At 47.8% G+C, this 55,680-nt stretch overlaps 2 protein-coding genes and 1 long non-coding RNA gene across 4 annotated transcripts; 1 reads left to right on the forward strand and 2 right to left on the reverse strand.

Annotated features, from left to right (window-relative positions):
- Positions 1–275: 275 nt before the first annotated feature.
- TGFBI (transforming growth factor beta induced) lies at positions 276–22,498 on the reverse strand. Its single transcript, XM_065690605.1, has 17 exons — positions 22,164–22,498; positions 17,612–17,710; positions 11,212–11,276; positions 10,201–10,358; positions 9,236–9,400; positions 8,369–8,515; positions 7,557–7,698; positions 6,765–6,977; positions 6,482–6,619; positions 6,101–6,246; positions 5,794–5,930; positions 5,226–5,356; positions 3,219–3,343; positions 2,209–2,311; positions 1,944–2,023; positions 1,530–1,554; positions 276–1,360 (listed from the first exon to the last, which is right to left on the reverse strand). The coding sequence occupies exons 1-17, from the start codon at positions 22,481–22,483 to the stop codon at positions 1,305–1,307; spliced, it is 2,250 nt and encodes a 749-aa protein (XP_065546677.1). The 5' UTR covers positions 22,484–22,498; the 3' UTR covers positions 276–1,304.
- A 2,195-nt stretch (positions 22,499–24,693) lies between these two features.
- On the reverse strand, positions 24,694–48,775 carry LOC136020192 (uncharacterized). Of its 2 annotated transcripts, none has more exons than XR_010615239.1 (3): positions 48,726–48,775; positions 26,248–26,414; positions 24,694–24,833 (listed from the first exon to the last, which is right to left on the reverse strand). It is a non-coding gene; the product is annotated as an uncharacterized LOC136020192 (long non-coding RNA). The 2 variants fall into 2 exon arrangements; XR_010615240.1 differs by lacking the exon at positions 48,726–48,775 and adding an exon at positions 26,677–26,734 and having other exon boundaries at positions 26,248–26,411.
- A 1,216-nt stretch (positions 48,776–49,991) lies between these two features.
- Positions 49,992–52,999, forward strand: LECT2 (leukocyte cell derived chemotaxin 2). Its single transcript, XM_065690367.1, has 4 exons — positions 49,992–50,299; positions 51,630–51,726; positions 51,859–52,004; positions 52,404–52,999. Exons 1-4 carry the CDS (start codon positions 50,248–50,250, stop codon positions 52,568–52,570), a joined length of 462 nt encoding a protein of 153 aa, XP_065546439.1. The 5' UTR covers positions 49,992–50,247; the 3' UTR covers positions 52,571–52,999.
- The last annotated feature ends 2,681 nt before the right edge of the window (positions 53,000–55,680 follow it).

The following is a 55,680-nucleotide window of genomic DNA, read 5'->3' on the forward strand; positions in this document are numbered from 1 at the left end:
CTGTGCTCCTTGAAGTGTGCGGCAGTGACTGCTCCTGAAAGTACCACCATAATGATGATGGCATCATGATGGGAGGCCAGGATCAGTGAGGAGAAATGCTTTGCCTAAGTTACTATACGTTAACTATAAGTATATATAACGTATACTATAAGTTAACTATAGTTACTCTAGTAACTATTAGACCTGTTAATACAGCCAGATCTGACTCGCCTCCTTCCCAGTGCCACCAGGCAATTCAAGCCAAAAAAAACACCCCAAACGAGCATTATCATCACTTTTCATATTGATATTTTTGATTTTATTTTTAATTTTTATTAAAAAAAACCCCACCATTATTAACAATGGATCATTTACTCAGCCAGGGAGAGCTCTCATTTCAACCTCGTGAACAAAACGCAGCATGGTTAAAACCCATAGGCATAAACAAAACCCAGTTAAACAACGAAAATAAAGAGAACGGTTCAAGCTATAGCTTATAATTATGCAGTTTCCTCAATGTCAATAGAGGGGCTTTTGTTAAAAGCCTTGAAGTCAGAATTCCAGGGGAGACTTTTAAAGCACAAGGGAAGAAGGAAACACATGCTCGTTCAAAAAAGAATTAAATTAAAATAAAAGAACCCACAAAATAAACCCCCAAAACAGGAAAAAGAAATTGCTTGGGTAATGGTTAATTCATTCAGCAAATTTACTTCCTCCAAAGCAATCGCTGCTTGCCCAGCCATAGAGTTGGCCCTGGGTGATGTATCTGAACATACACAATTCCTGCCAAGTCATCCTGGCCCAAAGGTCCCAGTTCTGGCATTGGTTTGGAGGGGGTTTTCAGTGAGATTATCCCTGGCTTCCCACTCCGGGAGCCTGGAGTCTGCAGTGGCAGTAGGTACCACTGGGAGCCTGGAAAAGGGGCTTTAGTTCAGCCCCTTTCAGTCTCCCCCAGTGAGACAGCACCAAGGTGAGCTCTGCACATCAATCTGAGCTCCTGAACCAGGGCAGGATTAAGCACCTGCAATGCATGAATGTATCAAGCCCCAAACTGGGTATGTTAAAAACGGCAAATTAGTGACTACTTTATAAAACAAAACCAGACAAAACCTATCCTCAGTCTGGGAACTTTTTAGGTCAAACCCCAAATAAAAATGGTCTTAAAATATATACATATATATATGGCTTTTCATTTTCCCTATCCATTTCATCAGAAACACAAATAAACTTAAGGGTGATATTTGGTTTTTAAGAACGATTCTGTCCTTCTCTTCAGCCGGAGCGGATGCGATGGAGGTGCTGACTGTGGTTGCTCACAACATGGCTCAGAATCGACCTGAGTTCTCCTTCATCCTCGCTAGTAACCGGGAGTAGACGGGTGCTGCCAAGGAGAAGACTGAGTTAGGTGGGATATACACATAGCATCTCCCTCTTCCTGCCCCTCCCTGTGATGCTGCATCTTGCTTGGAGCAAGACAGCGGAATAAACCTCTCTTTAAGGGACAGGGACATAAGATGGAAATTGGGAGCAGGCTAGGGAAGTTGTTTTACCTAGTCGAGGATTCCTCTGAGAAACCTGCATAGAAAGAAAACATAAGGTTTACATTAACACAACTAATCTCTGGTGGGTATAAGAACTGTTTGCATGTCAATATATTTATCCCTAGTCTCCAAAAACTATGGATGGATGACTCTGTTACTGGAAGCTGACACAGATAGTACAATGCCAAGGTTACATTCAGAGTGCACTGCAAACTGTAGGCTTCCTATTGCAAAATGTATTATCTTTTATATAATAAAATCATGCAAGAAGAGAGGATTGATTGTTCCATGAATGTGGAATTCCACGAATTCCGTACGTATGCTCACTCTCAGCCAAAGTCTGAATGTGCCATTATCTTCCAATCATTATCACCAGAATGTCATTTCAGTAGCTCTACAATGAAAGATTTATTTGCCTTTTACCTTGGATAATGCAGATGCTTGTTTGAAGATTTCTAATGCGGGATCTGCAGGCTCATCACCTCTTTCTTGTGGCCTGGAAGCTAAGGGTGGAACATAGACAGCACTGAAATACTCTTCAAAGCACACAGGCTGCTTCCTTCCATCATTTTGTATTGAAAATCTCATAACAGACTAATATACTCACTATAGTGAGGCAATCACCGCCCTCCCAAAGCAGCTCTGCTGCAGTGGTGTGGCTCTAGATAACTTCTACCCATGGACCTACCCTGTGGCTGTAAGACAGAGTTCACGGCATAAATCACACCATTCGTGGCCATGATATCACTTTCAGCAACGGGCTCCTTGTTGATGTGTATGACATTGTTTTTCTGGTCAGGAAAAGAAAAACATTTAAAAAGTAGAAAATAAGGAACTTTTGCCATCAGTTTTACTAAGAAAGCCCTTTCTTTCTATCCATTCATTTACTGGGTAGCTGCAGGCATTTTCCTCTTCCCATTAAGAAGAATATAAAACCAAATTATAGCCTGAGCAGTTTGTCCTGGAGGTGCTGGCAGGCTTTGGAGCATGGACTTTCTCTGTGTACTGGCTGCGAATGCTGTCCTATGGCAGCAGAGCACATCCACCAGCTCCCTTACCACACTAAGAGGGACGGCTGTGGAGATGGCATCAGGAGAGGGCAGAATAGGACTGGGCATAGAACGAGTTTAGCATGCAAGCTGGCCAACTCAATGCACGTGGCAACACTGCCCTTTCCATTTCATCCCGTGTTTTCTTCCTTATGCACAGCATGGGGCACGGTTATTTATTTTCTGAAGCACATTTTTCAGCTCAGTCGAGGACCCCACACTCTCTTAACGCAGTGCAGAGTTTGTGAAATGAAATTACATATCTAAATAAACCCTGCCGCGCTAAGGGAGCCCATGCAGAGCTCATTCTTGTTACACTAAAAAGGACGTGCGAGCTGAACAAGCTATTTGTTTAATTTATTTAGGCTTTTTCCCCCATGACTCAGGGTTCAATTTATAACAGCTCCTGGAAATCATTTACAGTTGGTCTTCTGGGGAGAGAGATGAAGCAAACCACATTTCAAGACTGCCAGCTCGCTGAATAGAACACATGGCAATGGTCCCTGAGCTACAGAAAGCACTGTTTGGTGGCTCTGCATGCACTAGGAGAGGCTCCCACACCATCCAAATGAGCATAGACATACTTTGGTCCCTGACATGGACAGACCACAGCCCTGCTGACCACAAAACCCCATCCAAGGTGACTCACCATGCTGACTTCTAGTTTATCTCCCTGCATGGATTTGAGCCTCACGAGGGCACTGACTGCACCGCTCACCAGGATCTCATCAGCCACATGGAACTTGAGGATGTTGGCGAGCTCCTTGGCATTACCTGGAGGGAGAAAACATTTACATTCGCAAAACAGCATCAGGGCTGGGTTCCCATATTCCGTGTGCTGGAATGAGATTTCATGGAAAATATCATAATTTCCTGAAAAGTGCAAGGAAACAATATGAAATTGAAAAGAGCAGGAAGAAGGACTTTGATTAGAGCTGGGTAGAACATTGAGGCCATTCCTGCCTGGGCAGGTTAAGGATCCCAGCAAGTCTTGTGTCCAACCTTGATTCGTACTGAACCTCACACATGAAGTTCCTATCTCTTGGTTTTTCAGTCCCTCATTCTCTCACTATGCACAGCATGAACCTGCTTCTGTTGCTGCTTTCACTTCCCAAAGAAGTCTGCAGAGGGGAAAAGACCCATGTGAAATAAGGAAGCAGATAGAGCACTCTGGTATTTGGAAATGTCGATGCTTTCGCCAGCACCAGCGTCACTTGGCAATAGTCTCCATGGCTGAAACTGCAGGATTCCTGGGTAGGAAGTGGAAAAGTGCAAGAGAAATGTCACCAGTGGCTCACAGATTGCTGGCCTGACCCCCACCCCACTGAGTCTCTACTCATCTGGCCACGCTTTGAAACAGATTTTAGGAGGATAAGATGCTTCACCTTCACTATCCATATTCCATAAGAGGCAATGATGTGCACAGCCCAGGCCAGCAGCTCTCCTCCATCTTCTCCTTTAGTGGATGCAGCATCAGTGACAAACCCCATATATCAGTGATGGGGAACATCTAGTGCAAAAAGACAGCCTCCAACTACAAAACCAGAGCAGCTCCTTCAGCAAAGAGGACGCTTTCTTTCAATGCTCGTATCTGAACACACTCTGAGCTTTTTTCTCCATTAGTTTCTCTGGGGTGGCCGCAGTGCACACTGCACCTCCTCACCACCATGATTCACTTCATCAGGAACATAAGCTAAAGGTTTGGGTGAAAAAGAAGCACATCTGAAGTGTCTGCATCTGGGATACCTCAGTCCTGCAGCCATTTACACTAGTTGTGAAGTATTTATGTATTAAGCACTAGACTGGCTGTGCAGGGTGGAATCACCAGTTCCCCATCCCTGCACTTAAAAGGATAACCAGCTACCACGGGCAGATGCTTCCCAAATTATGATGTCAATGTTTGGTTGGGCTTTGATGACAAGAAGACATTACACTCACATACCTCACATTGTTTCCAACCACAGCTGGCTTTCAACATGAGCAAAATAAAAGATCATGCTGCTTATCCAGAAGAGCATTCCTAAACATTCCCATGCTTTTTTCCACACCCAGCCTGCACACCTGTGCTTTTCAGGATATTGGTCTTCATCTGTTCTAGACTGGGATATTTGTTGTTTTCTCAGGATCAGACTGGACTTCCTGCTTTGTCCATATGGACAGAGCAACAGCTCCATCCTTTTCCAGCTTACATTTCATTCAGTGTAACTGGGGGCTGAATGGGGACCACGTTACCATGTTTCCTATTTGCAAAACTCAGTTTTGACACCCTGATGATCCCTGACAGCCTCATTGTCACCTCTTTTATCCCTGAGAGAGGCAGGCACCTCATCAGTTCCTCTAGAAACACCTTAGAGTTACCTTGCTTACACCAGCTAGCACAGCCAAGTTAAAGTCATAGTAGGTTTGTAGCACACACTACAGACATGACTCCCAAGCACAAGGAAAGTATAAACCTGTGTTCACACTTTGTGTGCTCTCCTGCGCATCCTCACCTTTCTGCTGGGTATGGCTTATCCAAACCGCCTGCGTAGGAAGCCCATGCTTCCAACAGACAGGGTTAAAGAATGAGATAAGGCAGAGAAACTTAGCCATTCCTCCCCATCTCATGCCAGTAACACACAGCAGCTCCGTACTGAAATGCCCTAAAAACACTCACCCATGAGTTTGTTCAGTTCCCCTTGGGGCATGGCTCGGAAAGCTTCGTTTGTTGGAGCAAACACGGTGAAGGTACCTGGCCTGTTCAGGTTCTCCGTTAGACCTGCAGACTGGATCGCAGCCACCAACGTGCTGCAAACCAAACATACATGAAATGCTTTGCTATAAACTACTTTTGTTGGGCTTTGAAAGTTGATTAAGCAGGAAATGAGCCTGTGAGGTCCAACCAGAACATCTGAGAAATGGCAAAGACAACCTGGGAATGCTGATTCCTTGGGGAACAAATGGTAATGAGACAGAGAGGTCTGGCCACAGTGGCTTGGATGGGCAGAGAAGGCTTCAGAGCCAGCTTCTTACTGTATTAAGGGGGACCACACACTCTTGGCTCACAACTTACTGAAGAGTTATTTGAAGTCTCACTCCCTGTAATTTAGGGATGAAACCATGGTTTTGGATGCTCTTTCTATGTTACATAAAATATATATAGTCATGACTACAACCCATAATAAATAGGAACTGCTTTGGCAGTTCTGCTCCTAACTAGCATTTAGGAAGAGCAGAAAGGTCACCTGAAGCGATGGTCTGCCTTGAGAACATCCATCACTGAGCCAGATGGTGGAGTCAGCATTTTGTCCACGCTAAAGAGGGTCCCAAACCTTCCTCGCTTGTCATGGGCAGCAATGCAGGCATTTTCAATGCAAAGGTTCTGCAAAACAAATTGCAAATAAAAACAACTTTGTTAGCATATGCTTCAAAAGAGAGATCTTTATGCTCTCCACAGTGCTCGATTACACTTTTAACATGCTGGCCGTAACATTACAGCCATCGAGCATCCTTCAGCCGTCATTCAGAGCACCGCAAAGTGCAAGGACTCACATTGCGGTACACAAAAACTCTCAGTTCCTTGTCACCCAGAGTCTGCAGCTTCTGTCCGTGGTAAAGGTATTTAGAGGAGAGCTGGTCTTTAACAATGTGGTTCAGAAGCAGGTTTTTCATGTTGCTGTCGACAACGGGGAGTCCATCTGCAGAAAAGAGCATGGGAAGAGCCAGTGATTCACTTAAAATGACCATTGAGACACTCAAGTGTTCAATACAGAGTATTACCCACAGGAGCTTTTAATTGCAAAGTGAGATGCCACTGCCTATAGCCGAGGCAATCACAAGAGGATTTGCATACTTGTGCACTGAAACTTGGCTGAAGACTGAGATTTGTGGCCCAAACTGATGGAAGAAAGGGATTTACTCCCCGCAGTTTACCTTTGAACACATCATTCACTGGGGCAAGGAGGGTCACTCGCTCGCTGCCAGTTAGATGAGAACTGAGACCAGCTTGTCTGAAGAAGTCCATGGACTTGGAAACTTCAGATTCTTGTGCCAACTCAAACAGAGTCTTAGCTGAAAAGAAAAGGAACGCATCGTAACCTTGCGTCAAAGACAATCCACACATCACTGCGAATTATCTACACCCTCCAGATCCAGTATTTCCTTGGCAAAATAGATGAAAGAAAGGCAACAGAAAGATTCAGAGAGGCACCAGTACCTGAGTCTGGGATCAGCAGCTCATTAACAAAATGTACAACGCCGTTGGTTGCCAGGATATCCTTGTTGGCAATGATGGGCTTCCCGTTGAGGGTCAGCTCCTCCCCACTGCAGCCCACGTCCAAGGTGGTTCCTTCCAGAGTCTCCATCGTCAGGCCAGCGATGATGGCCTCAGCACACATGGCTGACTTCAGGATGTGATGGTTCAGCAGGTCTATAAGAGAGGCAAGTGTCTCAGTGAGCTGCGGAAATCAGCTGTGAAATAATGGCACCTTTTAGGGATCCTGTTCCGTACTGTACTGTATGGGGTTCCACTCCAAGAGATGCACAATCATTTTAGATTGTCCTGACTTTAGTTTGGCAGCCTGTGAAATGAAGTGCCTAAAAAGAGTAATTTTCATACATCTTTGCCAGCTTCAAAAGGTTTTGTGTGGTTATTCATGTGGTCATTTGCCAGATTAGATTTCAGTTAGATACCAGTATTCTTGCGTCTTGCTGGATTGATAGAAATGACCATCACATACAGGAGTGCTAAAGGAAAACTTGGAAAAGGGACTGCTTCAGCCCCCTCCTCCATAGCTGGATGCCACTCTTGCTGTCACATCTACACATCTACCATATCTACATCCAAAGCGGTCTGGGCTGTCCGGTTTAAAAAGCTGGAGCCTGCCGAACCAGTTTCCTGCAGTTGTTGTCAGAATGCATCAAGGAGCCACTGAAATGTCCTTGAGAGGGAATGCAGAACCAAACCCTACCCGTCGGTCTCTCACTGGGCTCAGTAACAAGCACTCACCCCTCAGGGCTTCTGGGTCCCCCAGGATCCTGTTCAGTGTTTCTCGTGGGATCTTCTCAAAGGCTTCGTTGGTTGGAGCCAGGAGCGTGTACTGGCCTTTGCTTTCCAGCAAGCTGTTGAGGTCAGAAGCAGCCACAGCAGCCTGCAGAGAAATGAGGAGAGGGTAAAACACATTCAGCCAGAACAAAAAGGTCAGCAACTTTGTCCAGGGCCAGATTTATTCAGGCTTTTATAATTTCAGAAGTCTTATAAAAAATCCTGAATAGTTTCTTTCAGCACTTTGGTCCCTTTATAAATTTGACCTGGCCCATGGTTCTCTTGTGTTCCAGAAATTTGAGTACAAGAGCCCTATTTTGGCAAGACTGAGAGCTAATTCAAATACCCTGATAGGCCTGGAAAGGGTCACAATAAATTCCAGTGAATAATTCAGAGCAGAACCCACAACTGGCTAACCACAAAACCGCTGTGTTTTTAAGTTATCCCTAACTTGGAGAATACCAAGGCACATAAATTGGCACTCATCAAATCTAGCAGTTAATATTCCCTATATTCCCACAGAAGAGCGAGGAGATAGACTCAGCCTACGTCACTTTACTGACAGCAATAGCAGGGTGACAATTACTCTCATAAAGCCCTACTTGTGCTGATATCAAACACTTCCTAAAGCAAAATAAGGTATATTGGCACAAAGGTTCCACCAGCAGCTTTAGAATCACAGCACATAGACACTGGCAAGCTCTTCACAACAATTCACCGGGGTGGGATGACTGAACACCTTTAAGGAGCCTGGAACATGTGTGGGATGGACTCACCCGAAGAGTTTCCAGGCTTTCCTCGGTCTCAATGATGTGCTGAATGCTGTTTGTAGTGGTAGCAATGACTTTGTCGATGACATGGACCACTCCGTTGGTGGCATGGTGGTCAGCTTTCAACAGCCTGGCACAGTTCACAGTCACAATCTGCAGAGGGGGAGAACCACGGGGTGTTAACGTTCACTGAAACAAGAAGGTAAAGCAAGCACTGCTGGTTTTCTATTTCAAACACAGCGAGTGCTTTAATATTGAATCGGCAGGAGCACAAATGTGGTTTCCCCCCAAAAATACACACGAAGAATGAGAACGCACTGTCAAGAATGTTTGGAACATTTGATGTTTAAAGAGCTTTGAAAATAATCAGTGGTTTTGTCACCCCTGAATGATCAAGACTAAGAAAATATGCAAGAACCAACACTTAGGTAACATGGGCAACTTCCCTGCAATAGCACTGATGAAACTATTGACTATATATATATTTGAACATATATAGATAAATATAGAATCATAGAAACATAGAATAGTTAGGGTAGGAAAGGACTGCAAGATCATCTAGTTCCAACCTCCCTGCCATGGGCAGGGACACCTCACGCTAAACCATCCCATCCAAGGCTTCATCCAACCTGGCCTTGAACACTGCCAGGGATGGAGCACTCACAACTTCCCTGGGCAACCCAATATACTTATATTTATATATATATATTATATATATATAAATATTCTTTTCAAGCTCCTTCTAAAGATGGATCCTAAATTAAGAGCTGCCAACCTGAGCGTTACAGAGTCCTGGAGGTCCAAGGACAGCATAGGAGGTACAAAGCAGCAGAAACGCAAGTCTGCTGTGGGTAGGTTTAATGCACGTCTTACCCCATTGGGATAGTGGTGAATCTGGATAGGCAGGTCCTGGTACATCGAGTTAAGCGTTGTCCCATGTTTCAGATCATCCGTGAGGACTCGTTTGTTCACCATGTGGTAGCGGAGGGCGTTGAGCAGCTCAATGTTAACGTTACTCACTAAGGAATCCAGAGTTTCCTGAAAATGAGAAGAATTAGGGTTTTAGTGCTGGGTGGAATTAAGGCAGTTGTTAGAGAGAGCCAGAAGCCTGGCTGCATCCAGGGTGCTCCCAAGGTGTGTCTGTGTGTGTATATTGAGTGATGTGTTCACCATCTGTGCACATTAAGAGCTCTGACTTTTGTAGATCTTTTGCCTTACAACAGCAGCTCTGGCACCCTCCTCTTTGGCAGAAAAAGGGGATGATGGCAGCAAGCTCCAGTGTGGGATTACTGCATTGAAATGAGCAGTGAGGCAACAAAAGGCATCGCTCAGGGCCAAGGACAAATACACCAGAAGATGTTCCCAACAGCAGCATCCCTACAAGAGGCTCCACTGGTGCAAGTTTGGGTAAAGGCTTGTTGGAGGGGGTAGCCAAAAAGATGCCCCCTCCCTGCCTCAGTAGCTGTTCTTACATATCTTGTATAAATTACTAAGAACAACCAGAGGGGTAAAGTAAGGGTCAACAAGAAAAACATAAAAGGGATGGAAAGTCTCTTACCATAATCTCTAATGGTAAAGGGCAGGGAAAGCTAAATGAGGTGATTTCTACATCCACCTGCTGGAGAGCATCCACATCTACCTAGTGCTGGGCTATTTCAGAAACACAGCTCTGGAGCTGATGGACCCATCAGTGATTCCCATCTTGGAAATTCATAGTCCTTCCTGTATCAGGACTGTGTCTATTCTGCCAGATGGGGCTGGATGCAGGCCCTTGCAAAGCTGGATCTCCACTAGAGAAAGGCAGAGGGAGAGGAGGAAGAAGAGGAATTGTATCTTACAGCAGGCAAGGATGCCCAGGCCTCATTACTTGGGGCAAAAATCGTAAAGCTTCCAGGTCCTTCGATTTCTGGCCTTAGGTTGGAGCGGTCGGAGTAGAGCTGCGTGGTGGCAGACCCAACAACTCCCAGGGTTTCATAGATGTTGGAAAGCGGCAGCGCTGAAAGAAGAGAAGGTTATATTCCCAGCACATCATTCATCCCTCCTGCTCTGTGCTGAACTAAGGGAGAGCTAGCTGCTGGTGAGAACACCTGGGGAAATGAAGCCCGTCAGGGAACTCGTATCTCTTCATCAATTAGATAATAAATAATCCTAGCCTGACAGCTCCAGCCTCAGTTACAGCAGAGTAATCCACGATCTACTGCATCTCTGCAGGTTTAAATGGAGTTAGTCTGGGTTTACATGGATGTGAATTGAGGCAAGCAATGACATTCATTGCTTTCACCTAATCCTTGTTTGTACACTGGAGCTGGCAGCTCGCTGCCGCTCTCAGTCTCCACTGGCCCATCCACACCAGCCCATGTGGTTAAAGGGGCAGCATCAAGGAAGTGTTCAGAAAGCAAAGGCAGAATATGTCTTTCTTCAATAAACCCAGCGAATTCACCAGTGGTTGAACTGTATTTCCTCCTGAAGGCAATTTTGCTAACCTCATGCTTGCCAAAATAACAATGAGCAGAGATTGGCAGAGCTGCCGGCTACTCCATCATTCCTTAGGACTGCAGTTCCAATACAGCTATATAACTTGTTGGACTAAGTGGTTCCCTACAGCCCTCCCATGCTTGATTAAGCTTAATTACATCCAAGGTTTTAAGTTGTCTGGAACATTTTGCATGCTATGGAGTTGATCTAGCCCTTGGCTGGTGCTCTGCCGAGTCCATTTCTGACTTGTCCGTGGCAATATTGTGCACAAATGGCAAAGATCAAATCCACTTTGAGCAATTTCCTAACATTTCCCCTTACCAGGCAGCTGTATCAGCTTTAGGAGTCTAAAAAAACATCAAACATGCTTTTACCAGCTGGGCAGCCTTTCTCTCCAGGAACTTTTTCATATCCAGGACAGCACTCGTAACTGATGACCCTGGAATAAGAGATGGATACAGCAGATTAATGGATGGCGTCTCACTGCTGTTTCTCTATTTGCTATAGTTCTGCATCCACCCATATTTGGTGATGTTTCTAGGCAAACTCTTCATTAGAAATACAGACTTGGAACAACTGCAAACCATGATTTTTATCTCCTTCAGGGCTGCGTGCTGCCAGTTTCACCACAGAAAAAAGCACACACAATTTCTTTTCAATACCACACTTTCCAGGAGAATTCGTACAAACAGGGGATGGAAACTGATGCCTTGGTTCCAACAGATAACCTATGCAAGGCACTGCAAGTACTGGTTCATTTGGGCACATTTCCCATGGGATTTGGGGATTTCCCTGGCTGACAAATACAGAAAAGGGCCAAGAAGATGCTCTAAGGGCTGGAGCAGCTCTGCTTTGGAGCCAGGCTGAGAGAGCTGGGCTGGGGCAGCCTGGAGAAGAGAAGGCTCCTGAAGGGGAGACCTGAGAGCAGCTCCAGTGCCTAAAGGGGCTGCAGGAAACCTGGAGAGGGGCTTGGGACAAGGGCCTGTAGGGACAGGCCAAGGGGAATGGCTTTAACCTGCCCGAGGGGAGACTGAGCTGAGCTCTGAGGCAGAAGCTCTTCCCTGTGAGGGTGCTGAGGCGCTGCCACAGGGTGCCCAGAGAAGCTGTGGCTGCCCCATCCCTGGCAGTGTTCCAGGCCAGGTTGGTTGGAACTGGACGGTCTTTATGGTCCTTTCCAACCCAAACCCTTCTGTGATTCTATATTAACAGGGGAATAAAAAACCAGCAAGGAAAGAAATAAATCCAGAAGTTGTCCATTTATTTTCCACAGGGGATTCTTTCTCCTATTGCTCTTACGCTTGGTGTGCAAGGAGCAAGGCCATCTGATTGATGGGCTAAGCCTGCGAGGGAATAGGTGCTCCTCCCAAAGACAAGTGTTTCCTCTGTGCTCCCGCTTGGATTCGAGACAAGTAGGATGCTGCATCGCCGAGCCTCGGCGCACTCACTCACAGAGAAAGGAAAATCCTCAGGCTTCAGATATTTGTCATCATTTTAACACTGTTAACAAACCCTGGAAATGCCTGGGGCTTAAGAGGGAATTCTTCAGGGTAATTAAGAGCCAGTAAGTGAAACAAATACCTGCTTTTCTGTGACAGAAGCAAATAAATTCCGTGTCACGGTTTCCTAAGAGAATTACAAAGCAAACCCAGACTGATTGTCTAGACATTATATATTCCATGTGGGAAAGAGTTTGCCTAAAGCAATCCCTTCCTTTGACTACCGGAGATCTTAACACCCTGCTGCTTTGCTCTCCCCAGCCCCCTGTCTCGTGTTCATTAGAAACACACACTTTCTCCCCCCACCACTTCCCTCCCCTACCTCCACTTTTTCTCCCTAGAAACTAACTCCAGTCTAGACAGTTCCCTTGGTTCAGACCTGTAATCAAAGCTGAAGAGCTGATTAAAGAGAAATCATTCCAAAGTTCAGCATAAATAATTCCTGAGTGCTGATGTAGGCTTTAAAAGGCTTATTTATAGATCGATCGGAGATTAATGAGCTGTGACGAAGGGGCAGGATGCTGATGCACACAGCGTGGGGCTCGCTGGCTCAGGGCTGCCCCAGCAGCCAGGCTCCTGCCAGGGAGGGATGGAAGGACCACGTGCTCATAGAACCCCAGCCTGCTGTGTGTTGGAAGGGACCTTAAAGCTCATCCAGTCCCAACCCCTGCCACACGCAGGGACCCCTTCCACTGGAGCAGCTTGCTCCAAGCCCCTGTGTCCAACCTGGCCTTGAGCACTGCCAGGGATGGGGCAGCCACAGCTTCTCTGGGCACCCTGTGCCAGCACCTCAGCACCCTCACAGGGGAGAACTCAGTGGGTTCATGGGCATCTCCAGCACCACCCCACAAGGGAAGCTAATGGCAAGAAACCCTGAGGCTGGGCATGGGGCCAGCTCCATGCGTGCAGGGGTTCCCTCAAGCCCCCAGTCCCCTTCACCCACTGAAGGTGGCCTGCTAGCATCACCTGGTATGCATTTTGCATGCCAGCATTTTGAGCTGAGTACCAGAAAGCTTCTGCAAGGGGCTGGGTGAACACAGAGGTGCTCAGCCAAGTGTCTGCACCTACAAGGAGCCAGAGATGTGGGTTGCAAAAGAGAGCTTCAGCTTCAGCCGTTTGCTGTTCCATGGCTGGGGGCTTTGATGGAAGCACAAGACCACTCAAAGGCACGTGAGCACCATTCAAGGGGTAGCTTGGGGCTGGGCACAGGGCACCCTCACAGATGGTTCCGCAGCCCCTCCAGCCCTGGAGAGCAGCAGCACAGCCATGGTGGACTCTGCATCTTGATGCTACTGGACCCTATACATCCATATGGGAGGAAGGCTGCTCCTTTGACATGTTCTCTTCCAGTCTGCTGCCCAGGAGGAGTATTTCTCTTACATGGCCAGAGGCAAACAGCCCATGGGAGAAAACACTGAACCCCTCCCCTGCACCTCACCATGAGTTCTGCACAAAAGCCTTTGGAGTGCCAAGTCCATCCCTGTTTCTGATGTCTGCTCAGCGCTGCAGAGCACTACCCTGGGACATGGCAGACGCCACTGATGCAGGTTAAACAAGCAGTTCCCTCACACAAAGAGGATTTGCCATCCACTCTGCAACACCTCTGGCCACACCTTCCTGGCCTCCCCATTGAGTAATTTCAAGTCAAATCTGTAGTTTTTCAGCTTCTGAGTTTGAAACATTCTATTTGTTGAATGTCTATCAGTGTCTGGGTGCAGAAGCGAGCTCCCTGGCTTTATTGGTCTTTGTGTCACTGCTGTTGCATTCTTAGGATCTGAAATTAAATCTTAAGCGCATTTTTCAAGGCAATAAAAATAAGCTTAGGCATCTATTAGTGAATAAAGATCCATTTGTAATCATTTCCTGTAATAAAATCCATATGTTTTGGTTTTGCAAAGTAAGTGCCAGAGAGTCATTTTTTCTCCGGCAGGAAAGTGCATCAGACAAGAAAAGGGAAGTTAAATTAAAAGTTAAAGAAGAAATGTATTAAGGGGTAACTGACTGCCACCAGTTACTCCTCGAAAAATAATCAAACCTGAAGTGTATCTAAGCTGTCTTTTCATTCCCAAGACAAAAAAGTGTGTGGGGACGTGTTCAATTGCAAGCCCAACCCTGGAAGAATGAGCCCAGTGCATACGGGAGTATGGAAAGCACAGGCGCAATGATGAGGATATACTCTAAATAAACCATTTCTTTGGCTTTGAAATAACCAAGAGTGGAAAATTACCTAATTACCAAAACAATCTTGTTTCAGTGCTCGTTAAAATCAAAGCAGTGTCAGGCTTCTTGCCAACTGTCTTATCTCCTCGCCTCATCAGCAATGATAAAAAATGTACAGAACTCCTCTATCTAGCTTCTCCTCACCCGTGCGAGCCAACACTTCAAAATGAGGCAGATAAAGAGGGAAGAGCCCTCTTCTGAGGCATGAGTGGGAATTTCCATCGTGCACATCCAGCCCCTGTCGAGCGCTCCACCCTTGAGGACCTGAAGATGCTGCAGGAGCTCAGCTTTGCTTCCCTGCAGCACCTGGTCTCCCACTGACCTCCTTCCACACAACCTGACTGAAACAGTGCTCGGAGGAGGAAAAGGAACCAAAGCAGTCACAACTGTCTTCCTAGAGCCATGTATCTGCACCTGCACCACACGTCCAACCTGGGGCACCATCGACCCTTTAAGCAAGTAAGGAGGATAACAGCCAGGTCAAATGTGAAGTAGCGGAGATGGGTCAAGTGTCTCCTATCCCAGGACTGCTCTTCTCACAGGTGGGATAAACCTCTCAACAGGAGGAGAGAAATGACCATGCTTATCCAGCTCCACCATTTTCCCTGGGCTGATGGAGTGGATGCCCCTGCCAACAGGAGCATTGAGCACACAGGAGAGGACTTCTGTCTATAGATCCCAAGCATGGATCCACCCAGTTATGCAGAGGAACATGCCAAATCCTGACTCTTTCTGGGATTTAAAGGCATCTGGTATTCCCAAAACCTCTCCCAGACCAGCTCAGTCCCACACAATAGGCCAGCTTTAAGGGTTTCTGCTGAGCACCATTAACTGTGTCCACATAGCACTGAGCACAGCACAGCATCAGACCCCTTACACTGGTTTAAGAACCTCACTGCCGTAGCATGAGGCACCATGTCCTTTATGGCCCAAATGACTCCTGATTGCTTCCATATGCCAGGAACACCACGTCCAGTGGGAGCCATCACCAGCAAAGGTTTGTAATCAGACCTGTCCCGGGGTCCTCTGGAAAATCTGAGTCAAGGCACGTGCCTTTTGTTCTGCACAAGCACTGCTAAAGGGCAAAGGAGGGCCAGGCTCAAAAGTGACTAGGAAGAGAGAAGAAGACAATAACACCCATTGTGGAGATGATGCAAAGCGAAGAATAGTGAGCAAATTCCATGTATAATGGGAACATTATCTCATAGGTTAACAGGCAGGTTAATGCTCTGTGCACTTTTCTCTCAACGATGCATCACTGCATTGGACACTTGGGTAAAAGCAGAGTAAATGAGGTTAGAAGAGATCACCTCATCTCCTCAAATGAAATCATGACATACTGCCAGATGCCATTTGTTCCACCTCTTCCTGGAGATAAGCAGATGAGTTTGTCTCTGCCAAATTCAGCTGCACACTTGGGTTACGTGAGGTTAGGTTTTCATATGCTTTGGAGCTGAAGAAATCCATGGCTGGATCGCTTTGCCTTGCAGGGACTACAGCAGCAAAGCTATCCCACATCCACAGCTGAGTCATGTTTTCTTTGGAGACCTTCTAAGCTACTCTGTTATCAGAAGAGGCAATGATGATACCATATTGCCAGGCCATAATCTTGCCCATTTTACGTCAAAAAAGCCACTATTCAGCCAAGATGAGAACTTGAACTCTAATCCCCAAAATCAGGTCTTCCAAGATTCGGTGGGTTTGAAGAATTAAGGGAAGGGAGTTGGCCTTTTTTTACAATACTCTCTCTCCTTTTTTTTCCTTTGGTAAAGACTATTGGACATAAGGGAAACCACTACACATCCTCACTATATGGTCACCCTGCGGTGCATCCTCCTGAAGTATAGAACTGTCCTCTTTTAGATGAATTCATGGGTAGCACGATGGAAGGCTGAAAGCTGTGCACAGTGTTAACTCCTGTTTTGCCTTCCTCCTCTCTTTACCAACACCAGACCCGCAGAATGAATCCCAATGGCCAGACATCACAACTAAACCAGTGAAGGCAACCAAAATAAAAGCAATATATCTCACCACAGTTCAAATCACAAGGTCTGCTGCTGACTACAGAAACAGAGTTTATCCAATCTACATAAAGAACTGCATATTTCTATAGCTATATCTACAATTTACATTGGACCATATTGGCAACACATGAGATGATTTTATGCTCTTTGTTCTTGACCCTGCAGATCCAGGACCAACCTGCCTCACAGCTCTGATGCCCACATCCGGCACCGTTCTGAGCATCTTTGCACTGATACTGGGTGATGCGGTGGTGTTGAAGTGCGGGATAGCAAACGGGTCTGAAAGCCCAGCTTGGCCTCCACTGAGGGGAAAGATTCTCTGCTCCTGACCTATACAGCCTGGCACAGAGTCAGGCATGCACAGCCTTAATTACCTGCTGACTACATCTTTCAAATGAATGTCCCGAGGCTGCTTACACAGATACTTGATGCAGCAGCTACTTGGATATTATTGTTTGCCATTTCAGACATGGAATTGGCCTGCGAGTCTAATTCATTTTCCTGGTGGAGTCGTCAGAGAGTGTTGGCTAAAAGTGACACCTCTTTCCCCTTATTTCTGTTTCCCCTTCCAAAGCAAACACACATAGATGAATTTTATGTTCTCTCCAATATCCATCAGCTCTGGGTTGCTTTTCCTCCCCCTCTTTTTTTTTTTTTGTTTTAAATCTAGGCAGCATTGAGTATGGAGACAGAGCTAAATACTAGAAAACATCTGGCACACACTTCATTACAGCACGGAGAGCGATATAAGTATATATAGAAAAGCAATTAGAATAAACCATCAGGGTTTGTATTTACACAGTACTTTCCATTCTTAACATCTAAGTGCTTTAGGATGATGATTGCCATTTGAGGAAAACACTAAGATTGCTTAGGGAGTAAAAGGCTAAACCAATTCCTACCACATACACACACTAAACCCACGCCGTGGGCTGTGGCATCCCATGTCTGTCACACCATCTGCTTCTCCCACCCAGCACCCAGCTCCACAACGGGCTCTTGTGGGAGACCCCGGCCACCACTCGGGTACTTACGTTGACTTCCCGCAGATCTTCCTCTGGTACCACTGCTTGCAGTTGGTGAAGTATTTCCTGTTGGTGCCGATCAGCTTCTGCACCGCGCACACGTTGGGGCTAAAGGTAAAGACAAAGCAGAAGAGGGTCCTGTAAGCCTCCCTCCTTCCAGTGCTGAGCCCCAGCATGGAGCCAGACCCCACTTGACAGTGCCCAACAAGCCCTGCTGGGGCTGCAAGGGAAGAAACAGAGTGCTGCAAGTCGACTTGCTCAGTTTAAGTGTGTAATGACTATCACGAGGTGGATGGAGGAAGCAGGGAAGGAGATCTTCACTCTGCCAGGGCATCTTTATCTTCAGTGAATCCCAAGTTATTCCCATGTTCCACCTCTCACCAAAATATAAAGAAATTAAGTCAAAAATAATACTTTGGTTAGTATTCCCATGGTGAACTGCACTCACAGTTTGGGATCTTAGAATCCCAGGCTGGTTTGTGTTGGAAGGGACCATAAAGCTCATCCAGCTCCAACCCCTGCCACGGGCAGGGACCCCTTCCCCTGGAGCAGCTTGCTCCAATCCCCTGTGTCCAACCTGGCCTTGAGCACTGCCAGGGATGGGGCAGCCACAGCTTCTCTGGGCACCCTGTGCCAGCGCCTCAGCACCCTCATAGTAAAAAGTTATGAAATAATTCAAATCTTTCCAAACCCCCCTATTATTTTATTGCTTAGGACGTGAAAATAGACATTTATCAAACTAGGGACCAACTTGCACCAAAACCAGAATGGGTGCTTTTGCTCTAGGATAGACTCAGCTAATTCTGGCCATGGATGCTGAGCTGCTGATGGGAAAATGAGCAGTGGCACTGCCCACTCCTGTTTCAACACACCAGCTATGACAGCACAGCTTGAGAGTGACTCTACCAGCCCATAAAGTACCGAGAGCTCCTTCTCTACCAGCAGAGCAGCCGGTTGGCGTTACGTGTGTAACTAACCCCACTGGGAGCTAACTCAGCCTTTCAGCTTTCTAAGAAGTGATATCACTGCGAGCAAAGATGTGGTCAAACAGGAGTTGGGAGTTTTCTTGCTGCTGGTCTGGCCAGCACAGCGTTTCCCTGCTCAGCCTGGCTTTGTGGTTTATGGCCAGCAGCCCTGGCCATGGATGTAGGCAATGCACAATCAGTGCATGAGATATGATTTATGGATCTGGGTTGTGAGGGCACTGCCTGCCTCTGTGCTTGAGCCAGGGATGTAGCAAACATCCAAGCAAGCTGAGGATGCTCAGCCCAGTTGAGGCTGGATTCCTAACACCAACACAATGCCCCAGTTGAGGCAGTGGCTCCAAAAGTATGCGCAGTGTTGGCTGCCAGGCAGATGGAGGGAAAACAAACAATTAAGCAAAATCCATAAATCATCACTTCAGCCCATCAGAAGCGCTCAACAACTTCAAGGCAGAGTTTTCGTGTGCACAAATGAAACTCTGGATGGGCCTGGAGTAAAGGTCTTGTTGAGCTGTTCAGGACAGCAGCCTGTTTCACCCCGAGTTTGACTGGGATGCTGCCCGCCTGCCTACCGGAGTTAACAAAAGCAGAGCTTGCAGCCTGACCACCAAGTCTTCCCGCGACCGTGCTTGCTTTTCACCAGCGTCCCACATTCAGCTCTCTCCAAAGCAGCCCAGCCTGCCCATCATTAGCATGAATTAACGTGAGGGTCTCCTATATGTTGGCTAAGTCCAGCGCCAGTCTCAGCAGGAGCTTGGCTTGCCTTCAATGAGCCTTTGTTGACGTGGCTGCCACAGGGCCCTCTGAGGCAGGATCCGACCCTGTACGGCCCTGGCACCTCCGTCCTGCCCTGAGGGGAAAGGGGAGGCCTGTGGGACCTGGAAGAATTGGGTTCACCACTCCCTTTGCTACTGCCATATCCAGTTAATGGTAGTTTAGTTCCCTTTCTATATATAAGGCAAGGGACTAGGAGTAAGACAGTACTAAAGTTGGAAGTCACGAAGTTATAAGTTGGAAATCACAAAGCCAAACTTCCAGCTGGTCAAATGGGCCCAGGCTCAGTAATTTCCACACCAAATCCTCTCTTAGAGAGCCGTCTGTGCTCCCTGACTCAGCCCACCTCGGCTCCCCAGCCCCGCCGCGCCGCAATATGGTTCCAATTACATCCAAATTCCAAGCCTTGCCTTGATTTCAGCGTCTGGCTGACGGCAGTGGACAATCCATCTAATATTCATCTTGACAAGCCTGGCTACTGAAGGACTTGTTTGATCACTTCCCCTGCATCCCTGGCAGCAGCCCGCCAAGAAAACCCTTGTGTCTTCAGGACAGCATCAAACCCAGCGCTGCCTTGCTCCCTCCTCCCTGCCTGGGACTGCAGCTCTGTGGGGTTGCTGCTCTCTCCATGACTTATGGGGGGAAACTGCTTCCCACCAGCGTGGCAAATCCCCCTCCAGGGCCGTGTTATCAATGATTCCCGCAGGCAGGCTGTAGTAGCGGCTCCCTGCGGTGCGTGTTCTGGTCTTTTGCCCGGTCTGGCTTAAAATGAATTTGTCAACACTCTCCCCTCTCCTCGTTGGAGTTCATCACCTCTGCCATGCCGTTCCCAGCCAGCCACGCTGACTCGAGGATAAAACTGCCTATTGTTCCCTTTCAGCTGAAGCCTTCCACTTGGCAGGAGTAGCTGGGAGCTGCTGGAGCCGCGGCTGCCCTTTGGAAGTGGCAGAGAAGGGCAGGATTTACCATGTGGCCCAAGCTACCTGCCATGACTATGCATGCCCATGAAGCTCCCCAGCATCACATAGTACCCACGAAGCCAGGTGGGTGCTCCTAGGTTTTCATCTTCGAATGTTAATGCTCCTGACACACTTCTCAGCTCCTCCACTGGACTTGAGCTGATTCACTTTAAAGGTTCATTAAGATGTACAAGTTCTGCTGCAGAGCCAAGCTCTGCCACCCAACTCGCTCTCAGCTCAATAGGGGCATTGATAGTGTGGGGGGATGCTCGCAGCAGAAAGGGTGGCAATCCTGGTCGCACATCCCTCCTAAGCTCCTTCCTGTAAGCAAAACAACATGCCTCACATCCCAGGCCTTCTTGGCTGGTTTTGTGCTGCTGTATCTCTTTGGCACGTCATTAATCACTGTTGAACATTCAACTTGGTCTAAACTGCTCTCTCCATCAAAGGAACCAGTGAGCGCAGTGCTGTGGTCAGCTACGCTGGGTTTATCTCAGCGTAACTTCACTTCATCTGGAAACTCTGGAATACTAATTCCTTGTGTATTCCAAATACCTCAGGCACCAGCACTCACATCTTACCCTGCGACTATTGATTGGACAGGGATTAACAGGCTTCTCTCTGCAGAGATGAGTGCACTGATTTACACCAGAACTTCCTGAGTCTGAGCAAACTTCCATGTCGGGGCTATCAGCAGATACGGGTATTTACTGAGTTTCGGATCACACAGGGACGAAGACTCACAGTGTGTGTAAGTCACCATCATCCCTTCATTATGGAGATCTTACAAAGAGGCATCAGCTCAGCACTTACTGCATTCTGTACCTCATCAGACACGCAAACAGCACACCCCTGTTCATAACCACTGAGCTGGACCCCTGCCAGAGAACGTGTCAAACTGCTATAGTTAAGTCTTGGGGGGGCTTTTAAAAAGCATTTTATGACCTTGCCTTCAGCAAAGCATTTAAATGGAAGCTGCAGTTCAATCAATGTCACCCTCCTGCACAACGGAAGCCAGCTGAAAAGTCTGTCATCCCTGCACCTCCCTAATTCCCAATACATTTTAAACACAGTGAGAATGACTGTTAACATTGGGTTAGTTTTCTGCCTGTCCATGAAGAGCCAAGCTACTCGGTCCATACGACACTGCCCATCTAGCAAGAGAGGTCTACACACATTTTTGGATCTCCCTTATCTTGGAAGCTTTAGGAGTGAAAAGTGATCACTTTCATCCAGAAAACTTCCAAGACTTTTCAAGACATCCATAAAACTTCCCAGAGTTTGAGTGGGGGTTCCCCTCAAAGAGGAAGTTGGTGCCTAACTCCACAGAGACGCTCCGCTGCCGTTGAACCAATTCTTTTGCTATAAATTCATGAAAATGAGAATTCCTGAATCCCTTCCACAAAACGTTTGACCTTCCAAACTCTGGGGATTTTTTCCCCCCTTTTCCCTTAGCAGGGATATACTGATAAGGAATCACTGCCGGCTCTAAAATGACATCTGCAACGTTAAGCATCCCGAGAGAAGAGAGGAAAGCTATCCACAGAAGAAAGAAGTCGCTCAAGGATGACAGAAGTAATTATCAGAGGAATAAGGAAAGAAAAAGCCGTTCTCAGGGCCGAAAGCACCGAGGCTGCCTCCCCGGGGACCGGGCCGACCTGCTGCTGTCCCGCTCCGGCGCCGGGCTCCGCGACTCCTCCGCACCGGCGCAAAGAGCGGACGGCGGCACCGGGATGGGCGAGACGGCACCCGGGCCGCTTCCACCGCCCACCGGGGTCTGTGCAACCGTGGGGAGAAACCATTCCCCCCGCACTGACCCCTGCTTCCCCCCGGGGATGCGCTTACCCGTGCTGCCGGCCGCGGAGCCGGCTGTGCTGCAGGACCTGCTGGTACGGGGACTTGGCGGCGGCGGCGAGACCCAGGGCCAGCGCCAGCAGCAGCGGCAGCGGCGGACGCGCCATGGCCGGGAGGCGGAGGGACGGGAACGGGACGGGCCGGGACGGGCCGGCGGCGGCCGCTCGCCCCGTTAAATGCGGCGGCGGCCGGGGGCGGGGAGCGGCGGCGCGGGGGGAGCGGAGCCACCGCCCGGCCCGGCGGGAGGGGAGGGGAAGGGAGAGGAGAGGGGGCCGCCCCCCGGGATGGCGCCCGTCCGTCCGTCCGTCCATCCGGTCCCCCCATCCGGTCCCCCCATTCCGGGCTCAGACTCGGGCGGTTGCGCTTACACGCTCCGAGGTCCCCTGGATCTCAGCACCAGGGTGGGCTCTTGGCTGCCACCCGGCCCTGCCCCAGCTCTGGTTTGGATGCGACCCCATGCTGGGACCCTCAGTGCGCACTGGGATCACCCCTCACTCCCAGCATCTTCCAGTGCTGGCAGGGATCGCACGTGTTGAGAGGTTGCCGGTTGCTTTTAACCCAAGCAAGAGCTGTAAAGGTGCCATCGGCTCATCCTCTTGGCCATATCGCTGTTGTTACGGCTCTGGGGTGAAGCCTAAGAGGGACAAGCAACCCCGCTGCTCTGAAAGGTCACAAAGGTGCTTGTGGCTGGTGGGACAGGCACCCAAGGGCCAGCCCCAGCACCGCAGCCATCCTAAGAGCTCACATGGAAACCTCATTTCCAGCCAAAGGCAGAGAGCGGTGTTGGTGCTTGTAAAGGTGATGGTAGCAGAGAAGTCAGACCCTCACTTGAGGCTCCCACTGTGCTCATCACCATGGGCTTAGAGGAGAGAGCCCTTGCACAAGGGCTGAAGGGGTCAAACTGTGGGCGAAGCACAGCGAACTGAGGTTCCTCATGCAATGCCACGCACAAAGGGGCAGGGGAGATTCCAGGCACCCAGCCCCCAATCTGTCTAGCTTGACTCACCGCCACATCCCAGTGTTTGCAATGGATTTGCTCTGAGCAGACTGACACCAAAACTGAAGGGCTCCTTCCTCCCTAAATCCTCCTGGGAAGCAGAAGGGGTCCTTTGTGGCCACTTACCCTTGGGACAGACTCCTGCACAAGCCTCATGTGGCTTCGCAGGCTGGGCAGTGGCCAGAAAGGGCAGCTGCTCTGCAAGGGATGGGAATTAAAACGCATCCAGTGAGCAGCCACTGAGCCAAACCGGCGAAGTCTTCAGCAAGAATAAACACTGGATTTACAAAGATTTCATTCCCCCCGCAGTAAATAAATCTGACCGTTGTAAACAGCGTCAGTGCTTCGTGGGTAGAATACACAAACCCGTTGCTCAGTTGGGTTTCCCCTCCCGGGGAGTGCCTCATTGCTGCCTCCATCTAAGTAGGTGAATCATGAAGTCCTTACCTGCACAGGCTCAATGGCTCCAGCCTAAAAGACAAGAAATAGAGGGTTTAGGTCTTCCCAAGGAAAAGGCAGAGTTTAGAACCCTCTTGGGTATTGCCTAACCCAACCCTTTACCATCTGCACCCCTGTAAAATAGAGGTATTTTAGGAGTGCCTCCGGTGCTCCATTTAAACAGAAGGGGGGAGTGACCTCTGCTCTCCCCAGAGCAGGGCGACTTCTGCTTCCCTGGCTCCGGATGAAGATTTAGAGCTGTGAAGCCTCATCCGATGGATGTGCATTTTCCCAGGCCAGAGTTAGACCCCTTTACCCCAGAAGGGAATGAGCCTTAAAATTCCCCCCTCCTCCACCAGCCGGCACATTTTTTTTGCCAGGAAAAAGCTTAAAGCTCCTAAAAAGTGAATCGAAAAGAGGAGGGAGACCACAGCAAAGCCACTGCCAACTGCCGGGTCCTCCAAACTCAATAGCCGGTTGTAATCTCTCTGTAAAGAAGAGCAGCAAAGGTCCCGCATGGTGCCATTCACACAACTGATTTATAGACCTGTGAGCTTCACCCCCAAGGAGCAGGAAGCCCAGATCCTCAGATCCTTCTCCCAGCAGCACGGAGCTGCCTGGCCTGGGATGAGCCCCCTGGGATCACCATGTTCCCGTCCTGACCTTCCAAAGCCAGGGTTCACATCCTCCAGACACCAAACCCTGCGCTGCAGTCAGCAGAAGTCTGTTGAACCCAAGATGTTGGAAATGAATCTTTGTTCTTCCCAGTGAAATGCTTTCCTGGAGACTTCCAAAGGCAAACAGCGGGTGAGGAGGGACGAGCTGCTGCGGGGGCTCAGGGCTGAAAACGGGGACACGCTGCTTTTCCTGCCCCAAAAAGCGTGGATCAGTTGTGCTGAGATACACAGAGCAAGGCAAAGGCAGGATGGGAAACCCCTCAGTGCCTGGCAGGTGGGCAGAGCTGCTGCGTTTGCCATTAGGGCAGCAGAGAGCTCAGGGAGAAAATCATCTCCCATGGAACATCATCTCCATCAAACCCCATGGGCAAATTCACTGTTTTTACCTACCATGCTGGTTTCCTTCCTCTCCATCTCTCCCTCCTGCTCCTGCTGCCCCCTCGTTCTTCTCCAGTGCATCCTTATTCATTAATCCCCTCCAGCAGGACTCTCTGTACTGACCCAGCCTTCAATTAGCTTCTGTGGATCTGCTTAAGAGCGGTTCAGCTGCTGCAAAGAAACATTCAAATACAGCAGGCTATGAGGCTGTGACAAACCTGCTTGTGAATGACCGCTGCTTTGCTTTGCACTTGTTTTACCCTCTGCTTTCAGACCAATGTTTAGTTTGAAATGGACTCTCTGCACACTCATACAAGTACTCAGGAATCAGTCACGTAGAAAATAGCACTTACACAAATAGACACATTTCAGAGTGAGCAAGAAGCAGAAATAACAGCCGCTCCACCGAAAGGGAGGCATCGCAAGATGTGCCCTAAGCCAAACGAAGAAATCTTCAGCAATAATAAACTTCTACTATGTAAAAAGCTTTTCCCCTATGAACAAATGTGGAGGCTGAAATTACTGAATCATTAAGACCAGGAATATTTATTACTTTATTCTGTGAGCTGCACTGAAAGAGCAGGAGAGATTCTAGAGAAAACCACCCTGCCACACGTCCAGGAATAGCTTCAGCAGAAATAATCAAGAGCATGGAATTAAAAGAGCTTTTGTATTTGCCTGCCATATTAAATGCCTAGTATCCTTATAATAGAATCATAGAACCATAGAACAGCCAGGGTTGGAAAGGACCTTAAGATCATCCAGTTCCAACCCCCTGCCGTGAGCAGGGACACCTCACGCTAAACCATGGCACCCAAGGCTCTGTCCAACCTGGCCTTGAACACTGCCAGGGATGGAGCATTCATGACTTCCTTGGGCAACCCATTCCAGTGCCTAATGGTATAAGCAATAATTCCCACTGTAAACAGTTATAGTGATGTCTGGTAAACCCCACATCCCTGCAACAGGCTGAATCTCCATTCCATTCCCAGCTGTGGTTAATGGTGAGTTCAGGTTGGATTTTTTCCCCACACCAGCCTCTATTCTCATTTTGCCAGACTGAGCAAAAGCCCTGAAAATAGCTCGTAGCATAGAAACACAGAATGGGTTGGGTTGGAAGGGACATTAAAGATCATCTGGTTCTGACCCCCTGCCATGGGCATCTTTGTTGTGCTCTTCATTTTACCCTCATGGCATTTATGAGACAGATGGCTGCTGTGTCAGGAGACACAGCCCTGCGCGGGAGCCTGAGCAGCTCCAGCACAAAAGGGGCTGAAGCAAATAAATAATCCAGATAAATGGAATCAGAATATCACAGGAAAATATTCCCTGGCAGCAGCAGCACTGACAGACAGAGGTTCATGCCTGGTTGGGATTCAGCGGAGCAGCCACTTAACTGGTGGGAAATGACCTTAACCATGAGCCGTCAATATGCTGGTATGAAATAGACCCCAACTCATCCCACATTCTCACTTTGTTCCCTGTTTTCACTATCAGTATTAATATCAAGGGAAAAGATTGCCCTTCTGTGCCATTTCAGGTCATTTTTGAACAACTTCTTCACCCCAAATGCTCCCACACTCGCCTTTTGGGTCTTCTTTCCATGTCCTATGTGTTAGCGACGTGGCAGATGCTCCTTCACACCACACTCTTGCTTTCACACATCAGCCTTGTAAAAAGATCCCGATAAAGATCACATAATCCTCTTCATTTCCCTTTGTAGACAGCTCCTTTTGATGTGTCCAGAGCCTGCTGAAAAAGGAAGAGAACTAATCCCGCTTGCCTCCGCCGCACACAGTGGGAAATTCATGGGATGTATGTTCCAGCTCTGCTCAAAACTGTGTCCAGAGTCCCTCTCTATGCGTAAAGTGTTATTATTATGTACAGTAAGATCCAGGTCAGCAATTGGAACAGAGGCAGGCAGCATGAGCTGTCTCTGAAACCTCAGAAGAGCCTGTCTGGCCATTGAGAGATGTGACACACGATGGAGATTCAGGATAAAAGGCAAGCCCACCTGAAGAAGCGTAGTATGGTTTGGGTTGGAAAGGACCTTCAGATCACTCGGTTCCAGCCCCGCTGCTGTGGGCAGGGGCATCTCACACTAGACCTCCAGTGATCCAGGGGAGCTGCCCTGAGTCAGCTCATGAGATTTAAAGGCACCGCATTATCTTGTCCTTGGGGGCCTTGGGGAGCCAAAAAAAGCAATTATACATAATATTCTCCTTCTTTTTCATATCACTGTGATGGAAGAAATATGTGCTTTATCTTCTCTGGTATAAACCAAACAACTCTCTTACCTCATCGTTTAAGCTTGTAATTATCTTGCCACAGTAGATACCTTGAGATAAATCTCTTTAAGAACACCTCTCCATTGCTGTTTCTCTCTCGTACGCTGACAGGCACACACACAAAACAACCCCACTGAAGACCATGAGCAGTGCTGTGGGGCCAAGCTGATATCCCCTCATCTGTTTCCTATTTTCCCCTCCTTCCCCCTGCCCCATATTGCAGATATATGATACAGTAAAATCAGAGAGCAGGAAGTGACACGAAGTAGCAAGTCAGCTTTCAGGGAATAATTCAGTGTCACTTAGTCATATTGTCCATACACAAGAAAGAAAAAAGACAGATAGAAAACAGCTCCCACAAGGCATTTCTAGCTCTCACATGTTCCCATTTTATTCCTTATCCTGCAATTTATCTTCTTGGTTTCAGCAAGCCAGCAGTGAAGTAGAAAACCCCTAAGAAATCTTATTCTGACATATCTTTCTGGGGAGTATTCACTTCCACGCATAGCCGCATAAGCCATGGAAAAGTCTGTGCCATCACTGGAGAGCAAAGCACTTGACAAGCAGAGCCTACAGACCTTAAAATGGATAAAAGTGAGTTTTTTCTGGCCTGCTTCATCTGATTTAAAGGTCTGATAGACGCCAAACGTCAGCGCAGTAATCTGCTGAGGTTGGCCGCAGGCCATTTTGAAATGCAGGAAGAGAGCAAACTTCGGGCTATCCCGAGCCAAATGACAACAGGCTGTTATTTTGGGATGCTAAGCTTTGAAATCTGAATTCATTTAGTTTATGATGATATATTGGAACTTCCTAGGGAAAAACAGGCAGATAGTCATTAACTGCAGTTAACCAGAACAGGCAGAAGAAACCATCGCCTGCCAAAGAGATGCACAAACTACATTATGTCAACAGACCATCTCGTAACTGGACATGCGTCGCCAGAAGGCTGCTTCTGTTAGCTCACAGACTAGGGATGGATGCAATTCAGCTCACTGAAAGCTTGACGGAACTCTGACTTAACACCAACCTCAACAAAACCCCGCTGTAGCTCAGCACAATCGTTTCTTCAGTGAGGTTTTAATCTGCTGCACCCAGCGTGACAAGGTGGTCATCACCTACGGACCGCAGCACACAGTCATCTCAATGAAGCAAAGGGAAAGAGACATTAGAGCATGGAAGTGCAAGCATGTTCCCTACAGTACATTTTCCAACACGCTGTCCGTATTTCTGGAGTAAACTCGAGGGTTTATACAAACCCTGTGGGATCTTGCAATTAGGAACGTATTAAAAGTGTTTAGAATCACAAAGTGCTGGGAAGACAAGAAACTGCTTGGAGAACAGCAGCGTATTTCTCAAGGCTGCCATGCCTTGTTGCATTCATGCCCTCATCAGCAGGAAGAGGTGCTGTATCTAAGAGGAAAAGAGAAATAGCCTCAAATTATAATTCATATTAAGAAACAATAGGAAGCTGTTTCACAGTGCATCACTTACATCCCACTTCTGTGAGGTTATACGAGTGCTGGGTGCATTTTCTGCTTAGTCCATTCATGAGACATCAGCCTCGTCAAGCACAAAGGTGAAGCAGGTACGTAAACCAGACAAAAGACCAAGCAAGCAGTAATAAAGTTTAGGAAAACTAGGTCCTAATAAGGAAAAGTCTCTGCTTTAAATGATGAAACAACAAATATCAATGACACTAGAGGGACATCTCACAACACACCCATTCATGTCTCAAGCCAGGCCACCACCAAGGAGGCACACGCCTCTCCTGCTATGCATCAGTCAAGCACTCGGACCCAGGAACCACCATCCTTGAAGCTGAGCAACCTCTCCTCATGCTTTTAGCTCAGACAGACATCTGCAGGGAGGGGAAAGCCAGCGCTGAGCCAGGGATGGGGAGATGGACTGGATGACCTGAGCTGTCAGCATGGATTAGATCCACTTGCACACTCCTGGATCACTTTCTGCTGGGTAAAGTTCAACATTATAGCTGCCTTGTTCCAAAAAGGATGCTTCTCCTTCTCCCATGTACCAGCTCTTCTACTGCCTCCACAGGCCCCAGCAGGAGAGGGGGACATGGGCACAGGCTGTGCTTGCCCCAGCTCTCCTGCACTGGCCACCTCCACACCGATACCCACAGGGCTGGACCATGATGGATACGAGAGCAAAACAACCCTATTCCACAGGCTCTCCTGCCTGGCATCACGCCGGCACCAGCAAAATACTTCCTTCGGCTTTGAGTCTCTGAGCACTGAAGGTGATTATATACCTCATCAAATCCTTCATATCTGGGTTTTACCTTTTCCTTCTGCTTCCTTGTGGCTAAAAAACTCAGAGACATCCCATTCACCACTGTCTGCTTTGGGAGGGATTCATGCCCAAGCAGAGCTTCACCCCGGCCTGTGACTCTGAAACATTTCTCTCTGCATACCTGCATACATGCAAACACAAACCCCATACAGACCCTTCTCAATAAGGTATTGCAAGGTCATCATCGCTGTGAGGAATTATAGAGGACATATGGCTTAATTTAGTTGCAGTGGTTTTCTAGTTCCAGCTGAGTAGATAACATGACAAGGCTAGTAATCGTTTATAAGAGGGAATGATTTAGTAATATAACCTACCGCCTTCCTTGATAAAGGGCCAGGCAGAGCTGGAACAGTTTGGATCCATTTCCTCGCCGCTGCTGAGAATGAATGTTGCAATATGTGTTAGGAGGGTTGAATGGAAAATAATTGCCTTCATTCTGCAAGCTCAATGTACAGACGTGTTCCTGGAGAAACCACTTCTGCAACCAGCCAGGTCCACGTAGCTGATTTTCCATAAAATAGAAGGAGCAGCATTTTCTACAGGTTTCAATCAAGTGTTTGAAACGGGCATGTGCTGTTTCATCCAGCAAAGCATATGCACATTTCTGAGGTTGTGATGCATGCAGGTTTATGGCCTTTTACAAGAGATACAGGTGTGGGAATAGGTTTAGTAGAGGATGTCTGAATATGCACCAGGACTTTGGCACGTCCAAGGCAAAGAGAAACTGGAGACAGGGATCTTTAATAGGAGACACAGCACATTGTAAAGCAAGTTATCTTGGGTCAAATCCAGGTCCTCTTGTTTAGATAAACTGACCTTTTGATTCCAGTGGCACTTCTCACTCAGGCAAGGTAAACAGAAACTCAGCTTTTATGGGAAGAATCAGGGAAGCGATTTCCTTAGTGTGATATAACAGGACTTTGTATTAGCATTAGCCCCAAGTGCCTGGAAATCTGGAATTCAAATGAAGTGAAACCCCACTACAAGTGAAGAGCTTCTTAAAACCCAACTTGTTTCCACCATTACTTTTATAAAAGCGGAGCTGCCAGCTACTGAGAAAGTGAATAAGTGATGCTGTGGCCTGGGAGGGTTCCAGCGGGATTAGTCTGGCAGTTGTAGCGCAATCAAGACGGGCTAATTTCTTCATTATTAGTTCTTAATTCTTCTGCGTCTGCTCTTCACAATGGTTTGGCACCATCCGCACCCGTCACTCTCTGACTCTGAAGCTGGCAAGCGGACACGTTTGCTCTCTTCTTTCATTCTAGCAGAGGGATGGGCTAATTCACACCAGGAGTCCTGAGACGCCGGGAGGAGCAGGAAGGCAGCGCTGCCTCGCTCCAAGTGCTGCAGGAGACATGCTTCGTCCACGAGCAGGAACAAACATTTATCAGACAGGCTTTCCAGTCATATGGTCCTAATCCCCGCGGCAATGTGAGACTCCCAGGATGAGGTCATGGCTGCTTAATCCCAAACTGTGCTTTTCTTCTAGAGGCCGGATCAGGTAGGTAGGAGATGGAGTGCGCTTCACCCTGCTTGGAGCTTGCTGAGAGCAAACCCCAGGGCTTTAGGGACATGATGTACAAATACACATCCATGAACACGCACAAAGACTTGCTCCAGAGCATGACAGGGCTGCCGGGGTACGATGTTCGATTTCCAGCACTTGTCGCGCTGAGTGTTCAGAACTTGTCAAAATGCAATTGGCAAACCCTTTCAAAGCCTCTTTAAGCGAAAACCCATCTCAAAAGTGAAGAAAAGAATAAGACAAAATGGGTTTTTAAGCTGATTACTGCTGGGAATACCTTTTTAGGTGGTTGCAGTAGCTTTGGCTTGCTCATTAGCCTTTCACTTGCTTTTGGTGATTTACACTTCAAAGTGAAGAACCAGGGAATTCCCTGGCTGTTTTCCTCCAGGGACTGTTTGGATCAGGAATTGTCCAAATTAGGAATTCTATCTGAATCCTACCAAGGTCTGAGCAAACAGATTAGCTCATGGCTCCTGGACAGACCCTTATTTTAGCCCGGATGGTACTTAAAAAAGACCATCTCAAAACCATGAGACATCCAACGGTGTATTTTAGGACTGCACATTAAATATGCAGACTGGCTGAATTCCTTCCATCTTCTCCTTACATAAAGAGAGGCATACCATGCATATGAGAATAGCACACAGTATTTGGAATATTAAGTACAACACCTTAAAATACGTTGCTCCTCAGTACACAATGTATAGGAACGAGTTCTCTGGAGCAGGGCTGAACCCAAGGAGAGAGCACAATCAATGCAGTGTGTGTTGCATTTACAGCTGGGAGGCTTCCCAAGCTTCAGACAAGATGAGATTTGGGTCACTCCCAGAAGAACCCAAGAGCCAAATAATCAAGGAGGTTGGAAAGTCAGGTTATGTCCTGAACCAGCCTTTGGCTTTGTTAATGTCAGGTTGAGTCATTTCTAAGTGCAACTAATGCGGAGCAGCCCATTTAGCTGCAGCCAAGTGATTCCTGAGAGGGGAGCTCAGGTCTCCTACAGCCCAGGTGAGCCCCAACACCAAACACTGGGTTTGGTTTTGGGAAATCTCTCTCTGAACAGTTTCTTTCCAGAAGTCTTGAGGTTTACACCACACCAGAATGAAACCAGCCAGTAAAACCTCTGTGTTTCTGGGTCTCTCCCCCATACCTGCAGCAGTGGGAGGACTCCCTCATTTGTCTCAGGTCAGTGATGCAGTCAGCTTGAGTTGTGCTGTTGAGCAGATGCACAAGGTTCTGGGGCAAAGGCAGGGTCAGAGGCTGAGCCTCAAAGGTACTGAGCAGATCTGGATGAGGGTTTGCATCGGGTGGTGGTTTAGGGTTTAGTTAAAGCTCTGCTCACCACCTCCCCAGGACGAGCATCGCTGAACCCCAGATGCTCAGTCCAACAGGGGAAGGTGGCCAGGGAGCCCCCATCACCCTGCAGGAGCCCAGACCCTGCAGGGCTCAGTGTGTTTTGCTTTCAGCACATTGCAGTCATCTCTGATAAATAAGAAGGGAAAGGCAAGAGAGAGTGGTTGATGCTGCAGAGCCGCTTGTTTTACCTTCCCTGAGCAGGTCCTTTATTTCACATGTGGCAAGAATCAGATCTTCGGTTTTCTTTCCTCCTTCTACCTCGTTCCCTTTGACTCCATCAGCCAGGGAGATTAGCGGTGTCACAGGAACTAGACCTTTCTGCTAAATCCCTTCCAGATGTCCACAGCCACAAACATGTCAGTCCTTGACATGAGCCTAATGACAAGTTGCTCCCTGTTCATTAGCGCTGGCTACTGTTTCCCAGCCGAAAGGCTTCATCTTCCCCCCTCTGAAAACAGGTTTTGCAGGGAGGGTTTCTTCTTCCTCACCCAGAATCAAGGCTGAGATCTGATGGACTATGAGGAGCTCCCCATCCCAATTGCCATCGAGAGCTGCTCTCAGCTCGTCCAGCACTAACAACAGAAAACCGGGCATAAAGCATCATATTAGGATCTGCAAAGAGACAAGCGCCAGGCCTGGATGCAGCCAGTGGGGTTGGACAAATCCCAGGCCATGAGGTTCTCCAACAGCTTGGTGGCATCAAAAAGTGCTTTTTCTGTGTTGGCTTTGCCAGCCACAAGGAGCCAGGTATGAGCTCAAGCAGATGCCAAGGTCAGGATGGCTTTGGAAAAAAGAAGCAGGTATAAGGGCTTTCTGGAAGCAGTTCAGGGTGGAAGAGATGGAAACCATCTGGCTACTTCTTTCTCCTAAGCAAGGAGAGCCAGGTGGTTACGTTCCTGTCTTGCTAATGGAGAAGGCCAGAAGCTGATGGAGAAGGTCAAGGGGCTCTCTGAAGCACAGGATGCAACAGGATTTTGGCTCCTGGAAGCCAGGTCCTTTCCTTTCTGCTTGCCCAAAGACACGGTCATGGTTTTCTCAACCTGTTGCAATACATTAAATGTTCCACCCTTCTTCAAGTGCATTTTGATCAGTCTGGGATTGCTGTGTTGGATTTGTCTTATATCCCCACATCCTCAGGAGGTACTTCTCCAAGCAAAAAGTGTCCTCAGGAAAATCCGTACTATCCACTGTGGAGGTTCCTGATGTTTCTATTTCCCCTTCATTCATCTCAGTTAATAGATAGAATTCAAGTGCAGCTGGCCAGGAAAGGCTGTTTCTTCCATGGAAAGTGCCAGTCTCCTTGCTGGGATGGGCAGCGGCAGGGACTGATGCAACATCCTTCGCCATGCTCCCAACCACACCACTGCAGGGAAATGATATTCAGCAGCTCATCCCACCTTGGCACAGAGACTGCAGTGCATCGCCAAGCCAGAACTTGTGCTGAAGTCTCTGAGAGCTGCTCTTTTAATGTAGCTGCTTATTAACATGGCCCTACTTGGGAAGATTTCTTCCTTTATCCTTTGAACTATGAAAACCATTTCAAAACTTGATCCACGGGAAGGCTGGGCATCGTGTCAGCTTTAAGAAGCTGAAAATAGTGATGGGTTCTTTGCAGTGAGCAGAAAAACCCGCTTGGAGTCTGTCATTTGAATTTATGAATGTAACATCTGCTCTTTTGACAGGATTTTCTTGATTTAAACTTGTGGTTTCTGCACACAGTTTCCATTAAAATTGATGCAAGTCATCTGGGCAAATCTCTCCCAGGTTGACAAGATGAAAGGTTCAACTCCTGGAGCCTTATTCCTTGTTTAAGGGTTCAGCACTGACCTGTGCAGCATCCATCCCACAGCCTGGGTGGAAGCCTTCCATCCCTCTCAGTGGGACCCTCTGTTAGCAGGCACAAGGTGCCTGATCTGGACACCCAAACCACTGAGGAAGGTTAGCAAGCACCTTTAGGAGCTGAGCTCCAGAGCACAGCCTCAGGACAAGCACCAGGTGTTTGCTAGATAAACCAGAAAGTCAGACCTTGCTCACCTTTCTATGCTGCAGAGCTTGTGGGTTAAGATGCCTGGTGTGAAGCCAGCAGCAGCATTGCTTCTATGGCAATGTGTCATTTATGGGTGAAGCAGAAAAGAGAGCAACTCAGCAGAACTCCCAAACAAGGAGCTTTGGTTGCAAACCAACACAAATACATGCTGTAAAAGAGCATACAGGTGTCCCCTCAGAGCCATTAGCACCTCATTTAAAGTCAAACCCACCCGTTTCACATCCCAGCCGCCTGAAATGCAGCTGGAGGCTGAATCCTGCCCAGATTCAGGTCATCCATGTGGACCCTCCATGGCCAGCCCAGGGGAGTATTGGCTGTGTGCGACAGCAGGACCACAAGCACTGGCTCAGCTCATTGCCTCTCACGCAGTTCCCAGTGATGGTTGATTTCCCTTTTCTCCCCCACTATCACATCATTGAGAGGACCACAGGCTCTCTCCAAAACAAGACCTGTCTCTCCTTTGCAGCACCCGTTAACACACATTCACTGGGCACTCGGAAGTAAGGCGCTTCATGTTTTCCCTAAGGGAATTTGGAGAAATCCAAAGAAGAGGAATAAGGCTTCCAGAGCCTTCTTCCTCTTCTCCCCCGACCGGGGAGATGGTTTGCTTCTCCAACCCACAGCCCTGCCCCGTGCTCCCTCTTCCCTTCCTCAATGCCCTGGGGGATGCTTCTCATGGAAATTGTTCCTTACAGCAAATGGACATCAAGGAAATCCCATTAAAAGCCCCTGAACTTGCAATGTTGGGATCGCCCCGGGGTAATATAACAGCACTTTTCCCTTCCCTTGAGCCTTGTGCATCCCCAAGCCTGCACCCACCCAAACCTGGCACCGAATATCCCCCAGTCTCTCTACACCTCAAGCTGCCGCCTCCTCCTCCCTTCCTGCTGATGGAGAGCAAATACCTGATTGCAACCCAGTGCTGTCCTGAGGCGCAGACAAGTGTGGTGGAAAACACGAGTGTAACCTTATTCCTTCCCCACAGAGGGGAAAAAAAACCATCCAGTTCTTTTCCAGTAAATGATACAGTCGGTCCAGAAAACACAGCACGCTCCAGGCATTGGCTTCAGTTTTGGGAGCGAGATGGGATGGAAGAACAGAAAACCAGAGTGAAAAATGAGATAGGTGAAACCAGGGAGCAGAGCTCTCAGTAAAGGCTTTGCTTTGACACTTGCAACAGTGGTTATTCATTTTCCAGTAACTTTATACTGCTCTTAACCAAAGCAGTCAGTGCAAAAGAATGGCATGCGAGCAGTTGAGGATTTATGTGACGTGTTTGTATCAGAGCACCCATGTGTGGGGAGACAGGGACTGCTCATCACCAGGAATGCCAGCCCTGGGGCAGGTCCTGACCACAGCCCCCCGGTTTGAAGCACATCTTATTACCTGCTGAGGACTGAAAACAGGGCTAAAAACCTCCACGGAGTAAATGGCTTGGAGTCCTTGGCTGTAGTAGCAGTAGCCTGATGTGCCCATATGTCCTGATGGGTGGATTAATGAATAAATCCATTACATGACTGACAATTGTTATTGTTTAAGGATGATAAATTAAATAAAAGTATTTTTTCCTTAAACTTTGGAAGGCTCTAAGTAGCCTAAAGGAAGAAATGGGGATGTGTGGCAATACTGATCTTACAAAGAGGATAGATCCAATGCCATAGAAGTGACTGAATTTAAACTAAAAATTAGAAAGGGAAGCAATGTCCATACCTACCATGGGCTATTTCATAGAACCATAGAATGGTTTGGGTTGGAAGTGACCTTAAGGCTCCTCCAGTCCCAACCCCTGCCACGGGCAGGGACCCCTTCCCCTGGAGCAGCTTGCTCCAAGCCCCTGTGTCCAACCTGGCCTTGAGCACTGCCAGGGATGGGGCAGCCATAGCTTCTCTGGGCACCCTGTGCCAGCGCCTCAGCACCCTCACAGGGAAGAGCTTCTGCCTAAGAGCTCATCTCAGTCTCCCCTCAGGCAGGTTCAAGCCATTCCCTTTGTCCCTGCAGGCCCTTGTCCAAAGCCCCTCTCCAGGTTTCTGGGGAGATTTTCTGTAGATTTCTTTCTCGCTGCTCTGGCTTCCCCGCTGTCCTTCAGCTCTCTTGCCTTTTACATAGCACACAGTGCACTATTGTCTCATAAAAGCCTTAGTTCAGCAAATGAGAAACACATTGTGGAGTCTGACATAATTGCAGGCCATGATTCATCCACATCCCGGTACCTACAGTAGGCTCCTTGCTGCTGTCGAGGGCTGCTTCTCATTCCCAGCCGCTGGAGGAGGCGAGGGGACCCGAAGCAGCAGCTCTGGGTATTACGTATGGGGGAGATGAAATCATCGTGGTTAACATGAACAGTGAGAGGAGAGAGAGGGGAAAATATCACAACTGCTCATTGCCAGGCAATATCTATAGTTAACCTATTACATCAAATTGTCACCTGCAAGCATAAGCCAAGCTGTTGATGGCAGCTGAGTACCTGGCCCAAGCGCTGCCCTAGACCCTCGGGCATCTTTACTGAGGACTTTTCATTTTCACAGTTAGGATTTAACTTTCCCGTTTTGCCTGCCCACTGGGAGAAGCCTGGCACTGACATTAGTCCCCAGTGCTATTGCCTCAGGTTCTGCTTAGGCTATAAAAAGCAGAAAAGGAGGAAGAAAAAGTCCTTTCCATGTAAAGGAAGCAAGGGAAAGAAAGGTAGAGTGAGGAGAAGCAAACCCGAAAGTGTAGAAATAGTGGAATCTGGTCTGCAAGAATATTTCCTGCTGTGTCCCAGCTCAGACTGCTCTTTCTTCCAGGGGCTATCAGGTCATTTTCAGAATAGAATAGAATAGAATAGAATAGAATAGAATAGGGTTGGAAAGGACCTCAAGATCATCCAGTTCCAAGCCCCCTGCCATGGGCAGGGACACCTCACACTAAACCATCCCACCCAAGGCTTCATCCCACCTGGCCTTGAACACCGCCAGGGATGGAGCACTCACAGCCTCCCTGGGCAACCCATTCCAGTGCCTCACCACCCTCACAGGGAAGAATTTCCTCCTTAGATCCAATCTAAACTTCCCCTGTTTCAGTTTGAACCCGTTACCCCTTGTCCCTGATGAAGAGTCCCTCCCCAGCATCCCTATAGGCCCCCTTCAGGTACTGGAAGACTGCTCTGAGGTCCCCACGCAGCCTTCTCTTCTCCAGGCTGAATACAAAGCAAACAAAGAGGCTCATGTGAGAAACTTGAGCTAATCGTGTAAATCTTGCAAGCTCTTCAATAATTGGAGACCTTCAATGGTATTACACAAAGAGAAATGATTCTATATAGTCCAAAGCTGATCCATGCTCCTGCTAAGTACCTCAGTCCCGGGTGACTTTAGGAATAAAGAAATATTGTCTATAAATTTCTCCATGAGCCTTTCATATAGAAAAAATAAGGGTATTTGGTTTTGAAGATCAAATGGGGCTGCTGTTTTCTTCTTGTTTTATTGCACCAGTAAGCTAATGGAGGAATTTGGGCAACCAGTGGTTAGTGCACTGTAAGAAATACATTTGTTGGCATTAGGGTAATAAGCAGGATTTTTGACCAGTGCTAATGTCTTATCCTTTCATATATATACACACACAGATATCCATCTGCGTTGGCGATATGTTGCTATAAATCACGTGAAAACGTCGAGCAGATGTTCCGTGGTAGCCGGGATCATCGTGCCTTGGTTGCGCTTTCAGGGGAAGCGACCCACGGCGAGCTCAGAACATGCCTCAGGTATAGAGTAACGGCGCTACTTGAAAGGAGTATTTATGCGTGAGGCCAGCCTAGTTTGCACAAACACGAGAGGTGACTTGTCTTCACAGTCTGCCTTCCGATGACTCAGACTGTGTACAGCCGCTTTCATTAGAGGAATATTTTCCAGCCACTGGGGGTTTGTAATTGGCTGTACAGCCAGGGGACAGGCTTCCCCAGCCGTTTCCCCACCCCATACACAGGGGTAGAACCATGGCTGTGTTTGTAACGCTGCTGGACCCAGAAGATAAAAGGCCAGAATAGATTGTGTTAAGAACGAGTGGTCAGAAAGTGGTTTAAAACTCTCTGCTTGCGGTGGGGAACTGCACGCTGGGCGGAAACTACTCCTATTTATCCCCACTGTGCCCAAGCCAAGAGGTTTGTGTATCTGCATCCTAAAAAGGCAGCCTGAAGATCAAAATAGCTGTTCGCTGGAAGAAATGGCTTTAAATTATGCTTGATTGCCCATATTTCTAAGGACAATACAGGGACTGCTGCAGAGATGTATCACTTTACCATCCGTGTTTCTCTACAGCAAAGGTTATAGGGGCTAAAATAAAACTCTATGTATAGCAATTTATAAGAAACTAAGGATTAATGGAGCAATATCCTCGGCAGTACCACATAAAATAGAGAAACAAATGCACCTTTCAGTAGCATCAGAGAGAATGCAGCACAAAACCATTTCAGAAACACCAATAGCTCTTATAAGCAGCATTTCTTAGATTGTTCCAGTCTAGACACAATCTACCACCACAGCTCCCACGTTTGAAAAACGACCAAAACGCCACAACTGGGTGTTAGTGAGGAACAGAGCACAACAGGAGAGCAACAGAGAGAGGAACAGGGCACAACAGGAGAGCAACACAGAGAGGAACAGGGCACAACAGGAGAGCAACGGAGAGAGGAACAGGGCACAACAGGAGAGCAACACAGAGAGGAACAGGGCACAACAGGAGAGCAACGGAGAGCTCAAATACAAAGATTTATGTAGAGAAAGGGTTGTTCCAGCTGTGATGGGCAAAGGGGTCACACACACACACACACCCCCAGTCCCCTGCATGATGATTTGCCCCTTGACAGCACTTCCAGCAACTTTTCCCCTGTATTTGGGTGCCTTCCCTCAGAGCATGTGAATATGGGGATGCCAAGAGCACACTCATGTCAGTTGGGGAGGGGTAGAGGGATGCCCATCACGCTGGTACCCACAGAGCAAGAAGAGGCCATTGCCCTGCAGCAGGACCACAAACGCCACGTGGGAGACAGTGCAACACCCTGCAAATACTTTCCACGTTTCGGAGCAGACAGTCAGCGATGAATGAAAGACTGGAGAGTTCACCATGTGTACATGCTTTATAAAGAAATAAATACAACCCCACTAGTTTCTATGCCGCGCTTGCCAAGGGGCAGCTCTAATTCATCCCCCTTGGCCACCTCTGTTGAATTTTCCTCCCTACAATTTGCTAAACAGCTGGATTTCCATGGTTACCACCGCTCGCTACTGATAGGTCTCAAGCACACTGCACATTCTTGCTGGGGAGACGCAGACACAGGGTCATTCCTGCACGACTGCTTGGAAGAGCACGCTGCAGCCGAGCGTGTGCTGGTCCCTGCTGAGGGCACAAAGGTGAGCATAGGGACTAACCCGGGTGAGAGGTGATGGATGCTTCATCCTGGCTTCTCCTCGTTCTGGGGCAAAGACATCACATAGCCACTCCCCACGGCTTTAAATGTTTCTTACATTCATATAATTCCAGACTGGTTTGGGTCAGAAGAGACCTCAAAGCAAATCCAGTTCCAACCCCTGCCATGCGCAGGGACACCTTCCACTAGAGCAGCTTGCTCCAAGCCCCGTCCAACCTGGCCTTGAGCACTGCCAGGGATGGGGCAGGGATTTGGCATGTACCGCAGGATTGGGCCATGGAAGCCCCTGGATCCCTTCTTCTGTCCCTGCCCCTTGTACATGCACCAGCCAAGGAATCCGCATGGCTTGGTGTGGCCAACCCCCAACATCCAAATCTTTCCTCCACACACTCCCCTTTTTATTTGGCACACGTAGGCATAAACATGCACACACATATAACACTGGGGATGGGTTAATAGAAGGGAATTGCCATGTTAAACTTAGACTTCAAGAAACCCCAACAATGCAATTAATTTCCACCAAGAAATCATATATTTTCCTACTTTTGATGTTTAACAAACTAATTTCAATCAAGAGGTGGTATAATTTCCTGCTTTTGAAGTCTAATGAGTAAATTGCACGGAAACCTCCATAAGGCACAGAACTCATTAATAAATGTATAGTCCCTTTGTCCAAGACTTCCAACTTTAAATCAAACGCACAACAACCAGATGTTTTTCACATTACTGCATTTCCAGCTTTTACTGGAAGTGATCTCATCATACATACTTAACGTAGGTGTCCAACTGTGCATGTTATTCGTATCACGAATCAGACCTCGAAGCTGTAGGACACTGTGTGGTAACCACAGCTATAGTTTAAAGTGGATAAAATCTATGCTCGGCTTGCCATGGGGATACAAAGGAGACCAAAGTGGATGCAATATGCTGCTTTTGACGAGTGTCAGAAGTGAGGAAATTATATCATTCAACCATTTGAACTTATTGTTAGGAAACACTGAGCCACTGCTGCTGGGAAAGATCTTGGATTTAGCCAATCTAGTAAATCAAAGAGTTTCTCTGTTTCGCTTTGAAGTAGGAAATGAACTGCAAATGCAAAAGATTGAGACCAGGACAGAGGTAGAGCTGAAATGAGATGTACGTTTTCCTCAGAGAACCCAAATGAAGGTTTACTTGCAGGGAGAGGTGGAGTAATATTTCAATAGGAAAACATTGCTTCATCGTACCTGAAGAATACACATACAGTTAGGTTAGGATCTGAACCTCCTGCTAGGAAGCACGGAGAGAAACTTCCTTCCCCAGAGGGATGGTGCGCACAGGATGCAGCGCTTGCACATCACCACTTCAGCTTGCTTTGGTCATTAAGGAAATACCCACTACGGACTCTAACCTATGAGTACTAATTAGTCACCTATTAATTACCAGCAAGAGCTGCCTGAAGCTTACTCAGGACTGCTGACCATCAGAGCTGAGCAGTGGGCAGCCTTTTGGCCAGAGCAAGCTCACACCTGCAGTTCATTGCAGAAGAGCTCTAGCAACTCCCTCCTCTTCCCCCCCCCCCTCCATGGCTGCATAAGGTTTTGAGTTTACTCATGGCTGTAACAAACCTCACAGGAAGGTTTCTCAGCGGCTTTCGTAGTCTTTTTGGTTCCTTCTTCCATTGGAAATACTGTAGGAGCTCAAATCACAGAGAGCATCTCATGGTCATTTGCTGAAACAGAGATGCTGGGACCCTCACCCACCGCAGCTCTGCTCTGAACCAAGGGGTCAGGGGAGGTGAAAAAGAAGGGATAAGTGTTTGAGAAATGGGTGAAATGATCTCGTCTTGCCCTCTGCATCAGTTCATCCCAACCTGCCCTGACACCATCCTCCTACAGGGATCACAGCACAAGTAGTGGGAAGCAGCAATACTGACCAGCATCTGGCTGGTTTCCTCTTTCAGAGATATGGGAAGTTCACCACCCAGTTTCTCATCCCATTCATTGGGAAGGAAAGGAGGAAGCAGAAATGAAAAAAGCCTCATTTTCTCTTTCTATGAGGAGGACAAGGAGCTGCTGAATTTGTGCCTCTTGCTTATTGTCTGAACCCTATTGTCTGAACCCAACACATCTGGGCAGGTTCAGTGGAAGCCAAGCCCTGGTGTAACAACAAGGCAGGCAGTAACACAAAGAAGTGTCACAATTCAGTGAGGGAATTCTCTCCTTCTAGAGAAATAATGGGCTTTCCAAACAGATGATCATACCCTTTAGTGATGTCTAGAGACAGCTCAAATTAAATAGATAAATCAGACAGCCAAGAGCAGGACAGTGCATACACCCAGGCCTGAGCTGATGTCCTTGGCATAGCCTTAAGTGGGAGCAGGAGGTCTGAATATGGGAGCTGAATTGCTCAGTGCAGATCCCGCAGGAATTAGATCACTTTTTGGCCCTCATTGGATAAGTGCACATGGCTGTTAGAGCCGCCGAGGCGATGAGGGGTGCTCAGCCTGGGTGCAGCCAGCACGCAGCATCACCAAGGTCTTGGCTCTCTCTCCCTTTGCAAAAGGAATAAATCTGGTGCATTGCTCAACACAGTCACTGATATCCCATCAATAATCTTTGCAAGACCTGCAGCTCATTAAAAAGAGAATATAGACTTGACTTGGGAGGCTGAATCCAATTAGGCTGCACTGAGTTGCGATGTTCCAGGTCTTAAAAAGACCGTGAAAGCCCGATCGCATTTGAGATATACAGTTGACATTGCTGGATGCTTGCAAAGAGCAGGGTTTGCAAAGCCTTAGATCATTTTTGCAGCAGCCTTCATTATCCTCATGCCAATTCCTGTCAATCATAACTGGCACTATAAAATGAATAAATCCCCATACCTCTGCAAAGAGATCGGGAACCTTATGGAGACTTGGCACTTGTGTCGTGCTGCTCACCAGCGGGTGAACTTGGCACAACAGCTCATTGCTATGGGAATAACAAGGCCTTGATCAACTCAGCCTTCAGCATCAAGCCCTGGGCTGTAATCTAGTGAAATTATCCTCTCCTCTCCTCGCTGGGTGTCAGCATATAAAGGTGCATTGAGGCTGCCCAACTCACACCAGTGCTGCTCCTGCCTGCTGGCTTTTTGCAGGACCAGTGCTGGGTTTGTTGTTGGGTTTTGCTTAAAATAACCCCCCAAACCCAGACTTTGCTGGCCAAAGCGACTGCTTGGGCCCTGGCAACTCTCCATCACTGCTTGGCTGACCTCTGTGGCAGAGAAATTGTTCACAACTGGTTGATATAAGGATCATAACCAAGTGACTTCTGAACCCAGTCCTACAAAGGAGGGCTTTGTAACTGTGGTGTCAGGTTCCTCCTGCCCAACTATTGTTATTCCAGGGGAAAAAGCTCATGTCAGTCAATACAAAGGAAGCAGCCACTGAGCAGTGGGAGAAGTTTTGTACTTGATTTCAAGGAGAGCTCATTTTGCACAGTGCAAAGAACCTAAAGATTGAGGTGATCCACCAGGGTTATGTTCTCCAATGGCATCTGTGATACCAAGCACTTGTAACATGGGGAAAGCAGCATCCTGCCCTTGCTACAAACACTGGGAAGAGGACACCCCAAAAACCGTTACCAAATGTTAACAAACAGCACATATAAAATTCAATATAAAAAGACACTTATAAACCACCCATTCGTTGCACATTGACAACTTTTCATGCAGTTGCTTATCAGAGTGTTTTCTGAAGGAGCTCTAATTCTGCTCTATTTTTCTCCAAAACTGAGTAGTTTTTGATGGCGGCATTAAACAATTTCAGTTTTCAGGCAGCAAAAGGGCCCTGCGATCCCTTTTTCCCTTCAAAACCAAAGAGAAGAGAGGGATGAGGGCATCCTTTCCCCAAAAGCCAGCTCTGCAGATGTAAAAGTCCACTGCACCCTCTGCCGGCCACTGCCGAAGGACTCATTTAGACAAGCTGTTCCCATTACATTGTCTTATGCAGGAGAAATCAGTTTTTCCTGAAGGTGTCTTGCCAATTGTACAGCACAGGTGAAACCACAGCAAGGCTCAAAGCAGCTCTCACCCCCCAGTTAGAGATGAGCGGTGGTGCAAATTGTGCTCTGGGTACCAAGAATGACAAATCTGGCATCAGCCTCAACTAGGAGTGAGTGCGCAGCCGAATTCGCTCCCAGCAATAATTAAACGTTGTTTAGCCTAGGCATCCAAAGCAGCTCAGGGACAGCCTTGCAGCAGCATCCAGGAGCAAAAAGGGGAGATGGATGCAATATGCTGGTACGGGTCAGAAAGGCCAGAGAGCGGCCAAGCACCTCTTGCTGCTCTATGTGCAGCCACCAGTCAGCCCAAATGGGCATCCTCCCCCCGCACCAGGTTTTGGGGATCCACAGGCCTGTGTGAGCTGGACTCAGCCCCCATCTCTTGGTGGGACATGTTGTACTTCTGAAGGGCAATGGGGCGAAACAGAGAGGCATCATCCAGCTCCTGAGCTGGACAACCACGGCCTGAGATTAAGCGGCTTTCCATAACAAACCATTAGCCCGTGAAGCTCTGCAGAAGCACATGTCCCCCATTTCACAATGCAACCGACTATGCAAAGCTGTGTGTCTAAAAAGGACCTTGCAAACAAGTAGGAATTCCTCCACCAGAGCTGCAGGAGCGGGCAGGCTACCTGCAGACACTTGATTGCTTCTTAAAAGGCAAAAGAAAGCTTCCCTCGTTGCAAAGCAACAAATCCGAGGGAGGATTTAATTAACCCCATGCACCAACGGAAGGAAATGCTTAGCAGGAAAGGCTGTTTTCCAAGAGAAGCCATACAGGAAAGTTATCAGCAACCAGGCAATAAAATATAAGGGCAGGGATTTAATGGTGCAAAGAGGAGTTATTTACAAGCCCTCTCTCAATAGCGCAGTGCGGTTATCAAACCTGAGCTACGTGCCCAGCAGCAGGGGGGCTGATGCTGCGGGAAGTGGGATTTAAGGTATCACACCTCAAAAAGGGGCACCCTGGCTGTGCTCATCTCAACTCTGAGGGTTGGGTTTGGGCAGAGGAAGGGCAGAGAGGCTGCTTCACCTCGTTTAAGCACATGGTTAATTTCCCGAATCAGGACCGTAGGCTTCAGGAGGGGTTTTACTTGACCCAGAGTCAGCAACTTTTTCCACCAACACTAAAAATACCTCTGAATGAGCCGTGGAAATACGATAGCTCGAACACTGAGCAGTACTTTGGGCTAGACAGTGGTTTATAATTATATGGTTTCCGTTCAGAGACCTGCCAAGAGACCATTCCCACACAGTCTTTATTTTGGTGAGGGCAGGGTAAGGGGGAGAGGTGGCATCTCCTTTGCCTATCAGCAAAACTGGCCTCAAGCCTCCACCGCAGTTTCTGCCTGCAGTGCTATAAAACGCAACAACAGCTCTTCTTACAGGGTAAAAGAAGATCCGCTGGACACAAAGGAGTAACAATCACCGCTACATCTGTACCACTTATCTTGTAGTCATCTTTATGTGCTTTCATACTTAAAGATCCACTGCACTGCAGTTCTCCCTGCTGGTAATGCCAAAGTACTGAGGAGCTGTCTGTGGGTTGATCCTGGGTACCTGCACACACCAGTTTATCCCACTTGTGAGTGCTCCATCCCTGGCAGTGCTCAAGGCCAGGTTGGATGAAGCCTTGGGTCGCTGACATGGACAGTGGGATTGAGTGCGCCCTCAGCAAGTTTGCCAATGACACCAAGCTGTGTGGTCCGGTTGATACGCTGGAAGGAAGGGATGCCATCCAGAGGGACCTTGACACGCTTGTGAGGTGGCTGATGCCAACCTTATGAAGTTCAACCACGACAAGTGCAAGGTCCTACACCTGGGTCGGAGCAACCCCAGGCACAGCTACAGACTGGGCAAAGAAGAGATTCAGAGCGGCCCTGCAGAGAAGGACTTGGGGGTGCTGGTCGATGAGAAAATGAACATGAGCCAGCTTCAGTGTGCGCTCGCAGCCCAGAAACCAACCGGATCCTGGGCTGCATCAAAAGGAGCGTGACCAGCAGGGTGAAGGAGGTGATCCTGCCCCTCTACTCTGCTCTTGTGAGACCTCACCTGGAGCATTGTGTGCAGTTCTGGTGTCCTCAACATAAAAAGGACATGGAACTGCTGGAACAAGTCCAGAGGAGGCCACGAGGATGATCAGGGGACTGGAGCACCTCCCGTATGAAGACAGGCTGAGGAAGTTGGGGCTGTTCAGCCTGGAGAAGAGAAGGCTGCGTGGAGACCTCAGAGCAGCCTTCCAGTACCTGAAGGGGGCCTATAGGGATGCTGGGGAGGGACTCTTCATCAGGGACTGCAGTGACAGGACAAGGGGTAACGGGTTCAAACTGGAACAGGGGAAGTTTAGATTGGATCTAAGGAGGAAATTCTTTCCTGTGAGGGTGGTGAGGCACTGGAATGGGTTGCCCAGGGAGGTTGTGAGTGCTCCATCCCTGGCAGTGTTCAAGGCCAGGTTGGATGAAGCCTTGGGTGGGATGGTTTAGTGTGAGGTGTCCCTGCCCATGGCAGGGGGGTTGGAACTGGATGATCTTAAGGTCCTTTCCAACCCTAACTATTCTATGATTCTATGATTCTATGAGCATCCCCATGAAACCCACCGCAGGGCTGGGCTTCCCTTCATGACAGAAGGAGCAGTACAGGTGGTAAATATACACACACGGAGACATTTTATCTCTATCTATATACACAGATATAAAGACGCAGGGAGATAAGGACAGGCTGCTTGGTAGGACCATATTCACCTGCTTTCCATCAGAGAGCAGTGGCATTTTCACCATCCCCTGCACAGTCCAGTTCATCTTGCGAACACCTTTATGCTCTGGAGGGTGATCACTGCCCTCCCCTGGTTCTCAGGTGTTCGAAGCCAAAACCCGGCTGGCACCAGGTTTCCATGGGTTTCTCCACGATGATTCCAGCTGTGCCAAGATGAGCTCTTGTTCAATGGGGTTTCTTTTGGAAGAAAAAACATCCCAAAATACTCCCAAGCCCAGCAAAAGGACAGAAGCAGAGACAACTGTTAGAGAATACAGAGAGTGACCACTGCCCTGGAGCATGAGGAGCATCCTGGGGGCAACACACTGCATCAGGAAGGAAGGGACATGGGGCTGTGCGGTTCATCCCGACGCTGACAGGGACCTAGGAATCCAAAGGAATTCCTTTCTGCACAAGCAAACAGGCAGCTTTGCCCAGTAAACCGCAGGGTTTCAGGCTAAAAATGGGCTAAATTAAAGGCTGGGTGCAGAGTGACACAGAGGAGCACCTTGCGGGACAGCTCTCCATCAGCTCGGGAAGCGCTGGGAGACGAGTGTGTGCTCATGATTGCACGCAGCATCTTCAGTTGCTCACGTTGGCTAATAAAAGTCCGCTACGTGTTTCCACAGATTGAAGCAAGGCTTTCTGAGGAACCGCAAAACCCTGCTTTTCCACAGCCTGAATGTTTCTAAACTTTCCCCCCCCATGAAACTCTGCAATGAAGTCTCTAAATTACACTCATTACTTACAGTGGGTTTCATTACCAGCCGTTCCCCCAGTGCCCATTACACCAGCTGGGTGCTGCACTTCAGGAATCCATTACATGCTAACAACAAAAACGTTTCCTCTTAAAATAAATAGAAAGAATAATGTAAAAAAGGAACTTTTGGTGATAAACTGGTTCCTATTTCTTTAAAAGTCTGGGATGTTATCGGAGAAGGGGATGGAGATGGAAAAGCTGCTTTTGGGGTCTAGAATGCCCTGTTCTTCCAATGTATTTGTTCTTGATAAGCATAATGAACAGAAGCAATAAGTTGTCATCCACACAAACAGCTTTTTAACTAATTCAAGCCCTGGTTTATGCACTCAGCAGTCTCTGTGGGTACAGTCAAAGCAAGCCAGCATAGCAAGAGGAAAGCGTGCTGGCACATGGGGTTACAGTTCATCCCCTCCTCGAATGGCTCATGTGTGGCATTTGCTACCATCAACAACAAAAGAGAAGAAAACCAAGATGCTTGCAGTCAACATCTGCAGTACCGTGCCTCAGGGCTCACTTCCTTGAATTTCATGTTAGAAATTTAAGTAGGATCTTGCAAAAGCTGGATGCTTCCAAAACCTGACATTTCAGTACCCCAACTGCACTCTCTTCTTCACTGCAACCTACCTGTACCCAGGGATTTCACTCTATTTGAATCTGAAGGCTTTTAAAGCATATTTAGGTGTCTCAGGTTGTAGTAACTGGTTTGTAGAATCCCAGGCTGGTTTGTGTTGAAAGGGACCTTAAAGCTCATCCAGTTCCAACCCCGTGCTATGGGCAGGGACCCCTTGCACTGGAGCAGCTTGCTCCATGCCCCTGTGTCCAACCTGGCCTTGAGCACTGCCAGGGATGGGGCAGCCACAACTGACTAGAAGAATTAAACAGAAGAGCATGAGAAGCTCCTGCTGTGTTTATGTGTTGGGTAATTCTGGTGAAGCAAAAACGAGCACAAGCTGTGAGTTGCAGCATACCTGGGTTAGCAAAAGCTCAAATTTGAGGGGGTGGGAGGGAGGAGAAAAAGCACTTTTTGCCTAAGTCAGTTAGGAATTCAGAGCCTTTAGAGGACTGCCAGCAGACTCAGTTATGCCTTGGTAAAACAGAAAGGAAACTATTACAGATATTACAGCTATTTGCATCCCTTCCATAACAGGGGAGGGGAAAAAAACCCTTACATTGCAGAGTGACAAGCTGAGTCAAACACTTCCTCTTTAATGAAAACTTTATTAGATCCCAGCATGGTTACAAGTTTGGAAATTGCTTTTAGGGAGTTTGATGAGTTTGGGAGCTAGGATTTAAGTCATTGTCTTTTCAATTTCATCTCATTCAAACCACATTTAATTCGATTGTGCTGCGGCGCTTACTTGCATTTTACCATTTTGCTACTTACTCATCCCTCTGCAAGGAAGACCTCCCCTAACCCCAGCATCATTCCTAAACACAGCACAACAGGTATCTGTAAGCCACAAGATATCCTCAAAGCTGCAGTGTTTGGGGTGGGTTTGTGGGGTTTAGCCCCCTCCAGACATTCACACTGCCTAAAGCACGCATTGTACTTCTGAGTGGTTTCCAGCACCATGGGAGATGAGGAAAAGCTCTCCCCTGCCTCACTTACCTCCCATACAGTTTGCCCAAGGAAGAAGCCCTTCATCACGTGCATCAAACTCTGCCCTTGGCTTTTCTCCCCTTGTCCTGCTTTAACTCCTTCACCTGCCATCAATGCCAAATCAAGCAACTGCAAATTGTGGCCACCTTTCTTCTGCCAAGGAAATAAACCCACCCTTGGCTACAGCCGGCAGCAAGCAAAACGTGAAGTAAGTGGCAGGCCACGTGCATTGCTTCAGTCCTTGGGCTGCTGTTCAGTTACAGAACAAGGCTGCAAACCCCGTGAAATGCAGCGTGGTGGGAACACCTCTGAGGGTGCTGAGGCGCTGGCACAGGGTGCCCAGAGAAGCTGTGGCTGCCCCATCCCTGGCAGTGCTCAAGGCCAGGTTGGACACAGGGGCTTAGAGCAAGCTGCTCCAGTGGAAGGGGTCCCTGCCCGGGGCAGGGGTCGGAGCTGGATGAGCTTTAAGGTCCCTTCCAGCCCAAACCAGGCTGGGATTCTACGACAAAGATGAGGTCTGAATCCTGTGGAACAGAACTGCTCTTGGTTCTCCTTTGGGATGTGAAACCAGTGTTCACCCATCTAGTGCCAGCACAGGCACAGCATCCTGCCTGAGAGCCCTGACCCAAAGCTGTATCTAACTTGGGTTCCCAGCTTTTAATTGCGCAGAGAAACAAAGCGGTCAGTGGCTCCCAGCAGCACAGACCGGGCGGCCAAAGAGCCGAGAACACAAAGGATTTCCAGCTCCTGGCTATAAACCAGGGCATCACATTCCCTCCCTTCCCAGAAACAACACTCGAGGTGGCCTTGTTCATGCTCCAGTGTTCTCTTCTTCTCCTTTTTCCCGTAATCCTGCTTAGCCACAACATTATAGGCTTTATAACATTTTCTGTTCAGGCCCAGTGAAGATTGTAAACATCTGCTTCTCCCACTGTTAATCCTGAAGGGACAGCAGCAGCACACAGCAATATCTGGGATGCATTAATGAAGCTGGCTAATAAAATTGGGGTACAAAGGTCTCATTTCATGGGTTGCCTAATCAGAGGTTTCCAGTATGAGCCTGGCTGTGATGCTCAAGTGCTGTGTCCACCTTCCTTCCATGAAGCAACAGCCATGGTGGGAGGGCAAAGTATCCATCTGCCCAGATATGTTGTTAAGTTCATGCAAGCTCTTTCCCCCTTCTCCACCCAAGTTATCTTCAGGATTGTGCAACGGGCAGGAATGGTAACAAACGGAGCTTTAAATTTGGGTTTAATATTCATGGTTTCATCGTCAAGAAAGACAAAACAAAACATGCAGCTGCTATTGCACAACAGGTTGGCTCCTCTACACCAGTGATTAGAGGGGCTGGTGGCACACCTCGAGGGCCTCTCTGAGTTCTTGCTCTTGGCCTGGATCTGCAAACAGGAGAACTGAGGCCACATAAATTCCCCGATTGGCTGGAAAAATCTGGATACAGGCTCTGCAGAGTATAAATAGAAAACAGAGTATTTTGGACCTTTCACTTGGAAAGCGCAGCTCTCGAGGCAACATGGCAATGCACAGGGTCACAGCAGTCGTCCTCGTGATTGTGATCTCCAGTGGTGAGTTGTCTGTATTTTAGTGAACATTGCTCATTGCAACCTGCCCTCCTTGTTGTGCTTTTAATGAGGGGTAGCTCTAAGGGTTTAGGAACTGTTTTGTTCTCTGCTGTTTTCTTGCTCTGGAAAACAACCCTTCTCCCATTGCACAGAAATCTCCATGGGAAAATCCCTTTTAGGTACAGTAAAGAGTTGTGGCAAGATTTTGTTGGAGTGATAATGTTGAATGGGTAAGAAAGAATCAGCTGAAGCACATCAGTCGCTAACAGCATGCATGTTTTCTCACAAGCCTTCCCCCCAAAGATCAGCCCGCTGAGCTTAGCGTGTTCCCAGAGATGCTGCAGTGTTTAATGTCATCACCTTTGATTCCACAACGAATACACAACTCATTAAACTAAATGAAGACTACCTAGAACAAAGGGCTGTTTTGCTTGAGGAAGGCATTAGAGGTTTCCTGCACCCTTGTAGCACCAGACCTTCAGTGCCAGCACATCATTTCCCCTGTTTGTGTGCACTGCCAAGCCCAAGCCAAGCTATCCACACACACCAATAAGCCTCAACTCATTGCTTCTTCTTCCCAGCCCCATTCATGCTAAAGCATCCTATAGGAAGTCCTGGTAGCTCTGGGAGGGGAGCAGGGCTGTCAGATGCTTGTAGAAGGTACCAAGGCAGGCGTTGCCTTTCCCCCCTTCTCTCCTGTGTCTTCTATCTCTCAGACATCATCAGGGCTGTAGCATCAGCATGGATTTGACAGTGGGTGGTGATAGCTGGAGTCTGGAGTGAAACAGTGATACAGAAACACTGGGAGATAGAAAATGCAATTAGCAAAAGGTGGATGACAGCTTATATTTTTGACTGGAACCATGTTAGGGAATAGGAATGGACACAGTGGGTCTCCCTAAGCCCCATTTATAGGTCAATGTCTCAAAATCCTGGTGGCTCAGTTCACCTTCCAGGCAGAGAGATCCCATAGCTCTTGCCTGGCATTGTGAGTGCAGCACAACCCATCTGCCCTAAGGCAGTGGGAGAGGAGTGGGTTACCCCATGATGTCCCCTCCAGATCTATTTGTTCTGCATTTCTGCTCTGAGGTCGCTGCTTTAAGTACCCTCAAACATCACTGGAAAAGGCATGAAACAAAAGAATGCTGTTTCATTGCATCCCTAATATTAACTTACATTGAAAGACAAGCAACTTTCAAGTTCCCAGAAGCCTGACCCCTGATTACAGCAAAGTCCAAAGGGACCTTGTTGTTGAGTAAACAACACAGGCTGAAAAATCCCCTTTCTAGCTCGTGGCTTTCATCTTCTGTGCTTCTCTTTTCTTCTTTTCCAGCTACTGCAGCAAAATGGGCCAAAATCTGCTCCAGTCAACCCTCAAACAAAATCAGAGGCTGTGATTCCCATGGCTGTGGCGGATACAACAACCCCAGGTCCTGAGATGGGATAATAGGAGATGGATGCGCTTAAAGCTTCCTTAAAATAGGAATAAGCATGAGAAAATGGGCAAGAGGAGGGGATCTAGCACTCTGTTGTGGGCTAACCCCTTTGCTCTTCTTCTTCAGAGGAGGGAGGAAGCACAAGGGAGTGGACGTGGTGTGTAAGGATGGCTCGGAGGTGTACGCACCCTTCACAGGGAACATTGACAAGCGAGCCAGGCCCTATGGAAACAACAATGCCATTGACAACGGAGTTCAGCTGTCAGGATCAGGTACCAAGCTAAAACGTGTGTCTTGCAAAGTCCGAGTGCAAAACGCTTCGATTCATTTACAGAGCTTTAAACCAACCCGAAAATCATGACCCCAACCTGAACCACGTGGGCTTGCAAGTGAATCCATGTGAAAACTAACTTGGAAACCTCTATTAGAAAAGTCAAAGGATGAAGCTGGTTCCCTTGCACATTTGGAACCCACCCTAACTCCCTTCCCCTGTTATTTCTTTTCCTATTCTCTCTTCTTGATGCTATAGGAGCATCATTTTCTGTAACTGTTCTTGCTGCTGAATCTCTTTATAATTTTATTGTCATTTGTATTTTGCTACTGAACATTATGACTTTTACAGGCTCATTTCATAGGAGCAAGTTTCCCTCTCCTCTCTCTCCCTTTAACAGGATTCTGCATTAAGATGTTTTACATCCAACCCATCAAGTACAGCGGCCCCATCAGGAGGGGGGAGAAAATCGGCGTCCTGCTGCCCATGCAGAGGGTCTACCGAGGAATTATATCCCATGTCCACATCCAGAACTGCGACTCAACGGATCCTACTCCCAACCTGTAAATGGGAGGCTGCACATCATGGGCAAAGCCTTCAGTCCCCTATTTGTACTCATTAAATTGCTTGGGCACAGGTAGCGACTCTAGTAAAGTGGAAGCCACTGAGCCTCAAATGGATGTTCCACCTAAAAATTATCCATGAGCAATATGCTGGTGGTCATCTGAACATAAAGAGACTCAGAGTAAGGTATAACACATGCTTTAACACTGTTATCATATACTGCATGTCACGGCACTTGCAGGTGAAGGCTGAAGCAGTGGGGAAGGAGGTGGCTGGGAGGTGATGGACCCTTGATGCTCAGTTGCAGCTCCCTCCTCTTGGACTTCACTGCTCTTTTTGCAGCCAAACACGAAGGTTTCTTCAGTAAGCCAGAAATATCACTTGTACTAACATATGGAAAATCACATTATTAAAGGTCTGCTTCACTACAAATGGCTTTGAGTTTCTTCAGCGCTGTCACAGAGTTTGGGCTGGGTTATGCTTTTTTAATATAGCTGGGGAGAAAAAAACATGTATAAAGCTGAAACCTCAATCTTTCCTGGGGCCCATCACCAAAAACATAAACCACCATTAATGAAGTAACTCATTCCTTTTCCCCTGACTCCTGCTTCAGCATTGCCTTGGCAAACTTGCACTGCCTTTTGTCCAAGTGAGGCATTTCTTTCCATTAGTAAATCAGCTGAAGACTTTCCCGGGACAACAAGCTCTTGTTAACAGGACAGGGCTTTTGAGGCCAAGACTACCAACATGCTACTGGGAGTCTCAAGAGCTAAATGGCTTTACAAGCACTGCAGGCTCATGTATTTACCATCACAACTGCAGCCTCCGATAAGCTGCTTCAGTGGGAGCTGTGTGTGTCCTGACAGCAGGTTTGTTTCTCCTAAGAAACTACAAAAGGATACTCACTGCATCTATGAGAAGTGCTTAATGTGCCGTGTCCCATTCGCCTCCCACAGGAACCACTTTAATTTTGCTATGAGTGAAAAATCAGCATGACCCTATAAATATACTGCAGGGGCAGAGAGCAACCAATAACTGCAGGAGAGTCAATACAATTGAATTTGCAGTGAAAATGCACTTTTTCTTACACTGAAAGCAGAAGCATTTCCATTTCAGAAGCATTTCCTCCTGTACATTAAGGACAGCAGCTCAGTGTTTTTGTGGTGTTCCGTATAGGCTGGTTTCACAAACCTTCTGCAGGGAGCTATTATTTAACCTGAGCTTCTCTAGCAGCAGCACAGGGAGGCACAGTGCTTTGGGATGCAGGGTGCTCCTGAAAGAGGTACAGGGCAAACACTAAAGCTTCCAGTTTAGCTCGAAGGGAAAAGCAAACACACTTACTGGCTTAGGTTCCAGAGCAGCTGGGGCAAACAGCATCAGTAAATCCAGCTTTATCTTTTCAGTCTAGTGAAACACTGGCTGCAGAGGGAGGGAAAGGACAGTTTGTAGCTGACTCTGGAAAGGAAATAAAGGGCTGGTAAAACACACAGATGTAGAAATAATCACGGCGAGGGAAGAGGGTGCTGGGGAAGTAACCTGTGCAACAAGGCCTTTCAGGGAAGAGCCATGCAGAATTGCTCTGCTTCTGCATCAGTTGTGCAGTGATCCTTCCACTGTTACCCCTTCGATTTTATTAGTTTGGACCACGAGGTCCCACTGCCTAAAGCTGCAATCCAAGTCTACACTATACTCTTCTGTTTCACCAAGCGTTAAAGGACTCCTGAAGGGTCCAGTCAGAGCTTTGGCCTCCCCATAAGACAGGGCATAGGTAGCAAAAAGATTTTGTGTTCCTCAAACCTCATTAAAACCTGCCTAACTCAGGCTTAGCAAGGATGTTAATAAAGGCAAAATAAGTCCAAGATGGACCCTTCCATCAGAACTGTGCACCAGCACAACTTCAGCTGCATCTTCAGCTCATACTTTGCAACGGAGAAAGGTAACATACTCAGGACTCCTACAGCCTGCGACCTGCTTTGGAATGACATGCCCAGCCCTGCCTTTTGGCTGATCAGCTAGCGCGACCTGCTGACTTTCCAGAGATACTACAATATAAACCGTGCACACAAAACGTTAATCATTGAGGCAAAACTCCTCTTATCTCAGCCTTGTCCATCATCAGAAGCCTGAATCAATAGAGACTGCAGTTTAGTTTACGCTGTGGCAGCTTGCTTTTCACCATGAAAGCCTGTGCTGCTAATTGCAGGAGGGAATTCTTCTACAGTTAAGTTTTAGAACATATTTTGCTTTATAATAATTAACACAAATATTATTAGCTTTTCAGAGAAACCTTTTAAGGTCCTTTAAATACTGCACACATATCAGCTGGGAGGTGAGGACTCAGCATTGACATGTCCCCACACTGAACACACTGCACTAGCCAAGAAGACAAAGTCAATTACCTTGTAAGATACATTTAGGAAGAGGATTTACCTTTCCAATTGCCTGCTAACAAGCCTGGCCAACCTGCAGTAATGATGCAGTAACATGACCAAGAAGTAAGATGTGCAACTTTCATTTATCCGATCCATTGGGGCTGCAGCCCCACAGAGGAAGAACTTTATGGACCAGATCATCAGGGTTTGGATGTTGGCTGAAACTTATTGAGCTGAAATGTGTGTAAAGGAAATGATGGAGAGAGCAGCCATCCCTTGTGGGCAATCAAAGACAGATGGCAAGAAAAGATATAAAGAAGTAAAATGGAAGTAAGCCACAGGACTTGGGGCTGGGGTTTGGCCCTGCCTTTTGCTGATGTTCCTGCCCCAAGTGTCCACTACCATTGCCCAGGTGTGTCTCATAGTTTTCTGGCTTCTATTCCTCCAAAACCCTTGTTCCATCACTTTACTATCTGAATTTTCTTATTAAGAAGCAATGTTAAGATAATTAGTATAATAAGAGGGTCCAGTCTAACATTTGCAAGGTTTATAGACACATACATGGCAGTTACCATATGTCCAAAAGCACTGGTAACTGGCAGCATACCCTCCTGAAACACCATATCATTTACACAGCACAATCACAGCACCTTTGGAAAGGCTCAACAGCAAAGTAGGGATTTCTCCTGGGTAGCATCAGGCTTCACTCATTCACTGCCTGTTAAGATCACCCTAAGCACT

The sequence above is a fragment of the Lathamus discolor genome, chromosome 10, assembly GCF_037157495.1.
Source record: "Lathamus discolor isolate bLatDis1 chromosome 10, bLatDis1.hap1, whole genome shotgun sequence".
Taxonomy (NCBI): domain Eukaryota; kingdom Metazoa; phylum Chordata; class Aves; order Psittaciformes; family Psittacidae; genus Lathamus; species Lathamus discolor.

Coding starts and splice junctions, on each gene's coding strand:
- LECT2 (XM_065690367.1), top strand. CDS start 50,248: ATGGCAATGCACAGGGTCACAGCAGTCGTCCTCGTGATTGTGATCTCC. Junction 50,300..51,629: donor CGTGATTGTGATCTCCAGTG/GTGAGTTGTCTG, acceptor CTTCTTTTCCAG/CTACTGCAGCAAAATGGGCC. Junction 52,005..52,403: donor AGTTCAGCTGTCAGGATCAG/GTACCAAGCTAA, acceptor TCCCTTTAACAG/GATTCTGCATTAAGATGTTT.
- TGFBI (XM_065690605.1), bottom strand. CDS start 22,483: ATGGACGGACGGACGGACGGGCGCCATCCCGGGGGGCGGCCCCCTCTC. Junction 8,516..9,235: donor TTCACCACTATCCCAATGGG/GTAAGACGTGCA, acceptor CCCCCTCTGCAG/ATTGTGACTGTGAACTGTGC. Junction 6,978..7,556: donor GGACCCAGAAGCCCTGAGGG/GTGAGTGCTTGT, acceptor CCTCTCTTATAG/ACCTGCTGAACCATCACATC.